Consider the following 72089-nt stretch of genomic DNA (forward strand, 5'->3'; position numbering starts at 1 on the left):
GCCAGAACCCGCAGGTGGCAGGGAGGAGTTGGACAGGAACCTGGTGGTGGCGGTGGTGGCAGTGGTGGGGAGCTGTGATTGATGTCCCCATCGCACTCACAGTTATTCCCTCCTATGTTTGATGCAGGTGCAATCTCCGGAGGTTGTGAGGCAGTGCAGCAGGGCACGAGGGCATTTGAGAAATGCACTGATGCAAAGCATCCCCACAGTGCTGGAAAAAGCAAAGAGGAAGCGTAAGGGAAAAGGGAGAGGGAAGAGGATGGGGAAGGGGAAGGGTTCTTCAGCCTCGTGTTGATGTTCAGATGTAACGAGATGGAGAAGGCGAGGGGCAGATTTACCCTCATCTCTTGATGCTGATTCCTCACAACTCCCTCTCATTCCCTCCCTGGGCTGCCGCACTCCTTCACCACATCCACCCCTCCAAGTCAGCAGCTGCTGTCTGAATCTGACGCCCTCTCACAGAAGCATCATGCAGATGGCTCTGCAAAGTGTGCTGAGCTCTCTCTGCCTGCCACCACCGCTTTCCCTTGAATTATAGCTCAGATTGCAAACTCTTAATCACCTCCCCTAGTGACACAGTTCCTCCCTCCTTTTATCTTTCTGCCTTGCTATCAGAGCAGCATCAAAAAGCCCGCAAACAATACGCTCTTCTTTACGAGCTCTACATCTATGTTCTATTGCCAGCTCCTGTATCTGTGGATCTAGAAAAGGGATCTGCAGACACTCCCTGTCCCCACTGCAGTCTCGCTGTCCCAAGCTGCTCCTGTCCCAAGGCACCAATGGCGCTGGCCCTCCTCCTGGGTGAGTGACAATGGGGACGTGGTGCCACGGGGGTTGGTGGCCCTGTGTGGGACCAGGACCATGTCCCTTGCAGGTTGGTGGCTGGTGGCAGTGAGCAGGGCAAAGCAAAGTGAATATGAGGACGGGGGAAGAATGGGGCCAGAGGGAGGGGAGCGTGGTCAGTGGGCCATCAGAGGGGCACAGGAGGGTGTGCAGGGAACAAGGCTGACTGCTGTCCCCTGTCCCAGTGCCCTGACCCTCCCTGTTGCTGCACCCTAGCCAGGGGTTAGAAGTGGGGGACAATGTCACCCTGCGGTGTCACCTGCCCCGGCCATCTGCCTGGGTCCGGCTCTGCCAGGAAGGAGGTTTCACCCCCTGCATGAAGAAGTGCAATGTTCAGGACATGGCCGTGTTCTGCTTTGCTATCACAACGTGGGTGCACACAGGGACGTATCGTTGCCAGTACCGGCTGTCTGAGCCAGCAGAGACATCAGAGATGAGTGACCCTGTGGAGCTGGTAGTTACAGGTGAGTGCACTGGGGTCAGAGGGAGGCCCTGAGCTGTCCTCACAGGCCCAAGTCCCATCCATTTTCTCTCCCATCATGCAGATCACTGCTTCCCCCCACCTGGCATTTCCATGAGCCACAAGAGACGTGTGGGGATGGGGACCAACATCACCATCCGATGCAGGAACATGTACCAAGGGGACACCTTCCTGCACAAGGATGGGCACTCGGCCCCTGTCCAGCAGCAGGACCCTGATGGTGGGGGCACGGCCACCTTCACCCTCTTTGGGCTGACTCCAGCTGACACCGGCACCTATAGGTGCTCCTACCACATGTACACCTCTCACAGACACCTGGAGAACTCCTTCAAAATTGCAACTGCTTCCCTGGAATCAGACACTGATGCATTGTTTCTCAAAAGCAAGGTCCACATTCCCACTAGTGTTACGCTTTCTCATTTTATGTTTTAGTCATACGTTACAAAGAAGCTTTGTTACTCATATATACTGAGGACACGTTATCTTCAGCCCAAGACAATGACTCTTCAGCTAATGCCACCCAGGCAAGCCGGATGATTGGTGATGCTGAGAAGGCTCAGGAACATTCTTTCTTGAAACAGGCCAAAGTCCATTCAAAGTTCAAACCTTGGCAAAATGCAAGCTTCGTATTTATTTACACAATAATACTATTGGACTATGGATCAACAAAATAAATAAGTCCCATTCTTGCAAAACCTGTTGCTGGTTCCATTGCACTCTTCTGGAAATCTGCACAGACAGAAATGAAATTCAGGAAGATTCCTGTGTTGCATGCAGGAGATGGTCGCTGCAGTGCTCGTGGGAGAGAGCTGTCGTTAGAAAACTGTCATGTGAATTCACAAAGCATATCAAGAACGAGACAGCACCAAAGCTGAGAAACAAGGGTGTTTTTTCCTAAGACAGATAAGATTGCAAGAGAAGATGCTGCTTTCCACAAAGCATCGCATTTTTTTATTTTTTTATTTTTAATATTTCAATTAGTAAGCAGAAGTGGATATATCCACAGCCCATAACAATTCATGGAATTCCTTTGTTGTTCTTTCATACCCCTACAAGGCTTGGCAAAGATGCCCAATGCATAATCAAATGTGGAAAAGCTGCAGTTAGGTTTGTCACTGGAAGCAAGCTTCTGAAGTCCCTGCAACAGGATAGTACATAAGTGCCGTTTCCAGTTCTTTAAAGACACCAGTTGTCAAGTGAACTAAGGAGATAGGAGCTCCTAAAAAGTCTGCCAATGTGAAAATGAAGTTCCTTACTGATCGTATCTGAGCTACTACCTCTAAAAACCACCACTACCTGGCAGATTACATTGTGGGAAAGGGGTTACAGCCATCAGAACTATCAGAACAGCCTTCGTGTCTTTTATGCCCTATCAGCCAACGCCTCTCTCTCCCTGCCCTGGTTCCCCATTGGCTGAGTACTGCAGGCTCACCAATTTCCCAACATTCCACTAAACATACAGGTACTGGCTAAAGATGAACGGTTGCTAGCTAAGTGTATATTGCTAATTCTCACATTTGCTCATTCTGCACTAGGCCACAATTCCTGGAGACCTGCTGTCCTGGGATAGAGGTAAGTTGGGAGGAAAAATGTAGGGGAGCATCACTTGCATTCCTCCTAATATAAAGGAGGGGCAGTTTGACCTCCTGTCAGAGGCCCCTTAAGTTGTTCTTTTGCTGAGGGCCTCTTGGCAAAACAGAATAGCCTATAATACAAAAGTTACAATTTTGGTACTTCTGAAGTATTTCATCTTATCTACTAAGTGTGCATAAATGTGGAATAATAAGCCACTTTCTTCCAGAGAGGCTGTGCATGCCCCGTCCCTGGAGGTGTTCAAGGCCAGGTTGGATGGGGCCCTGCGCAGCCTGCGCTGGTATTAAATGTGGTGGTTAGTGGCCCTGCATGTGGCAGGGGGTTTGGAGATTCATGAAGCTTGAGGTCCCTTCCAACCCTGGCCATTCTGTGATTCTGTGATTCTGTGACTCCTCCGGCTGCTATTACTGGTGAGGAGAGCAGCTCTGTTTCCTGGGCTGATGGATGTGGTCCTGGCCCCAGAGGCATGCATTATATAGAGCGCAAGGTTCTGTTCTGTTCTATTTTGGGCCCAAACTTTTGTTACTTGCATTCTCTATAAGTGTTGACATGGTGACAGTGTCAAGCTCTTTACCAATCTATTGGCCTTTCTGGTTTGAGCAAGAAATTGCACTTCAAGTTGGTGCACTTGTTTTAGTTTGTGGGATAATTTCTTCTCCTATGGTATCATATCCTTTTGATATTTTACAGTTGAACAACTAGAGTAATAAGGACAGAGAGTTTTGGCAAGTGCAGAAGCAATCAAAGCACAGGAAGCAAAGCTTTGTAAGAGTTCCATAGCTTGTATCATATCTGATCATAAATTGATAATCATAAATTAAATAAAATATCTCCATGGCTTTACCTTCTCCAATCAAAACGGAAAGGACTCATAGCCCCTTACAGTGAGGATTATCTAGTTAGGTTTTATACACCAAGTGCTCGGGAAAACTGTAGCAATTACTAACAGTACAAAAAGAAATTTGAGATAATCATAGCTGGCTAATACATTGTAGCTATGTAAAGAGTGGAGGAGAGGCAGAATTCAGAAAGTTTTCAGAAATAGTTCAAAGACGTTAAAAAAGGTGAATTCCTGAATGACTGCAATGCACCCTGAGCCTTCTGAGTCCATAGGATGGCACTGTGTAGGCCTCTCATGCTGCTGCTGAGACCTTCAGCTCCAATTCTATCTGATCCCGACTGAATCTTCCTCGTTCATTTGTCAGTCCATCACCAAGAAAAAGCCCAGTCCCTCTCCTCTGCAAGCAGATGCAACAAGGGAACCCCAGGTTATGAAGGCAATATTTACATCCAGATGAAGTTTCTCACTTTTACTTAGGGCCAGCCTGACTTCCTTGCTGGCATCCCAGTCGTCCCACTGCCAAGGCCCGTCACCTCTTCTGGAAAACGCAAGTGCAGCAGTGCTTCTTCCTTGGCAGGGGACAGGTAACAGGAGGAGGCCCCTGGCCTCACCCCATGATTAAACAGTTTTGAGAGAAAGTGTGTGTGCTCATCCACTAGAAAAGGAGGCTGTTTGCATAAGGGGCTTCTCAAATAAAGCTTATGTACAGTTCATTGAGTGCTTTGAAAATTCAGGCTGTTTACAATGATTCTGATTTTGTAAGAATCAATTATTACAGAGTCTACACTTCCTGAACAATTGAACTAACATTGTATTCCTAATAAACATAAATGTAATTTTAATCAATACACGTGTTGTATGTTTACACAATCCCAACTCACCTTTCTGAAACATTCTTTGGACTTTTCTGATCACAAGAGTATTGCACTGAGTGCAGGTGTCCAGTTGTGGAAAGGCCTGCCATGATGCTGATGTGTGGTGTGAAACTGGGGTGCTAGACACAACTAGTTCCAGCCCACTGCTACTCCCTCCTACTGCCCCACAGGACCCATTAGCCAAAGGGCAGGCAGCTCAGAGGGAGTGGAGCTCAGAAGAAAGATCCCAGAAAAGAGTGGGAACACCTTGGAAGAAGGTCATGGAGAAGGTGCTATGTGCCCCCAGCAACGCTCACCCTGCAGCTCCTGAAGAGCGTATGCTGGATCAGGGAGAGGTGTGAGGAGGAAGGGAGAGCGGAGAGGAGCTACTCTGCGACAGATGAAGGAGTCAGAAACGGAGGGGTGAGGAAGACCTGCTGAGCAGGGCATGGGATGAATAAATGAAATTTGTTTTCCCTAAGTTAAATTTGTTTGACTTCTGAGGTAATATTCCCATGGGCTTTCCCCTCTCTCTCTGCCTTTCTGTGCAGGGGGAGTGAGAGAGAGGCTGAGTGAGTGTCTGGTGGCCATAATATCAACACACCAAATACACTGTGGCAAAAGCAATATAAAATCAATATACATAGATTGACAAGTTACAGTCTCAGCACCTTGATTATTAGGAAGTCAGGTAGATCTTGGGGCATTATACAATAGATGTTCTTATTGATGGTGTCGATTGCCTAAGCAAATTATGCCTTTGAAGTGAAAATTGTACAGCAGATTCCATGTGTATGTATGAGGTCTGCTTCAACAGTAACGTCTCCTATGTGATTATATTCGTCCACAAGATCAGAGGCCGACGCTGGTGGTGTGACAATAGAGGATGAACCTTCTCAACAGTATTCCACTACACGTACATTACATACCTGTATACATACATACGTATATACAGGCGTATTAGTGTTTAGTGTATTTAGCTAACATTTTGACAGTTACCTGCTTTTTTCTTTTTTTTTTCTTTTTTTTTTTTTTCAGTTTCATACCACACATCAGCATTATTTCTCCAAAGGTGATAAAGGATTACATATTTTCTATGGATATTTTCTTTGAGAATTCTTTTTTTGCCTTCGAATATACAAAATCTGAACATCCATGCTGCTTGTGATTTCATGCTCCTTCTGAAAATTCTTGCTTTTTTCCAGACAAGAAAACGTACATTTGTGTGATCCGTGTTTTATTATTTTTAGATCAAGTGATGACCGTTAGTCTTCTCAGTAAGACTGACATTCACTACCTATTTTTTCCATAAGAGCGCAATCCTTATTCTTGAGATGTAGTTAATATAGCGAGGCTAGAAATGATGGGAGCCACACCGAGCTTGGTCACTACTTCAAAGGTATCATTTTAAATCATATCTATTGAAAGTGAAACTGCCTAGTCATTTCTGTAAGCTAGTTGAGCTTATTTTGATAGCATACGTTTAAAGCGTGGATCTGAATGATCTTTTGTAAAATCTGGTGATATTCAGAAGGCAGACACCTTTGAGGTCTATAGAATAATAACACTTAGTTATACCAGTTATTAATCCACGTTTGCTCACGTTACTTTTAAGTTACTTTTAAGTGAAGGTTGGGTGTCACTATATTATTGAAGTTCAGGGGAATAAAGTAAAATTGATTTTCAAATGGATTCTAAGATTTCATTTGTGTTTTTAATCCCTCTTTAGAGGAAGACAGCATGTCAAGTTATGCAGTTTTACACAGTAGATTGAGGCCATGATCTTGGCTTTATAAACAAATACAGCAACAGTGGTAGTGAGAATCCATGATTTTATTTTCATGCAGCTTGAATGGTCTTTTCTTACTTTTATGTAATTATTATTACTATTTATTTGTATCATTTTTATTAATTGATGTTTTTAATTTACGCAAGTTCTGAAAATGATCAACTGGTTTTCCTTGGCCAAAACAAAACACCATGAGGTTTCCCTCAGGTGGCCGTGGCCTCTTAATTGTTTGTTACTCCTAGTGGCTTCTTCTCTACTAATCAGTTTGTAGATGACCTGTTGAAGAATAATGAGGTTTCCTTAGTTGAGTGAAGTATCAGAATATCAGTGAAAGGGTGTCTGTAGTCAATGCTTTTCATATTTGCATTAAAGATCATAATACAAACAGATTTCTGAGATGGACATATACTGGAGTCACTTGGAAGCAGACAGACAAACAGAACAACCAAGCTAAAACAACCAACTCAGCCCTCCCAAAACCCCCTGTCTCCCCCCCCCCCACACACACACACACAAACAAACAAACAAACAAACAAACAAAGAAAAACGAAAGCAACAGCCATACAGATAGACAGACAAACAAAAATAAAAACAAAAACAAAAAAAGAAAGAAAAAAGAAACGAAGAACAAGAAAAAAAAACACACAATGGAAACTACGAAAAAGACAACGAGAGATACAGAGTGATGGGGAAGAGAATTGTCAGCAATACCTGTAGACAGTATCTTCTAGAACTAACAGTGCAAAGGCAGATATACCTATGCAATAATAACACCAAAAACAAGATCACTACTGCATTATAAGTCATATGTCATTCTCTTCTAGGAGGCAGTTCTTTTGTCTATTACGTAATCCTGGAATGCAAGGAAATAGCAAGTATCAACTAGTAACAGTGTTACACTATCTCCAGCTCTAAAATGAGACTCCTTATCTGGTTTGGACTCACGGGCTTACAGCAGGTCAGAAAAAGACTTGTGTAAATACTAAGGACAGAGAACTTTCTAAAAAGTAAGCAGCTAATCAGCAGTATTTAACCTGAAGGAAAAAAAAACTATATGCTTTACTGTGCTCTGACTAATTATAGAAATATTTATAAGGCCCCATCCATACAGAATTCAGAGATTCACAGTACAAGGTAGTAAGAATCCCAAATGAATTTTTGTCCTTTTCTCAGAGCTGAAGTTAGAAATGCAATTTCTTGCTCAAACCAGAAAGGCCAATAGATTGGTAAAGAGCTTGACACTGTCACCATGTCAACACTTATAGAGAATGCAAGTAACAAAAGTTTGGGCCCAAAATAGAACAGAACAGAAGCTTGCGCTCTATATAATGCATGCCTCTGGGGCCAGGACCACATCCATCAGCCCAGGAAACAGAGCTGCTCTCCTCACCAGTAATAGCAGCCGGAGGAGTCACAGAATCACAGAATCACAGAATGGCCAGGGTTGGAAGGGACCTCAAGCTTCATGAATCTCCAAACCCCCTGCCACATGCAGGGCCACTAACCACCACATTTAATACCAGCGCAGGCTGCGCAGGGCCCCATCCAACCTGGCCTTGAACACCTCCAGGGACGGGGCGTGCACAGCCTCTCTGGAAGAAAGTGGCTTCTTATTCCACATTTATGCACACTTAGTAGATAAGATGAAATACTTCAGAAGTACCAAAATTGTAACTTTTGTATTATAGGCTATTCTGTTTTGCCAAGAGGCCCTCAGCAAAAGAACAACTTAAGGGGCCTCTGACAGGAGGTCAAACTGCCCCTCCTTTATATTAGGAGGAATGCAAGTGATGCTCCCCTACATTTTTCCTCCCAACTTACCTCTATCCCAGGACAGCAGGTGTCCAGGAATTGTGGCCTAGTGCAGAATGAGCAAATGTGAGAATTAGCAATATACACTTAGCTAGCAACCGTTCATCTTTAGCCAGTAGCTGTATGTTTAGTGGAATGTTGGGAAATTGGTGAGCCTGCAGTACTCAGCCAATGGGGAACCAGGGCAGGGAGAGAGAGGCGTTGGCTGATAGGGCATAAAAGACACGAAGGCTGTTCTGATAGTTCTGATGGCTGTAACCCCTTTCCCACAATGTAATCTGCCAGGTAGTGGTGGTTTTTAGAGGTAGTAGCTCAGATACGATCAGTAAGGAACTTCATTTTCACATTGGCAGACTTTTTAGGAGCTCCTATCTCCTTAGTTCACTTGACAACTGGTGTCTTTAAAGAACTGGAAACGGCACTTATGTACTATCCTGTTGCAGGGACTTCAGAAGCTTGCTTCCAGTGACAAACCTAACTGCAGCTTTTCCACATTTGATTATGCATTGGGCATCTTTGCCAAGCCTTGTAGGGGCATGAAAGAACAACAAAGGAATTCCATGAATTGTTATGGGCTGTGGATATATCCACTTCTGCTTACTAATTGAAATATTAAAAATAAAAAAATAAAAAAATGCGATGCTTTGTGGAAAGCAGCATCTTCTCTTGCAATCTTATCTGTCTTAGGAAAAAACACCCTTGTTTCTCAGCTTTGGTGCTGTCTCGTTCTTGATATGCTTTGTGAATTCACATGACAGTTTTCTAACGACAGCTCTCTCCCACGAGCACTGCAGCGACCATCTCCTGCATGCAACACAGGAATCTTCCTGAATTTCATTTCTGTCTGTGCAGATTTCCAGAAGAGTGCAATGGAACCAGCAACAGGTTTTGCAAGAATGGGACTCATTTATTTCGTTGATCCATAGTCCAATAGTATTATTGTGTAAATAAATACGAAGCTTGCATTTTGCCAAGGTTTGAACTTTGAATGGACTTTGGCCTGTTTCAAGAAAGAATGTTCCTGAGCCTTCTCAGCATCACCAAACATCCGGCTTGCCTGGGTGCGGAGAGGAGCCCGCAACTCGGAGAAAAGCTGCCGGGGACAGTCGCCCTTTCTCGGCGACGGAGGAACACGACACCGCGGCTGGAGGCTGAAAGCGGCATTCGGCGATAAGCGCGACTTCTCGGGCAGCAACGGCAATCGCTCCGGAGCGCTTCACCGCGAGTGCCACTTCCGAGCCGTGAGAGCGAAGTCGTGCCGGTCTGAAGCCGAGAACGTCCGAATTCAGCCTGCTGCCGTTCCTCCGGAGGGGCTTATTTTCGCCGCAGTCTCTGGGCTGGAAGAGCCCAGAGAGGGCTCCGCCCCATTGGAATGAAAGTAATCTTACATTACTGAGAAAGAGGGAGCAATTTCTGGTTGCATAGACGAAGGATGGGAATTTGGGAAGTCTACCCTAGCAGTTCCTTTGGTTAAATTACAGCTAGGGGAGCAGGATAAAGAAGTTTACCTTTCGTGGATACGGGTGCCTCTTCCTGCCCGTAGATGATTTTGTAACAACAGAAGCAGCTAATGCCAATAAAAAAAACAAACTAACTAACAAATACACAAGCAAGCAAACAAATAAATGAATAGCTTACTTTTTGGGATTAATTGAATATGGCCTGAGAAAACAAGAAGGAATAAATATATTCTTGTACAGGCCAGGTTACTCTGGCAAGAAATTAAATACAACTGAAATGAAGGATCAAAGAATATTAACTGAATGAGAATTGTAAATCTGCCTTTAACACAAACAGGGAAAACCAAGGTTACAACCCCAGAGACAAAAGAGCAATATTCCATCAAAAACCTCTGGCAAACACCTGGAGAACTCCTTCAAAATTGCAACTGCTTCTCTGGAATCAGACACTGATGCATTGTTTCTCAAAAGCAAGGTCCACACTCCCACTTGTGTTACGCTTTCTCATTTTATGTTTTAGTCACACGTTACAAAGAAGCTTTGTTACTCATATATACTGAGGACACGTTATCTTCAGCCCAAGACAATGACTCTTCAGCTAATGCCACCCAGGCAAGCCGGATGATTGGTGATGCTGAGAAGGCTCAGCAACATTCTTTCTTGAAACAGGCCAAAGTCCATTCAAAGTTCAAACCTTGGCAAAATGCAAGCTTCGTATTTATTTACACAATAATACTATTGGACTATGGATCAACGAAATAAATAAGTCCCATTCTTGCAAAACCTGTTGCTGGTTCCATTGCACTCTTCTGGAAATCTGCACAGACAGAAATGAAATTCAGGAAGATTCCGGTGTTGCATGCAGGAGATGGTCGCTGCAGTGCTCGTGGGAGAGAGCTGTCGTTAGAAAACTGTCATGTGAATTCACAAAGCATATCAAGAACGAGACAGCACCAAAGCTGAGAAACAAGGGTGTTTTTTCCTAAGACAGATAAGATTGCAAGAGAAGATGCTGCTTTCCACAAAGCATCGCATTTTTTTATTTTTTTATTTTTAATATTTCAATTAGTAAGCAGAAGTGGATATATCCACAGCCCATAACAATTCATGGAATTCCTTTGTTGTTCTTTCATACCCCTACAAGGGGTACATGCAAAGATGCCCAGTACATTATCAAATGTGGAAAAGCTGCAGTTAGGTTTGTCACAGGAAGCAAGCTTCTGAAGTCCCTGCAACAGGATAGTACGTAAGTGCTGTTTCCAGTTACAAAGAGAATCCCAGCAAGAATTGTTAGGACCAATAAATGACAATAGATGGCAGCAGAGACCATGAAATACTCATCTTGCTGCTTCTCACTGCAGAAACAGCATTTCATTCGCACGGTAAGTCCGATACTTTTAGAGAACTACTTAAAGAGACGGTCGGCCTGTTGGATTCAGAATATGAGAATATAACCCCCCGAGCCTAGCCCTATCTGCACTCCCATAGATATGGGCACTCTTCATGCATATTTATGATGAGCCAGAACTCACCTTCTCTTCTCTCCTGCTCTGCTGAGCTAATTGTAATCTTAATTGAGTGATGTATGTTGCTTTGAGATGATCCATGTGTCTGATTCCAGGTTTCTAGTTTAATCACAGTGCGGTTTTATGCCGTGTTGATTTCTTTGCTCTGCAGTTTATGATGATGCTTTTCACAGAATTCCTAGAGGGGCCTGAATAATTCCCAGGCAAGTATATAAAGACACAAAGATAGTAGACATTAGAGAGTCCCAAGATCATTCAAGAGGGACTAAGGAGGTGATTGTCTGCCTGGTGAGGCCACAGCATGAGCTGTGTGTTCAGTTTTGGGCCACTCACTCCAAGAAAGACCTTGAGGCCATGGAATGTGTCCGGAGAGGGGCAACGAAAGTGGAGAATGGTCTGGAATGCAAGTCTTTTGGGGAGCGGCTGAGGGAGCTAGGATTGTTGAGTCTGGAGAAGATAAGGCTCCAAGGGAGACCTTATCACTCTCTGCAACTCCCTGAAACACGTTTGAGGTGTGGTGAAGGTCAGCTTCTTCTCCCAGGGACCAGTGATAGGAAAGGAGGTGATGGCTCTTAGGTGTTTCTAGGTGAAATATCTTCAGGCTGACTCTGATTTCATTGGTTTTCTTTTTCTTTTGTACATCATCTGCCCACGTGGCCTGCATTTTATTTCATCTTGCCACCTATCCGTTTGATGTAGAGTGTGGTCTCTCTTTTTCTACCACCGATAGGTACACCTCTCTGCCATTTATCTTGGATGGGAAGCAAACTCATACCTACCCGTTTCGATAATGTTCCCTAGTCCTTGGCTGTCTTTTATGCTCACAATGGCCTATTCCTTTGAAAACCTCAAAGCCATTGCCTTCACCAAATCTCTTTCAGAAACTAGCAATCTGATTTTGGTGCCGTGAACCTTGGTTGACGGAACTCCTAGAGCATTTGGCGGTGGAACATACATCACGATCGTGTTTCTGTTTCAACGTGGTTTATCTGTAGTTAGGAGTGTTTACGCTTGCACCTGAAGTGCCTAGGAAAAAAAAGCACGTGTTGGGAAAGGTAAAGGTAAGCAAGAGTAGGGAACTTGTTTTCCTTTCTATCCTCCGGATCACACGCATTTCTCAGCTCTATTGTCTCTATAATCTGGAGATCGCTACTCTTCATGGCTTTGGGGAGTTTTTAAAAAACAGTATTGAATCATCACTTCGTAATGCAAATGGAGATCTAAAAAAACTCCTTTAATTCTTAAATTCTTTAATTCTTAAAGACTTAATAAAGTCTTAGTGAAACTTCAGCCAGAAGGGGTATCCTCAAGGCTAAATTGAAGATTCTGAAGTGGAAGATGAGTACCTGATGAGTATGTTTCACTTCACCGTATCACGCCATGCTCCGCCATGCCAAGCAGCAGCAGATGAAATAGGAAGCCTTTTGTCTGGCTTTGTCCTCTGAAACCAGAGTTACTGTCCACTCAGTAGACTCAGTAGACTCTGAACTACTGTTGTTAGGAAGAAAGGAGTATGTTGAAAGAGTTGTTCTGAAAAGTTTTCAAATGAAGCCTAAGAATTGTCTTCAAATTTCTGGATGTTGCCAAGGAGAGGAAAATGTTTTCTTTCCTAGCTCTCTCCCCTTTTCCATTTTGCTTTTCAAACCTGAAAGACTTTGGTTTACCTTCCATTCCAATTTCACTAAAATTCCGTCTACTAAAAACAACTTCTGCAATATCCTGAGCGTGAAAAGAAATCAAGCGATGTAAAATACATGCCTTCAGAACCCTCTTTTCTCTGACAGAGAATGAATCTTTCTTTCCCAAGTGAATTTGAAAGCTACTGTATATCAGGTACACGAAACTGCTCACTGCTTGGATTTCTTGAATAGAAAAAGGAATCTTTAAAAGACACCCATTCATCCGTGGTAAGGACAGTAGAGGTTGGAAAAGAATGAAAAGCAAGTTAGAGCAAAATAAATCTAAAACAATGAAACAAATGGAAAAGATAATAGCCATGCAAGTGAACAGGGCACGCGAAGAAATAATCAATCCAAATAATTCTCCCTGAGCAAAGCTGACGGTGGGATATGACCTTCTAGAATGAAAAGATGTGCTCAGTTGTTTTAATGAAAGGTAAAGAAGAATATGCAGCAAAAATAATCATAGTAATTAGACATGTCAGAAACATAGCCTACAAGCAAAGTCTGGAAGTTACAGGCACGGGAATGCGAAAGGGTTGTATGTGAGCAGTCATCACATAAGTAGTAGGATGTAAAAAGCAAGAAAAAACATCTTGCCATGAGTTAAACTTAGAATATCCGGAGTGCCTGACAATGCTAAAAGGTTAAAAAAAGCTGCAATAGAGCACTCCGTGTTTCTTAGTGGTTGCTGGGTTTATCTTTTTACATATCCATTCATTTCACATAATAAGCAGCACAACTAGAGTGGTTTTAAAGCAGGAAATTGAAGCAAAACTGTCTGATCTCAGGTTTTAGCATACTGTGTATTCTATTTAGAAAAGTCTGATGAGCAGATTAACATCTGTTTAATGCATGTAAAATGCAGTTTTACTCAACACATAGTAAAAGAAAAGCTCAACATTCCTACCTCTGATGAAGATAGGGTATCTTGGAATCGCTAGGTATGAACAGTATGCGTATGGTGAAATTTCTCTAGTATAGACTTAGGTTTTACTTCTGCGTCCCATTACTCTGCTTACCATAAAGAAACACTGTTCAGATAAGTAGCAGCCCTAATATTCTGACCACTTTAGAATAGTCAGAATTTTTTAATCACCGGACAGTAACTCACTTCATCTTTGACAAGATACACCGGCAGTAGGCTCACAGAAGCATGAGACTCGGTGAGCGTATTGATTGGAAGACATTTGTTTATTCTGAAAACCACATTGGCTTTTGCTGAGAAAGTGCAAACTAAGGATCAAATGCTTTCTACAAGAAATGAGGATCAGGAAAGTTTATAAGAGGACTTAGGAAATCGTACCCTTTCTTTTACCATCAGTATCGAAGTAGGAACGGCATTAACAGTCAATGGCAGTGTTGTTTTTTCCCTCTCATTCATTAGTGTTCTTGGTGACTTTCTCCTCTACGTAATTTGCAGCCTTAATTAAAAGAAAACAAAACAGAAAGAAAACCCTCTAGTTTGCAGAATAAAAGAAGATCTGTTCACTTACTTAGCACACCAAAATCAAGAATTTCAAGACTTCCATTATTGCAGGCGGAAGCTTATTAGAATGTGTTTTTGTTTCTTGGAGTTCCTTCACTGAAATAGAATTCAAAACCCATGCTGCGGCACTGCACTATTGTTCACTGCAAGAAAGTAGTTTGCTCTGCCTCAGAGGCGGTGCGTTTCTCTGTTGCATTTGCTCTGGGTATATACAACGCTTGTTTAAGTCCTTGAAATGTCTCCGAAAGAGATGGATTTCCATGCATCTCCAGTAAATCTGGCTAGAACGATGTAATTCTCTCCCTTATGCAGCAAGCCAACGTTTCCATTAGAACTTTCGTAGGCTCATTTGACTAGCAGGTAATGATGGACATAGTATCTAATCACAAGCATGGAGATAGACGCAGATATTTGTTTCAGATCCTCAGATTAGCATCATTTTGCTTCAAGTTTTATTTCGAGCTTGAGATCACTCTTTTCGCCTGAAGCGCTTTTACCAGATGTACCTCTGCCAGAAATACAGGGCAGGTGATGCCTCACGCTCCGGGTTAAAGAATGGCACGACTTGGCTCTCACGGCTGGAAACCGGCATTCGCGCTGAATCGCTCCGGAGCGTTTGCACTCGCTTGCCCGAGAAATCGCGCTTGTGCCCGGTTGCCGCTTCCAGCGCTCAGCCGCGGTCTCGTTTGGTTCGCTCGCCGCGAAAGAGCGACTGCCGGCGGTTGCTTTTCGCCGAGTCGCCGGCTCTTCTCCGCGCATCGGAAAGGAGCGCTTTGGACTTCGCCCGGCGTACGTCTATGCACGATGCGCTGCGCCTGGCTCGGAATGCGGTGTCCGTGCCTCTCCTTCGAGCGACACTTCGTGGCAGTGTGCTTCTCCGTGGCTCCGCTTCTGCGCTCCGTGACGAAGAGTGGAAGGGAGCACTTTCCCTAAAGAGGCAGCTGGGCGTTCGTGGAGCGACAGAAGTAGTGCTCCCAGGGAGCACATTCGAAAAAGGCGAGAGGGATCCTTCCAGCACTGCGCAGATAAAAGCCCCCTTCGGAGGGACCGCGGCACGCTGAATTGGCCCCTTCTCGGCATCGGAACGACACGACTTGGCTCTCACGTCTCGAACCGGCATTCGCTCGGAATCGCTCCGGAGCGTTTGCACTCGCTGCCCGAGAAATCGCGCTTCTCCCCGGATGCCGCTTCCAGCGCTCAGCCGCGGTCTGCTCAGAAATATCACTTTCCTTAGAAATAATTCACGTTTTCTCCATCAAATACATTACAATACAGAATGTGACATTTTCAATATTAATTAGGACATTTTACTCTGTACGCCGTGCCGATGCCGAGAAGGGCGAATTCAGCGTGCCGCGGTCCCTCCAAAGGGGGCTTTTCTCTGCGCAGTGCTGGAAGGATCCCTCTCGCCTTTTTCGAATGTGCTCCCTGGGAGCACTACTTCTGTCGCTCCACGAACGCCCAGCTGCCTCTTTAGGGAAAGTGCTCCCTTCCACTCTTCGTCACCACGTTTATCATTTTCAGCAAAATGATACAGGATGCTATGAACCGTGCCTTCTTTGTTAATAAGGAAGGGGGAGATGTGGGGGAAGATGTAACTGTGAGCAAGTCAGCCAAGAGTCTATCAGACTCCTTGATAGAGCCTATCACCGTGAAACCTTGGGAGTCTGGAGTGTAAGACTGAGAGCAAATGGGCTCTGTTTGTGTCTAAGGGCAAACAGGAGGTTGTGTCTGTATGCACTGTTAACCTTATCACACTTAAGAAACCTTTCATCCTTTATCACTATTGTTTGGGAGAAGCTGGGCCAATTAACTGAGGAGGGGGACAGCATTTTCCTGCTTATGAGTGAATGGTACATGAGATGTGTGTTGAACACCATAAAGCAGAACTATTCGGAGAACGATTCTGATGCGACAAGAAACCGTGCGAGCTCTCTAACTCGGCTGAGCGCCGACAATTGGCGCCCGAACAGGGACCCCAAGCCGGGCCCGACTTGAAGACTGACCGCTCCGGAGCACGCTGAGAAAAGCGTGGCAGGTGCCGAGAAAAACACGGAGCACGCTGAGAGAAGCGTGGCACACGCTGAGAGAAGCGTGGCACACGCTGAGAAAGGGCGCAGAACACGCTGAGAAGCACGGCAGACGCGGAGAGAAGTGCCACAACCTGAGGATTCATCGCCCCGACAGCTCGGAGTGCCTTTCTCCGGACCGTTGCCGTGGGGATTCATGTGAGCTCCGAACAAAAGAACGTCCGAGTTACTTTGCAGACTGTTCTGAAAAAATGGGAAAAGACGGTGCCCGCTGCCGTTTTACAGCAGGTGCTGCTCTGGGCTGCCAAGAGTGACCCCTCGATCGCAAATCAGACCATTTACGACCCCGAAGGAGGGGACCGGGTCGGGGTGAAGCTATGGGACGCTGCTGCTGCGGGTGGTAAGACAGCGTTCGGGGAGCTGCAGACTCGGAGAAAGCTCTTTGAAGCGCTAAAGAGTCACTGAAGATCGCAGTCCGACAGCGCCAGTCTGCCTGAGGGCGAGGGAGAGGCTGGTTGCTCTGCAGATCAGCCCACGATACCATCGGCTGCCCGGCCGCCGCCGTCGGGTGGGATTTTCACTGCCGGAATCAGGTGAACGGGAATGCTCATTTCCCACTGATGACATGGGGGAGAGGAAGAATCTTGGGGATATCCTGTCCTGGTTATTGTCACTGTCTTTGTGATTGGTAAATGCTTATGGCAATGAAAGTGTAAATGTAAATGGCAGATGGAAATGTAATGGTTAATGGTATACGGAGGTGGAATTGTTAACAGTGCACAGAAGTGTGAATGTTAGTGCTGTATGGAAGTGCAAACATCAGTGCTGCATGGAAGTGGAATTAGGAACGGTACATGGAAGCGTAACTGAGGGGTACAAATAGTGGAACTGTGAAAAACAAAACAACGAAGACAAAAATCAGCACAACGTTTAAAGAAGAGCGGCGGGTTAAAATATTCAAGTCTGTGATCTGCTCCAGCCAAAGCAGATCAGTGCCGGCAAGAGAACGCATCCCCACACTGCTCCTCCCCCCGCTGGTAACCAGAACGCAAACGAGGCGTTAATGGCGAGTGGGGACGAAAACAAAAGACTGGAAGCGAGAAGAGCCTTGATCTGCAGAGATGTAGGAAACTCGGTATCCCAGTGTCAGCACGGGAAGCCTGAGGAGGGAGGAGCTGAGAGAAGGGCTCTAGGACCCAGAGATCTCCGCAGGAAGAGCTGGGAGGGGGGGCTGGCAGGGCCCAGGAGGGTTCTGCCCTCACTGAACAGAAGAGCAGCTTGTGCCAAAAGCGGCGCTGCGTCTGGTAACAGATGCGATAGCAGTGAAGGGTGGAGAAAATGAAGCTGAGGAAGGAATGACAGCAAGGTGTGGAATTCGTAGCAAACGCTGAAGCAAAATGTGGTGTTCTTACTGCAGTAAGTGATGAGTTTGTAACCAGACGGGAAACCACTGGCAAAAGTGAGGAGGTTTGCTTTGTTAAACGTTTGCAATCTAGTATAGGAAAACAGGTAGGCATACACAGATTGTTGTACGTGCCAAATTAATCCAAACCTTGACTAGGCATGATTTACTAAAACAACAGTGCCACAGCCCATATACAAAGGTCTGGGCTCTCAGCTGCAGAGGGCAGCAGTAACCTTCCCACTGAAATGTGGCAGGTCTCCCAGTAAAGAAATACTCATGGCTGGACTGTGCATGCGTATTATAAGTGCAGTGCAACGGAGAGCACAGGATACTATGTAAGTATTCAGAACAAGTGAGCTTTCTGTGGACACGCTCAGGGTAGCAGTGGTTCCTGTTCTTCAGGCGGCCGCTCTTGACTCAGTGAATACCAATGCCCTCGTACGTTCACTTTTCTGTGCAGGGAGTAGAAAACAGCAGGAGCTGCTGGCCTGAAGGCTTTGCCATAACTGAGCAACCTGATGTGGCCATAGGTGACCCTGTTCACTGCAGGGGAGTTGGGTCAGATGGCTTTAAAGGTCCCTTCTGACTCAAGCAGGTCTATGATTCTCCCTGCCCCTTTCTGGTAACTGCGTGGCACAAGCCTCACCAATGATGCAGGTACAAAACGTATTACCCAAAGCAGGAGTTTCTGCTCATAAAGTGGGGCAAAACCTGAGTTGTCCAGTCTGAAATTTCCTTGCAGTAGCTCAGATCACTCTTGTTCGAGTGTCTCGTACTGATTCAAGGTATTCCTAAAGAACAAAGTTCATTAGAGAATGAGAAACCACCATCCTTACATGAAGGCAAGAGGTCCTCCAGAACACCTTGCTACATAATCCAGTTCCCCAGGTGAGACATGAGCTACTATGAAGTAGCTATTGCTTCTGCAGAAGTTATTAGTGTAATGTGAACAGGTGCAGAAATCACTTGAAGAAAGCGACATCTTACTTGAAAATTCTTAGTTCCAGCTTGTTAGACAGAGGCGAGCAGGTGGGAGGAGGTTGGTGGGGAAGTGCTTTGATGGGAGAAATATTCAGAGCTCGCTCCTCTTGCAGTGAAACCCAGCTCTGATCAGATGCAGGTCTTCTGAACTTGGCCACAGACTCTAGCTTCTTACAACCCTTGTTATTGCACAGGTGCTGTTTGGATGCACAGCTGTAGTCTCCAGCACCTTGCTGGAGCCTGTTTTTCTCTGTGCTTTACAGGCAAGGCCATTTGTGGGCTAAAGACTATTAAGCAGGAAAAGTTTTGTTTATGGAAAGGCTTAAATTCTTTATAAAGGAATCCCAGCCTATACTGAAAATGTGGTGTGGCTCCACTAAGCAGAAATTGAAAATGCTTTCTCTGACTTGAGAGTGTTGCAGTGACTGATACACCGATGAGACACAGACAGCTCCTCTTCATTGCCAAATTCTCAGGGTTGCAGCTTGTCCTGTGTGATAGGAAAAAAGCCACCTTGCCATGCTTTATCCTAGGCAAGAACTGATAGCACAGTAAAACTGGAATTGTATCACATCAGTGCCCGAGTGATTTATTACAATCTAGGGCACTATGTCTCACCTTGGATGTACGAGTTCCAAGGAGAATTTTGGTTTTCACAAGGCGGCATTAAATGGCCAGGGATGGCAATGGGTACCAAAGGTGGCTGCCACGTGCTGCCATGAGGCAATGCAGGCAGTGACATCACTGCATGCCTTGTCCTGACTCATGTCTCAGCCTGGGGGAGTTACTCTAAGGAAGTCTCCTGCAGCTTTCCACTTACTGAATCAGTCTTCTGGGCAGCACTGGGATGGAAAATGATTGCTTCTGCTCCAGGCATCTAATGCAACCATGCAATGAATTTTCTTCTTTGCTCCCAGTCCAGAAAAGTCAACACAGCTCCACAGGATGCACTGAATAAATATTAATATTGCTGTCCTTACTCCCTGAGCTCATTTTTGCTCTTGGTGAATTGATTCTCATTTACTCTGTGAATACAAAGTGAGCAGTTTTGTTAAACCTCACAGTTGCTCTAACCTGCAGAGAAAAGCTTGGTGTCATCTATCTCATTCCCTGTTTTCCAAGACACACACAGATGATTTGCAGAGTTACTGGGCTTCAAACCAGGTGTCTGATAAACAATCTGCTTCTGAAATAGTGGAATGCAGCTGCTTTTGCATTCTCCAGCAGATTTCAATGTGCCTGTGGCAGTAGTAAATATTAAATCATAAACAGCATCTGTACAAGATGCTCTTCTTCCTTCCTCATTTTGACAGACACTTGTCAGGAGCCACAGGAACGCGAATGTAGAGCACAGACACCCAGTTACCAAGCAGTGTTTCATTACCGTATGTTAATTACATTTTTGAGAAGTTCTAGGAAATCAGGAACATAAAACATGCAGGCGTCTTCTTTCCATTGATCAGAGAACTGTGCAGCACAGCTGCAACTTCTCCCAAGTCTTTACTGCAGGAAATATTCTGAAAAAAAAAAAAAAAAAAAGCCTCTCCCTTTTCCTCAGGCTTTTTTTTCTTTTTTTTTCTTTTTCTTTTCTAAACATAAAAAGCAAATAAAAGCATAAAAAGAAGAGATTTCTGGGGATAGCTGGAATAAACTCTACTCAAGTTCAGCATTCAACACGATGTTTCTGTGTCTTAGGAGTAAATGAGAGGCAAGTTCCAGGCAAGGCCCAGCTGGCTAAGTGCAAGTTTTCTAGTATAGCTAGGAACTGGATTGGCTCTTTGGCTGCCAAGCCCACCTCCAGTAATTAGAAGCTGAATTAGAAGCTAATTGACTCTCTGCAATTCACTTCCAGTGCTCATTATCACTTTGATATTTAAAGTACTTGTAAAACTGATGAATCTGTACTTGTGATTTCTCTGAAGTGAGAAACTAAACCAAGTTCCAGAGGAGTAGCTGGGTGATAATTATCTGTTAATGTTCTTCTACATGTTGATTTTGGTAATGGCTGTATTTTATTAAGGACTAATGAGTCATCTTCAGTGCTTCAAGTCCAGGTGACAAGGAAAAACCCAGCAAAGGACAGTTACAGCCCACGGCAGCAGCAGCAGCAGCAGCAGCAGCAGCAGCAGCGCAGTGGGTGCAGTTCTGTTACCCAAAGCCTCCTGAGGAGATGACATTTGGAGATCAGCTGAGTGCTGTTTGTGGAGCAAGCTCCTCTCAGGAAAATTAAGGAAGCAGAAATGCAAATGCCCAGCACTCGGCTCCTGCAGGCATTTGGAACGCAGTCGGCTTTGCCATTTGTTTACATTTTCATTTTTTCAGGAAAGCGGTCGCATTGGCAGTTTCTTGTGTAAGTCCAGAGGGCAATTTTGTATTTTTGTTGTATTCCCTTTGGAGCATGCTGATTGTTTGCCTCCCTGCAAGCTTTCCAGAGATCTCCCCTGAGGAGCTGCACCTGGCGTATTATAAGTGCAGTGCAATGGAGAGCACAGGATACTATGTAAGTATTCAGAACAAGTGAGCTTTCTGTGGACACGCTCAGGGTAGCAGTGGTTCCTGTTCTTCAGGCGGCCGCTCTTGACTCAGTGAATACCAATGCCCTCGTACGTTCACTTTTCTGTGCAGGGAGTAGAAAACAGCAGGAGCTGCTGGCCTGAAGGCTTTGCCATAACTGAGCAACCTGATGTGGCCATAGGTGACCCTGTTCACTGCAGGGGAGTTGGGTCAGATGGCTTTAAAGGTCCCTTCTGACTCAAGCAGGTCTATGATTCTCCCCGCCCCTTTCTGGTAACTGCGTGGCACAGGCCTCACCAATGATGCAGGTACAAAACGTATTACCCAAAGCAGGAGTTTCTGCTCATAAAGTGGGGCAAAACCTGAATTGTCCAGTCTGAAATTTCCTTGCAGTAGCTCAGATCACTCTGCACTCATTCGCTGCAAAGTCCACAGGACCACTGGTAGGAGCATCAACACCTCAGCGTGCTTCGGTGTCTACGAGGGTATGTCATGACACCAGGTGGTGGAGTGCTGAAATTCTGGGAACCAGTGAACCCAAACCCAAACTGAAGAAGATAAGCCTCCAGAAGGAACATCAAGTACTGTTCCAACAGAACCATAAGAAGACCGCCAACCATCACCTTGCAACAATCGCCTGTCAATCACATCATTGATAGGTACTGTACCTGCATCACGATGCACGTTGTACTTCATGTTTCCCAAACAGCAGGAGTTTACCCCTGACCTACTCACTCTTTGGTTCAGGCTGTGACCTGGCAACTCTGCTGCACTCCATCCCTTCACAGCCTGAACCAATGATTGAACGTTAGTTGAGAGGTCAAGGCTATCCCAGGGAGCTCAGGTGCAAGCAATGATTGGAAAAGGTGCTTTTATTTAAGTGTTAGCAGCAGAGGGAGCAGTATCTCTCTGAGTTTGCTCTTCTTTTGAGTTGTTACTAGTTTCTGGAAGGGGTGAGCTAATTTGTCTTCGTTACCTGCTGCTATGGTTCTTGTAGGTTATGTATGGTTACCTGTTAGGTATGGCCGTATGGTCTTGTATGGTTACCTGCTGTGGCGCTTATATCCCATTAGAGAGCACTGTCATTACATTCTTTTGCCATGTGACTTTGTTTAAAATATTTTCTTCAGGTGGCAGCCTTTTCTCAGTTCTGTTGCTTTATTTGTCAATGCTGCTCTGCCAACCTTGCTGTGACTCTGGGCTGGGCCTGGCCACTCATCAGGGTCGAGCTGCTACCATGATAGATACAGCTGTAGGGGGTGCAAGTTGAGTTGGGATACACGTAGCATGTGGGTTACAGGTTGTGTATGCCTGAGTATCTAATTCACACTAAAATGTCTTGGCTGTATGCATGTGGTGGCTGGAAAAGCTTTGCATTGTAGAAGCAAAGTTCAGAGCCAGAAAGTAAGGGAACGCAACATTATGAAAAAAAGAAGAAATGATCTATGGAAAATTAATTGTTATAGATGTTCTTTGATCCTGGAAAATCATAAAAATAGTCTTGGGGGGGGGGGGGGGGGGGTAGAAAAAAAAGCAGGTAACTGTCAAAATGTTAGCTAAATACACTAAACACTAATACGCCTGTATATACGTATGTTTATATACAGGTATGTAATATACGTGTAGTGGAATACTGTTGAGAAGGTACATCCTCTATTGTCACACCACCAGTGTCGGCCTCTGATCTTGTGGACGAATATAATCACATAGGAGACGTTACTGTTGAAGCAGACCTCATACATACACATGGAATCTGCTGTACAATTTTCACTTCAAAGGCATAATTTGCTTAGGCAATCAACACCATCAATAAGAACATCTGTTGTATAATGCATCAAGATCTACCTGACTTCCTAATAATCAAGGTGCTGAGACTGTAACTTGTCAATCTATGTATACTGATTTTATATTGCTTTTGCCACAGTGTATTTGGTGTGTTGATTTTATGGCCACCAGACACTCACTCAGCCTCTCTCTCACTCCCCCTGCACAGAAAGGCAGAGAGAGAGGGGAAAGCCCATGGGAATATTACCTCAGAAGTCAAACAAATTTAACTTAGGGAAAATAAATTTCATTTATTCATCCCATGCCCTGCTCAGCAGGTCTTCCTCACCCCTCCGTTTCTGACTCCTTCATGTGTCGCAGAGTAGCTCCTCTCCGCTCTCCCTTCTTCCTCACACCTCTCCCTGATCCAGCATATGCTCTTCAGGAGCTGCAGGGTGAGCGTTGCTGGGGGCACATAGCACCTTCTCCATGACCTTCTTCCAAGGTGTTCCCACTCTTTTCTGGGATCTTTCTTCTGAGCTCCACTCCCTCTGAGCTGCCTGCCCTTTGGCTAATGGGTCCTGTGGGGCAGTAGGAGGGAGTAGCAGTGGGCTGGAACTAGTTGTGTCTAGCACCCCAGTTTCACACCACACATCAGCATTATGGCAGGCCTTTCCACAACTGGACACCTGCACTCAGTGCAATACTCTTGTGATCAGAAAAGTCCAAAGAATGTTTCAGAAAGGTGAGTTGGGATTGTGTAAACATACAACACGTGTATTGATTAAAATTACATTTATGTTTATTAGGAATACAATGTTAGTTCAATTGTTCAGGAAGTGTAGACTCTGTAATAATTGATTCTTACAAAATCAGAATCATTGTAAACAGCCTGAATTTTCAAAGCACTCAATGAACTGTACATAAGCTTTATTTGAGAAGCCCCTTATGCAAACAGCCTCCTTTTCTAGTGGATGAGCACACACACTTTCTCTCAAAACTGTTTGATCATGGGGTTAGGCCAGGGGCCTCCTCCTGTTACCTGTCCCCTGCCAAGGAAGAAGCACTGCTGCACTTGCGTTTTCCAGAAGAGGTGACGGGCCTTGGCAGTGGGACGACTGGGATGCCAGCAAGGAAGTCAGGCTGGCCCTAAGTAAAAGTGAGAAACTTCATCTGGATGTAAATATTGCCTTCATAACCTGGGGTTCCCTTGTTGCATCTGCTTGCAGAGGAGAGGGACTGGGCTTTTTCTTGGTGATGGACTGACAAATGAACGAGGAAGATTCAGTCTGGATCAGATAGAATTGGAGCTGAAGGTCTCAGCAGCAGCATGAGAGGCCTACACAGTGCCATCCTATGGACTCAGAAGGCTCAGGGTGCATTGCAGTCATACAGGAATTCACCTTTTTTAACGTCTTTGAACTATTTCTGAAAACTTTCTGAATTCTGCCTCTCCTCCATTCTTTACATAGCTACAATGTATTAGCCAGCTATGATTATCTCAAATTTCTTTTTGTACTGTTAGTAATTGCGACAGTTTTCCCGAGCACTTGGTGTATAAAACCTAACTAGATAATCCTCACTGTAAGGGGCTATGAGTCCTTTCCGTTTTGATTGGAGAAGGTAAAGCCATGGAGATATTTTATTTAATTTATGATTATCAATTTATGATCAGATATGATACAAACCATTGAAGAGACAGACCTCTGTTGTTACTGGGGCATTGGTATTCACTGAGTCAAGAGCGGCCGCCTGAAGAACAGGAACCACTGCTACCCTGAGCGTGTCCACAGAAAGCTCACTTGTTCTGAATACTTACATAGTATCCTGTGCTCTCCGTTGCACTGCACTTATAATACGCATGCACAGTCCAGCCATGAGTATTTCTTTACTGGGAGACCTGCCACATTTCAGCGGGAAGGTTACTGCTGCCCTCTGCAGCTGAGAGCCCAGACCTTTGTATATGGGCTGTGGCACTGTTGTTTTAGTAAATCATGCCTAGTCAAGGTTTGGATTAATTTGGCACGTACAACAATCTGTGTATGCCTACCTGTTTTCCTATACTAGATTGCAAACGTTTAACAAAGCAAACCTCCTCACTTTTGCCAGTGGTTTCCCGTCTGGTTACAAACTCATCACTTACTGCAGTAAGAACACCACATTTTGCTTCAGCGTTTGCTACGAATTCCACACCTTGCTGTCATTCCTTCCTCAGCTTCATTTTCTCCACCCTTCACTGCTATCGCATCTGTTACCAGACGCAGCGCCGCTTTTGGCACAAGCTGCTCTTCTGTTCAGTGAGGGCAGAACCCTCCTGGGCCCTGCCAGCCCCCCCTCCCAGCTCTTCCTGCGGAGATCTCTGGGTCCTAGAGCCCTTCTCTCAGCTCCTCCCTCCTCAGGCTTCCCGTGCTGACACTGGGATACCGAGTTTCCTACATCTCTGCAGATCAAGGCTCTTCTCGCTTCCAGTCTTTTGTTTTCGTCCCCACTCGCCATTAACGCCTCGTTTGCGTTCTGGTTACCAGCGGGGGGAGGAGCAGTGTGGGGATGCGTTCTCTTGCCGGCACTGATCTGCTTTGGCTGGAGCAGATCACAGACTTGAATATTTTAACCCGCTGCTCTTCTTTAAACTTTGTGCTGATTTTTGTCTTCGTTGTTTTGTTTTTCACAGTTCCACTATTTGTACCCTCAGTTACGCTTCCATGTACCGTTCCTAATTCCACTTCCATGCAGCACTGATGTTTGCACTTCCATACAGCACTAACATTCACACTTCTGTGCACTGTTAACAATTCCACCTCCGTATACCATTAACCATTACATTTCCATCTGCCATTTACATTTACACTTTCATTGCCATAAGCATTTACCAATCACAAAGACAGTGACAATAACCAGGACAGGATATCCCCAAGATTCTTCCTCTCCCCCATGTCATCAGTGGGAAATGAGCATTCCCGTTCACCTGATTCCGGCAGTGAAAATCCCACCCGACGGCGGCGGCCGGGCAGCCGATGGTATCGTGGGCTGATCTGCAGAGCAACCAGCCTCTCCCTCGCCCTCAGGCAGACTGGGGCTGTCGGACTGCGATCTTCAGTGACTCTTTAGCGCTTCAAAGAGCTTTCTCCGAGTCTGCAGCTCCCCGAACGCTGTCTTACCACCCGCAGCAGCAGCGTCCCATAGCTTCACCCCGACCCGGTCCCCTCCTTCGGGGTCGTAAATGGTCTGATTTGCGATCGAGGGGTCACTCTTGGCAGCCCAGAGCAGCACCTGCTGTAAAACGGCAGCGGGCACCGTCTTTTCCCATTTTTTCAGAACAGTCTGCAAAGTAACTCGGACGTTCTTTTGTTCGGAGCTCACATGAATCCCCACGGCAACGGTCCGGAGAAAGGCACTCCGAGCTGTCGGGGCGATGAATCCTCAGGTTGTGGCACTTCTCTCCGCGTCTGCCGTGCTTCTCAGCGTGTTCTGCGCCCTTTCTCAGCGTGTGCCACGCTTCTCTCAGCGTGTGCCACGCTTCTCTCAGCGTGCTCCGTGTTTTTCTCGGCACCTGCCACGCTTTTCTCAGCGTGCTCCGGAGCGGTCAGTCTTCAAGTCGGGCCCGGCTTGGGGTCCCTGTTCGGGCGCCAATTGTCGGCGCTCAGCCGAGTTAGAGAGCTCGCACGGTTTCTTGTCGCATCAGAATCGTTCTCCGAATAGTTCTGCTTTATGGTGTTCAACACACATCTCATGTACCATTCACTTATAAGCAGGAAAGTGCTGTCCCCCTCCTCAGTTAATTGGCCCAGCTTCTCCCAAACAATAGTGATAAAGGATGAAAGGTTTCTTAAGTGTGATAAGGTTAACAGTGCATACAGACACAACCTCCTGTTTGCCCTTAGACACAAACAGAGCCCATTTGCTCTCAGTCTTACACTCCAGACTCCCAAGGTTTCACGGTGATAGGCTCTATCAAGGAGTCTGATAGACTCTTGGCTGACTTGCTCACAGTTACATCTTCCCCCACATCTCCCCCTTCCTTATTAACAAAGAAGGCACGGTTCATAGCATCCTGTATCATTTTTCTATACACTGCAACAAGTGTGAAACACAAATCGAAACCCACAAAAAGGCAATGAGCCAAACTAGTCCTAATTTTAACAAATTCTGTATCTACCCTGCAAAAACCCCTCAGGAGACCCCTGAGTACATTCCATCCACCTTGGAGCTGTTCCTTATCCAGAGAAAAGCAGGACTCCGCACGGGGTTGCTTCTTTCAGCGCAGCAATTTTGCAGCCTGAACTTCCTTGCAGCTTCTGTGCAGCACGAGCTTCCTTCCAGCACTCTCGGTCTGACTGGGTCCTTGTATGGACTCAGATATGAGCAATCCACATTGTTTATTACAGGTTCTCACAAAGCTGATGTACCTTCACAAGTTTCCTTTTGTAGTGTTCTGTTCTATCCTACTTTAAAGTCCCCACCCCCCTCCCTTTTTTTTTTTTTTTTTTTTTTTCAGTAAGAATCTGTTAATGAAAACTGCTACGATTTTGCTGATTTCCTATGACGTTTTGTAGTGTCATGAAAGCATAAGATCCTAACAACCATAAAACCTTCCTGTATTTATGTACCAGAGTTTGAACTAAAATAAGTTCTATTTTCGTGTGTGCTTCTGCTTATGTGACTTTCTTAGGGAGTTCAACCCATATGGATCTAATGCTTGCAATATCCAGGACTATGAAGCCCTATTTTGTAAGCCCGAAATCATTAGGGAAAACTTGTGCCAAGACATCTGAAGGCACTTCTCCAGAAAATACAGGTGGGCAAAGCACTCTGCGTGTTATCTCTGCCTTTCATCTCTTACCCCGATTCCCTGAGAAGGAAACAAAGGTGCAGAGGCTGAAAGGGAAGCACAGGGCACTCTGGCAGTCCACCAGTAGGGATGCATGAGGGACCGTGGCTGGGCAGCATGCCCACAGAGCCACTTGTCTTGAACTCTGAAAACTACCTGCAAGTCTTTGACTGCAGTGACTCTGAATAGAGCGCTCACCCTTACTACTGAGACACTAACAAGCATTTCACATAGTTACATTTGGTACAGTTGGAGCAAAGGTTCACTCTAGCTTGAGTACATGGAAAACAGGATTTGCTCCCAAGTCCTGCTAGGGTAGCCATAATGGCTGCAATCAAATAAATCAGCGATCTCTACTTGCTGCTGTCTTCCATCCCAAACATTTCATTGTGGGAGGCTAATCAGCTAAGACTACAGATGAGCCTTGAAGAAATTAGCTTAGGAGTTACTGTGCTGTGATCAAGTTACAAAACAAGAGGCTCTAATTCTTGGATTCAAAGTGCATGAAATTGCTATTCAGGGTGAAGAATGATCATTTAGTATACCAACCTACTTGCCTTTCATCTGTCTTCACCACTTTCACCACAAGGCGTACAGAAATGCCATTAGAAATTGACCGATTTCTCAGTTCATACTCAACCTCCTTTTGTAGGACAACAAATACTTAATTGCCACCTCTGGGTTAAGGTATATCGGGGTAGGAAGGGAAATGCTTGGGTATTTCTAATGAAACTTCAAATAGATGGGATTTCATTCACCTTGATAATTTGAAAACTTTCAGCAGAGTGAATAATTTCATCATGCTTTTTTCCTGACCAGGTTTTACTGGTAACATTTTCTCGAAACCAAGGTTTAAATAAAATGACTAAAAATTCATGTGTTTAAGGTTGAAGAAAATAAACAGAGAAAACTTCTGAGTTTACCACCGAGTCTTCTGTCAAGACTCACTGCGCTACGTGAGGTTATGAGCACTACACTCTGGGTTATGAGCAAGCCCTTCCATGAGGCAAATACTGGGAGGAGGACTGTACCTCTCACACAAAGGAGTTACACCAAATTCCAGTATCTTCATTTTTCAAGGCAAGGGGGACTAAGAACTGACATTTCCAGACCAAGTCAGGGAACCTACTGATTAAACACTAATGCAAACTGTCCCTTCTCTGCTATCATCAAGGAGGGACAGCTATATTAAAAGGAGAGCATAATTCTGTTGATTGATTTGTTGAGTCCTCATCTGTTTCTCAAGGTTCTGACCTTACAGTTAGCAGTGAAATACTGAACTCAACTTGCAGTTGGTCCTGAGGTGAGAACAGAAAACACTAGATGCAACAATTCAGTTATACTTAGCTTTGTACATGTGGAATTTTAATAAGCTTTCAGCTTTGCTCCTCTTGATGTTTCCTCACTATGAGCGTGAGACAACTCTGCGCTGTGCAGTTCATCAGCAGGATCTGCCTGGGGTGGAAGACCCTTTCCCAGTTCTGGGCCTATTTGAAGCTGACTTTTATTTCTTCTCTCCAAAGTCTCAAGACAAGGCTGAATCCTGTGTTCCTGTATTGTCCTATACTGGTCAAGTGCTCTCATCACCTTATCCAACAGCACGGCCTTAAAAGGGCACAGAACTGTGCAGCAGTTCAGGACATACAGGACTGCTGAATGGGACAGGCAGCTCCAGAGACACCCGGACTTGTCGGTACCAGCAGCAGGAAGCAAGGAGCACCCTGCAGCACCTCAACTTTCATCAGGTGCCTTTATGTGGGGACCTGAGTCAAGTTCCTAGCTCCCATGTGGACACCGACATAAGGACACCTATGTTCAGGAAAGTAGGTGGCTGGAAATTGAATCTCACTCTTCCTCTTCAGTATTGCAGTCTTCTGTACAACGTTTTTATGAGAACAGAAAAAAAATCTGTAAAGATATGATTGAATTGAAATTTGTCACCTTCGCCTGATCTTGAAGAGCACTTTCCAATTTGATACGTGAAGAAGGAAAGACAGTTCAATCCCTACAATCTCCACTAGGTCTTTTTTATCTCAATCCATCAAATATTTCAAATCCCTTTTTACATCCTTGGTATTCACCCAATAGCTGATATTAAAATCCACCCCATCTTCATTCTCATTTTCATCTTTACAGATCAAAAGTATCTAAGATAATCGGTGTTCCTGAGCAGATCCCAAGCAGCAGCCCAAATACAAAGTGACGTAGAATAGAAAAAAGTATAGGCAATAACTGTTTCTCCTGCTCTCAGAGAATCACCGAGGTTGGAAAAGACCTGCAAGATCATCACCAACAGTTCTCCCTAAACCACGTCCCTCAACACCAAATCCTTGAAACATTCCTTGAATGCCTCCAGGGTCGGTGACTCCAGCACCTCCTGGGAAGCCCATTCCAGTGCCTGACCACTCTTTCCGAGCAGCAGTATTTCCTAACGTCCAACGTGAATCTCCCCTGGTGCAGCTTGAGGCCATTTCCTCTGGTCGTCTCACTGCTTACATGGGAGAAGAGGCCGAGTCCAGCTCACTGCAACTTCCCTTCAGGTAGTTAGAGAGAGCTGTAAGGTCTCCCCTGAGCCTCCTCTTCAGCAGATCGAACAATCCCGGCTCCCTCAGCCAAGCTGATAACAGCCTACACCACTCTGTCAAAGGGAGGAGCTGCACAATATCATAGCAGGTTAAAATTACTCAAGTTCCCCGATAGGCAGGAAGGCAAATATTAAAACTAAAGTCCAGCTGGATCAAAATAACCAAACATATGATTTTCAATAATACAAATTTTAATTTCATGATTAGGGAGTTACAAACTTCAAGGAAATCAGAAACTAGGAGGATTCACCTCTTCAATAGATTTTACTAACGGTGTTTTATCATGAAGTTCTGCACTGATATCTCAGGTCTCCTATAAAGCTGCAAGTAAATCTGCCCCTCCAGCAAGTCTGCTACCTTGAACACATCCCATATCACAGTGCGTTTGGGAAGAGTGACAACTGCTAACTCTTCTTGTACACCTGTTTGTGCATTTACCCTGGAGGTCTCCCTTTAAGCAGTAAGCAAACGCTGTCATTGCTTCAGTTGTGTGATGAGATCAATGTCTGAAGCGTCCTGTCTGACAGTGAATCTCTGCTTTGAGGAAGAAGGTCAGATATTACACGGACTTCTTCATCATTCACATCTGTCACTTTTATCTCAATCTGTGCGTAACTGCCTTATTTTGTAGGCTTTTTCCCAGCTGACAAGTTCAAGTCTTTCGCTTCTGCCTTGCCACACATTCCACTGGAGCCACAGATAGGTACAAGATGGGCACCTTATCAGATGTTCCCCCAGACAACAGAGGAGAAGCAGCCAGCACAGCTGCTTCTTCCATGTGGCATTTCTTATCCCCCTTACAGTTCAATAACACAGGAACAACTTCAGCTGGAGGTGAAGTGCTTTCTGAAAAGGCATGCTGCTTTGGAAAGAGTACAGCCATACTGCCACATTACGGAGTACAGCATGAACCAAAGATAGCATACACTACAATTCACACTGAGATGTACACACATACTAAATAGGGAATTTTTTAGATGGCTTTCTTAGAGTGACTTCCAGCTTGAGGCAAGGCAAAAATAAGAGATACATGAAATGAATACATAACAAGCATTTCAAGTTAAAACAGAAAAAAGAGCATGGCTCAGATAAGGTCATTTGCAATAGCTTAACAGCTTTTGGAATAATATCCCATGGTGGTGATGAAAGACAGATGGAATCTGTGACTCTGATAAATCTTCAGTACTTAGAGATGAGCAAGGACTACATGAAAATCTTTCAAAATGGAAAGACTCACTGGTATGCCCTTACCTTTGTCAGCTGCTCCCTTTTAACTATATGCTGATGATCACAAAGACAATTGCCACAGTCTAGTTCAGGCGATGAGTAAATCCATGGAGAATACTCAGTTCTGCAGCGCTGCCTGTCTTGTTACTTTTTTGGCGAAAAAGGCCCGTGGCTGAATGGTGCCTTCAGCACTATACCTGACATTTCCCACGCGAGCCTTGAAAGGAACACGTTCTATCATCTTCTTCTCCCTACATGGAACATTCCTTCTTAGCCCAGGTTTTTGATTCAACAGAAGGGGAATGCAAGCTCATCAAATATATGCCTGTAGTCTGTGCGGGTACAGCTCTCCTGAGTTCTGAAAAACCACATCTTTCTTCTGCTAAAGGTGGATTTGGCACGCAAATTTGCCCAGAGAATACCAGCTTCTGTCTTTTCCTTCACCATTCTATTCCATTTAGTCAGAGTTGCAGCCAAACAGAGAACGCCACGACCATTGCTACAAACACCTCAAATCACAGAATCACAGAATCACAGAATTGTAGGGGTTGGAAGGGACCTCCAGAGATCTGTGTGCCAGAACGGGCATTTGAGATCCAAAGAAGTCTCAGGCAGGGTGCAGTACACGGTTGATTTCCCCTTGGTTTGTGTAGAGAAGGAAGATGCAGAGAAGTATCAGTGCCAGTGCTGGGTGTTGGAGCCACCAGCGACATCGGAGACAGTGACCCGAGGAGCTGGTGGTAACAAGTGAGGGCACTGGGAAAATGAGTGTCCTTGTGCTGTTCTCCCCAAGGCCATGTCACACTGCTGTCTCCTCTCTGCACTCAGATCACGGGTACCCCCACCAGGCATTTCCCTCAGCCCTGAGGAACATGTGGAAATGGCGACCAATGCTGCCATCCACTGCTGGAACAAGAACTATGGGGCCGCCTTCCTCCTGCACAAGGATGGGTCTTCAACCCCCGTGCAGCACCAAGAACCCAGTGGTGGGGGCACAGCCACCTGCATCCTCTTTGGTGACCCCAGCAGGTGCTGGCACCTATAGGTGCTCCTACCACATCAGGGGTTGCTGCCTACAGTCCTCCCCCCTTGGGGTCAGCATGATGCTGGAGGTGATGCCCACACCTGCACTCAGGTAGGTGTCAGCACCCATTTGTTTGTCCTGCCGTCCGTCAATCCTTCGTGTCAGTGTCTCCACATCCCATCCCTGTGGATGTAGTGGTGGAGAATGGGGACACATAAGCAGCCAGAACCCGCAGGTGGCAGGGAGGAGTTGGACAGGAACCTGGTGGTGGCGGTGGTGGCAGTGGTGGGGAGCTGTGATTGATGTCCCCATCGCACTCACAGTTATTCCCTCCTATGTTTGATGCAGGTGCAATCTCCGGAGGTCGTGAGGCAGTGCAGCAGGGCACGAGGGCATTTGAGAAATGCACTGATGCAAAGCATCCCCACAGTGCTGGAAAAAGCAAAGAGGAAGCGTAAGGGAAAAGGGAGAGGGAAGAGGATGGGGAAGGGGAAGGGTTCTTCAGCCTCGTGTTGATGTTCAGATGTAACGAGATGGAGAAGGCGAGGGGCAGATTTACCCTCATCTCTTGATGCTGATTCCTCACAACTCCCTCTCATTCCCTCCCTGGGCTGCCGCACTCCTTCACCACATCCACCCCTCCAAGTCAGCAGCTGCTGTCTGAATCTGACGCCCTCTCACAGAAGCATCATGCAGATGGCTCTGCAAAGTGTGCTGAGCTCTCTCTGCCTGCCACCACCGCTTTCCCTTGAATTATAGCTCAGATTGCAAACTCTTAATCACCTCCCCTAGTGACACAGTTCCTCCCTCCTTTTATCTTTCTGCCTTGCTATCAGAGCAGCATCAAAAAGCCCGCAAACAATACGCTCTTCTTTACGAGCTCTACATCTATGTTCTATTGCCAGCTCCTGTATCTGTGGATCTAGAAAAGGGATCTGCAGACACTCCCTGTCCCCACTGCAGTCTCGCTGTCCCAAGCTGCTCCTGTCCCAAGGCACCAATGGCGCTGGCCCTCCTCCTGGGTGAGTGACAATGGGGACGTGGTGCCACGGGGGTTGGTGGCCCTGTGTGGGACCAGGACCATGTCCCTTGCAGGTTGGTGGCTGGTGGCAGTGAGCAGGGCAAAGCAAAGTGAATATGAGGACGGGGGAAGAATGGGGCCAGAGGGAGGGGAGCGTGGTCAGTGGGCCATCAGAGGGGCACAGGAGGGTGTGCAGGGAACAAGGCTGACTGCTGTCCCCTGTCCCAGTGCCCTGACCCTCCCTGTTGCTGCACCCTAGCCAGGGGTTAGAAGTGGGGGACAATGTCACCCTGCGGTGTCACCTGCCCCGGCCATCTGCCTGGGTCCGGCTCTGCCAGGAAGGAGGTTTCACCCCCTGCATGAAGAAGTGCAATGTTCAGGACATGGCCGTGTTCTGCTTTGCTATCACAACGTGGGTGCACACAGGGACGTATCGTTGCCAGTACCGGCTGTCTGAGCCAGCAGAGACATCAGAGATGAGTGACCCTGTGGAGCTGGTAGTTACAGGTGAGTGCACTGGGGTCAGAGGGAGGCCCTGAGCTGTCCTCACAGGCCCAAGTCCCATCCATTTTCTCTCCCATCATGCAGATCACTGCTTCCCCCCACCTGGCATTTCCATGAGCCACAAGAGACGTGTGGGGATGGGGACCAACATCACCATCCGATGCAGGAACATGTACCAAGGGGACACCTTCCTGCACAAGGATGGGCACTCGGCCCCTGTCCAGCAGCAGGACCCTGATGGTGGGGGCACGGCCACCTTCACCCTCTTTGGGCTGACTCCAGCTGACACCGGCACCTATAGGTGCTCCTACCACATGTACACCTCTCACAGACACCTGGAGAACTCCTTCAAAATTGCAACTGCTTCCCTGGAATCAGACACTGATGCATTGTTTCTCAAAAGCAAGGTCCACATTCCCACTAGTGTTACGCTTTCTCATTTTATGTTTTAGTCACACGTTACAAAGAAGCTTTGTTACTCATATATACTGAGGACACGTTATCTTCAGCCCAAGACAATGACTCTTCAGCTAATGCCACCCAGGCAAGCCGGATGATTGGTGATGCTGAGAAGGCTCAGCAACATTCTTTCTTGAAACAGGCCAAAGTCCATTCCAAGTTCAGACCTTGGCAAAATGCAAGCTTCGTATTTATTTACACAATAATACTATTGGACTATGGATCAACGAAATAAAGAAGTCCCATTCTTGCAAAACCTGTTGCTGGTTCCATTGCACTCTTCTGGAAATCTGCACAGACAGAAATGAAATTCAGGAAGATTCCTGTGTTGCATGCAGGAGATGGTCGCTGCAGTGATCGTGGGAGAGAGCTGTCGTTAGAAAACTGTCATGTGAATTCACAAAGCATATCAAGAACGAGACAGCACCAAAGCTGAGAAACAAGGGTGTTTTTTCCTAAGACAGATAAGATTGCAAGAGAAGATGCTGCTTTCCACAAAGCATCGCATTTTTTTATTTTTTTATTTTTAATATTTCAATTAGTAAGCAGAAGTGGATATATCCACAGCCCATAACAATTCATGGAATTCCTTTGTTGTTCTTTCATACCCCTACAAGGCTTGGCAAAGATGCCCAGTACATTATCAAATGTGGAAAAGCTGCAGTTAGGTTTGTCACAGGAAGCAAGCTTCTGAAGTCCCTGCAACAGGATAGTACCTAAGTGCCGTTTCCAGTTCTTTAAAGACACCAGTTGTCAAGTGAACTAAGGAGATAGGAGCTCCTAAAAAGTCTGCCAATGTGAAAATGAAGTTCCTTACTGATCGTATCTGAGCTACTACCTCTAAAAACCACCACTACCTGGCAGATTACATTGTGGGAAAGGGGTTACAGCCATCAGAACTATCAGAACAGCCTTCGTGTCTTTTATGCCCTATCAGCCAACGCTTCTCTCTCCCTGCCCTGGTTCCCCACTGGCTGAGTACTGCAGGCTCACCAATTTCCCAACATTCCACTAAACATACAGGTACTGGCTAAAGATGAACGGTTGCTAGCTAAGCGTATATTGCTAATTCTCACATTTGCTCATTCTGCACTAGGCCACAATTCCTGGACACCTGCTGTCCTGGGATAGAGGTAAGTTGGGAGGAAAAATGTAGGGGAGCATCACTTGCATTCCTCCTAATATAAAGGAGGGGCAGTTTGACCTCCTGTCAGAGGCCCCTTAAGTTGTTCTTTTGCTGAGGGCCTCTTGGCAAAACAGAATAGCCTATAATACAAAAGTTACAATTTTGGTACTTCTGAAGTATTTCATCTTATCTACTAAGTGTGCATAAATGTGGAATAATAAGCCACTTTCTTCCAGAGAGGCTGTGCACGCCCCGTCCCTGGAGGTGTTCAAGGCCAGGTTGGATGGGGCCCTGCGCAGCCTGCGCTGGTATTAAATGTGGTGGTTAGTGGCCCTGCATGTGGCAGGGGGTTTGGAGATTCATGAAGCTTGAGGTCCCTTCCAACCCTGGCCATTCTGTGATTCTGTGATTCTGTGACTCCTCCGGCTGCTATTACTGGTGAGGAGAGCAGCTCTGTTTCCTGGGCTGATGGATGTGGTCCTGGCCCCAGAGGCATGCATTATATAGAGCGCAAGGTTCTGTTCTGTTCTATTTTGGGCCCAAACTTTTGTTACTTGCGTTCTCTATAAGTGTTGACATGGTGACAGTGTCAAGCTCTTTACCAATCTATTGGCCTTTCTGGTTTGAGCAAGAAATTGCACTTCAAGTTGGTGCACTTGTTTTAGTTTGTGGGATAATTTCTACTCCTATGGTATCATATCCTTTTGATATTTTACAGTTGAACAACTAGAGTAATAAGGACAGAGAGTTTTGGCAAATGCAGAAGCAATCAAAGCACAGGAAGCAAAGCTTTGTAAGAGTTCCATAGCTTGTATCATATCTGATCATAAATTGATAATCATAAATTAAATAAAATATCTCCATGGCTTTACCTTCTCCAATCAAAACGGAAAGGACTCATAGCCCCTTACAGTGAGGATTATCTAGTTAGGTTTTATACACCAAGTGCTCGGGAAAACTGTAGCAATTACTAACAGTACAAAAAGAAATTTGAGATAATCATAGCTGGCTAATACATTGTAGCTATGCAAAGAATGGAGGAGAGGCAGAATTCAGAAAGTTTTCAGAAATAGTTCAAAGACGTTAAAAAAGGTGAATTCCTGAATGACTGCAATGCACCCTGAGCCTTCTGAGTCCATAGGATGGCACTGTGTAGGCCTCTCATGCTGCTGCTGAGACCTTCAGCTCCAATTCTATCTGATCCAGACTGAATCTTCCTCGTTCATTTGTCAGTCCATCACCAAGAAAAAGCCCAGTCCCTCTCCTCTGCAAGCAGATGCAACAAGGGAACCCCAGGTTATGAAGGCAATATTTACATCCAGATGAAGTTTCTCACTTTTACTTAGGGCCAGCCTGACTTCCTTGCTGGCATCCCAGTCGTCCCACTGCCAAGGCCCGTCACCTCTTCTGGAAAACGCAAGTGCAGCAGTGCTTCTTCCTTGGCAGGGGACAGGTAACAGGAGGAGGCCCCTGGCCTAACCCCATGATCAAACAGTTTTGAGAGAAAGTGTGTGTGCTCATCCACTAGAAAAGGAGGCTGTTTGCATAAGGGGCTTCTCAAATAAAGCTTATGTACAGTTCATTGAGTGCTTTGAAAATTCAGGCTGTTTACAATGATTCTGATTTTGTAAGAATCAATTATTACAGAGTCTACACTTCCTGAACAATTGAACTAACATTGTATTCCTAATAAACATAAATGTAATTTTAATCAATACACGTGTTGTATGTTTACACAATCCCAACTCACCTTTCTGAAACATTCTTTGGACTTTTCTGATCACAAGAGTATTGCACTGAGTGCAGGTGTCCAGTTGTGGAAAGGCCTGCCATGATGCTGATGTGTGGTGTGAAACTGGGGTGCTAGACACAACTAGTTCCAGCCCACTGCTACTCCCTCCTACTGCCCCACAGGACCCATTAGCCAAAGGGCAGGCAGCTCAGAGGGAGTGGAGCTCAGAAGAAAGATCCCAGAAAAGAGTGGGAACACCTTGGAAGAAGGTCATGGAGAAGGTGCTATGTGCCCCCAGCAACGCTCACCCTGCAGCTCCTGAAGAGCGTATGCTGGATCAGGGAGAGGTGTGAGGAGGAAGGGAGAGCGGAGAGGAGCTACTCTGCGACAGATGAAGGAGTCAGAAACGGAGGGGTGAGGAAGACCTGCTGAGCAGGGCATGGGATGAATAAATGAAATTTATTTTCCCTAAGTTAAATTTGTTTGACTTCTGAGGTAATATTCCCATGGGCTTTCCCCTCTCTCTCTGCCTTTCTGTGCAGGGGGAGTGAGAGAGAGGCTGAGTGAGTGTCTGGTGGCCATAAAATCAACACACCAAATACACTGTGGCAAAAGCAATATAAAATCTGTATACATAGATTGACAAGTTACAGTCTCAGCACCTTGATTATTAGGAAGTCAGGTAGATCTTGGGGCATTATACAATAGATGTTCTTATTGATGGTGTCGATTGCCTAAGCAAATTATGCCTTTGAAGTGAAAATCGTACAGCAGATTCCATGTGTATGTATGAGGTCTGCTTCAACAGTAACGTCTCCTATGTGATTATATTCGTCCACAAGATCAGAGGCCGACGCTGGTGGTGTGACAATAGAGGATGTACCTTCTCAACAGTATTCCACTACACGTATATTACATACCTGTATATATACATACGTATATACAGGCGTATTAGTGTTTAGTGTATTTAGCTAACGTTTTGACAGTTACCTGCTTTTTTCTTTTTTTTTTCTTTTTTTTTTTTTTTCAGTTTCATACCACACATCAGCATTATTTCTCCAAAGGTGATAAAGGATTACATATTTTCTATGGATATTTTCTAGGAGAATTCTTTTTTTGCCTTCAAATATACAAAATCTGAACATCCATGCTGCTTGTGATTTCATGCTCCTTCTGAAAATTCTTGCTTTTTTCCAGACAAGAAAACGTACATTTGTGTGATCCGTGTTTTATTATTTTTAGATCAAGTGATGACCGTTAGTCTTCTCAGTAAGACTGACATTCACTACCTATTTTTTCCATAAGAGCGCAATCCTTATTCTTGAGATGTAGTTAATATAGCGAGGCTAGAAATGATGGGAGCCACACCGAGCTTGGTCACTACTTCAAAGGTATCATTTTAAATCATATCTATTGAAAGTGAAACTGCCTAGTCATTTCTGTAAGCTAGTTGAGCTTATTTTGATAGCATACGTTTAAAGCGTGGATCTGAATGATCTTTTGTAAAATCTGGTGATATTCAGAAGGCAGACACCTTTGAGGTCTATAGAATAATAACACTTAGTTATACCAGTTATTAATCCACGTTTGCTCACGTTACTTTTAAGTTACTTTTAAGTGAAGGTTGGGTGTCACTATATTATTGAAGTTCAGGGAAATAAAGTAAAATTGATTTTCAAATGGATTCTAAGATTTCATTTGTGTTTTTAATCCCTCTTTAGAGGAAGACAGCATGTCAAGTTATGCAGTTTTACACAGTAGATTGAGGCCATGATCTTGGCTTTATAAACAAATACAGCAACAGTGGTAGTGAGAATCCATGATTTTATTTTCATGCAGCTTGAATGGTCTTTTCTTACTTTTATGTAATTATTATTACTATTTATTTGTATCATTTTTATTAATTGATGTTTTTAATTTATGCAAGTTCTGAAAATAATCAACTGGTTTTCCTTGGCCAAAACAAAGCACCATGAGGTTTCCCTCAGGTGGCCGTGGCCTCTTAATTGTTTGTTACTCCTAGTGGCTTCTTCTCTACTAATCAGTTTGTAGATGACCTGTTGAAGAATAATGAGGTTTCCTTAGTTGAGTGAAGTATCAGAATATCGGTGAAAGGGTGTCTGTAGTCAATGTTTTTCATATTTGCATTAAAGATCATAATACAAACAGATTTCTGAGATGGACATATACTGGAGTCACTTGGAAGCAGACAGACAAACAGAACAACCAAGCTAAAACAACCAACTCAGCCCTCCCAAAACCCCCTGTCTCCCCCCCCCCCCCCCACACACACACACAAACAAACAAACAAACAAACAAACAAAGAAAAACGAAAGCAACAGCCATACAGATAGACAGACAAACAAAAATAAAAACAAAAACAAAAAAAGAAAGAAAAAAGAAACGAAGAACAAGAAAAAAAAACACACAATGGAAACTACGAAAAAGACAATGAGACATACAGAGTGATGGGGAAGAGAATTGTCAGCAATACCTGTAGACAGTATCTTCTAGAACTAACAGTGCAAAGGCAGATATACCTATGCAATAATAACACCAAAAACAAGATCACTACTGCATTATAATACAGAAGTCATTCTCTTCTAGGAGGCAGTTCTTTTGTCTATTACGTAATCCTGGAATGCAAGGAAATAGCAAGTATCAACTAGTAACAGTGTTACACTATCTCCAGCTCTAAAATGAGACTCCTTATCTGGTTTGGACTAACGGGCTTACAGCAGGTCAGAAAAAGACTTGTGTAAATACTAAGGACAGAGAACTTTCTAAAAAGTAAGCAGCTAATCAGCAGTATTTAACCTGTAGGAAAAAAAAAACTATATGCTTTACTGTGCTTTGACTAATTATAGAAATATTTATAAGGCCCCATCCGTACAGAATTCAGAGATTCACAGTACAAGGTAGTAAGAATCCCAAATGAATTTTTGTCCTTTTCTCAGAGCTGAAGTTAGAAAAGCACTGGACTGGGCTCCCCAGGGAGGTGGTTGAGTCACCATCCCTGGATGTTTTAAAATCCGTTTGGATGCGGTGCTCAGGAACATGATTTAGCAGAGGGTTGTTAGAGCAAAAGTAGTGTGGTTAGGTTATGGTTGGCTTCGATGATTTTTAAGGTCTTTTCCAACCTGAGTGATTCGATGAGTGTAAGTGAGAAAACGACCTGCCAGGAATCACAAAACATACATAGAAATTGTCTGTAGCTCTGTCAAGGGTTGAAGCCTAGCAAGAAACCTTTTTTAACGTCTTTGAACTATTTCTGAAAACTTTCTGAATTCTGCCTCTCCTCCATTCTTTACATAGCTACAATGTATTAGCCAGCTATGATTATCTCAAATTTCTTTTTGTACTGTTAGTAATTGCTACAGTTTTCCCGAGCACTTGGTGTATAAAACCTAACTAGATAATCCTCACTGTAAGGGGCTATGAGTCCTTTCCGTTTTGATTGGAGAAGGTAAAGCCATGGAGATATTTTATTTAATTTATGATTATCAATTTATGATCAGATATGATACAAACCATTGAAGAGACAGACCTCTGCTGTTACTGGGGCTTACTGTCTGGAAGTGCTTTTTGGGAGAGCAATTTGAAGGACATCATCCTGGGAGCTGGAGGCATTTCTAACTGTAGACAGCGCTGTTTAGGTCTGTTTCTGACCACCACAGAGCCAAGAGGACAGCTACCCCAACTCCTGTGAAGGGGTCTTATGTGACTGATGATGGGGTGAGGCCAGGGGCCTCCTCCTGTTACCTGTCCCCTGCCAAGGAAGAAGCACTGCTGCACTTGCGTTTTCCAGAAGAGGTGACGGGCCTTGGCAGTGGGACGACTGGGATGCCAGCAAGGAAGTCAGGCTGGCCCTAAGTAAAAGTGAGAAACTTCATCTGGATGTAAATATTGCCTTCATAACCTGGGGTTCCCTTGTTGCATCTGCTTGCAGAGGAGAGGGACTGGGCTTTTTCTTGGTGATGGACTGACAAATGAACGAGGAAGATTCAGTCTGGATCAGATAGAATTGGAGCTGAAGGTCTCAGCAGCAGCATGAGAGGCCTACACAGTGCCATCCTATGGACTCAGAAGGCTCAGGGTGCATTGCAGTCATACAGGAATTCATGTTCTGTGAGGCACTCACAGTAGGGGTTGCATGGTGAAGGCATCTGGCTTTTGATCTGAAATGTGCTGCATTTAACGCACTGCTCAAAGGGATGGTATGGGGCCAGAGCAATGGGAATCTGTGCCCTGATATGCAATTAAGTCATATTATGGGCCCTGCAGACAAACGTAATGCCAACAGAAAGATCAGAATTTCCCTTCTCCCAGTAGAAGCTTTTAGTGGAAAAGAAAATAAGGCTTAAAATCATACTTTTAGAAAAATTATTGTTATCTGGGAGAGAATATCTGGACAGCATGGCAAAGGCAGCTGAATGAAAGGATTTTCATTTGTAATTGGCTTGAGGCTAATTTCTTTTCCATGAGGATCTCCTCTCGCAAGGTTTAATAGTAATCAGAGGGCTGAAGAGGCTTCCCATGCCCTTCAGTTGCAGTAGCGTGTGCAGTTGGGTGAAGTCTGTGTCCTGTATCTCAAATCCCTGGGCACTGCCTGCCTTTCAACTACATTTCTGGCTTTTCATCTGATATTCCTACCCTTGTTTACAGATGCTTGATTTTACCTTGGTAATCCAATTGGGCCACATCAGTTTTCTGCAATGAGGAACTATAAAAATGAGCACGGGATAATGAAGGTAAAGCTTATGAATTATTGGAAGGTCTTCTTAAATGAAAAAGAGATAATTACTGAAAAATAGATTTCAGATTTTTCTAAGGAAGTGCAGAATAGGTAGAACATTATTTAAGCATACTGAAATACAACCATTTGAAATCTCCTTTGAATTTCAGAATCGCATGCCTTGTGTGCATTTTATCCTTCACAGAGATCAGCTATGTGTTGGAGCTGTGTTCGCCTGTCACTGACCTGGTAGGAAGTTCCTATATGTGAAGTCTGAAAAACGCTGAAAAATAGATCGTGGGGAATACCACTATGACTCACTTTTCAAATAGAAATATGTCATTGCTACAACTGGATCATTATCCTCTTCAATAAATTAAAAACAAAACAAAACAAAAAAAACCAACATTTTGAAAACTCTTTTCCTCTCTGCCAAATTTGACTGAAAGGGGCCTAGAATTTCAAAGAGATATGATGCCAAGTGTCAGTGACGCCCCCTGTCATTGTAGAAGTTAAGTTCTGCAACCAACTGAGAGCAACAGAGTAATGTTAATCAAATCCAGACTAAACGGTGTCTTTTTTCCGTCTGCCTTCCTTTTCCAAGACTCACAAACTGCATTTCAGGTATTGCTGTCAAGAGTGACAAAAGTTGCGCTTTTAAGAAAAGAGTTATCTGCTCATGGGTAAGGTATTCTGCCATGTATTCATGTAGATTTGTACTGGCAGGGTCTGTCCTTCCATCTGCAATATAAAGGAGTTCATTCTTCTCTCAAACAAATTCCATTGTATCTACTTTGATGAAGCAGGTAAAATAAAATTTGTCTATTTTTGCTGCCAGCTCTCTGAGGTGGCGTATTAAAAGGTGTTGCTTCTCCTCACAGACGCTGAATCGATCACATGGATTTCTCCATTTTGCTGCTGAGAGGTTACAGATCAGTAGCACTATGCTGTTTACTGATGTCGGAGTATCAAACCCTCATTTCAGAAGACTTCTGACAACACAGCATTAGTATACAGCTCCCAGAAAGCTGAAATAACTCAGTACTCGGTAGAGTATCACACATGCTTGTCTTTCCAAGTCAAAGAAATAATGTGTGTGCATCTGAAAGCCAAGCAGAAGCTTAGTTACATATGTTTTCTTGGGACAAATCTACTTTCAGTTATTTTAACATGCTTAATAGAACGGTTTCATGTATATATATGTTTCATGCATATTGCCATGTTTCCATAGAATAATCAGGCTATAATTGCTGCGCCTGGAGTGTTTGCTGATTTTATTTCTTGCTGGGATGAATCTCAGCTGTATTCACTCCTCTCTCTGCCTTATTCTCAGATTTGGTCATTTCCTCCTCCTTTTTTTGGTTTCTTTTCCCATGCATTTATGAAAGTGCAAACTTTTCCACGCAGTCCTTTCCTTCCTCTGGTGTCCAGACAGTACTACTACCTCGTCTTCACACTGAGCTGATGAGATCTATTGCCACCCTGATTCAATCTGATCACGTAGTCAAGAACTTCCTTGTTGCTTATGTAATTTTTAAAACTTCCCCAACTATGCTTTTGAAGTGTTTCAGTCTCGTGAGGTGACTTCTGCAAGATCAAGGTTCTCAGAATTCTTTTATGCCTCTTCATTATGAATAAAAAGAGTATTTTCATCTGTAAACTGCATACATGCTCAGATTGCTAAGTAAACATACTACAGCAAACGGCAAGAAGGCTAAGCCTGTAAAATCCCCTTCATTGGCTGTGGTTTGTGACTTTGGTCTTGTATTTTCTGAGGTTTTGTAGGACTTGCGTCTAACCCTCTCACCCTGTGTCGTTCATTCAGATGCTGTACAGGTCAGAGCACAAGTCTGCATCTGTACGTTTGAGATTTACTGCAGTTTGAGTCTAGCTTTAATACATTGCTTCATTGTGTGAAGACTGATTCAACCTTAATGTGACTGTTAAACTGCAGTAGATAGAGACCGTGATTGACTACAGCTTGCCCAGCCCTGAGCTTGGCCGTCACGAGCACTTAGGCACTACTCTGGAAAGCTGCTGAGTATAAACTTAGCCTGAGAAGATAGATCGGCTGAATTGTCTAATTTGTAACAGATGGACTTGCTGAAACACAGAAGTCTTTGTTATTCTATGGAAAAGGCCATTCAAAAACTGAGGCAGATGTATGAAACGGAAAAATACGTAAGATTTTCTTTGGCTGTGGGCCACTCAGAACAACTTAGCAATTACAGTTGGTATGTAAGTAATGTGAAATCAGATGAATTTTTTTTTTTCTGAATCTGAAGTTTCCAAAGCTTCAGAGATGACACAGATGAAATAGAATTAGAAAAAATGCTTTATGTAAGCAAGAATGAATTTGGTATTCCAAGCACTGTCATTCATAGTGGAAAATTCTTGGTGCTCGTGTACCTTAGATATCTACTGGGTACTTCCAGATACATGCACTTAGGTACAAGGCATAGTATCTGCAAACTAATGAAGATCACTTAGTTCAGGCCCTGAAACCTAGCAAAAAGCTATTAAATAAACCTGAATAAAATAGATTAACTCCACAGTGATCAACTGTTAGGATTCTAACAGGCTTTTATAACAAGTCTTTCTCTTGGATGCAGAAAATACCTTTGGAAAAGACAGATGGGAGGCTATCTGACTGATTTGTGAGAACAGTCAAAATGTGGCTATGAGAAGGGATTCCTCCCGGGTGACCCGCTGCACTGATGTCCAAGCTGCAGCTCATTTCAGAAGTGTTGCTGAGCTCCTTAGTGGTGCTTTGGGACAGCTTTTCCTTATCTGAAACCCACTCCTTAATGATACCAAGGGTCTAACTAACTCGCATTGCTTTCAAATACCTGCATACTGAACAAACTCAATTACATGAACTTGATTGCTCTTCATTCTTTAGAGATAATTTGATAGGAAAATCTTGGAGTCAGCTAAATGGATCCCATTCACCCCTGTGAGCGTAGGTGTTGCTATCCACGTTTCTTAGATAACGACAGATTTCTGTGAATTGCAGTTATTCAGGATAGGACAGCTATTACACTCCCAGACTGGCTCCTATTGCATTGTAGACCTCAGTGTTTTTGCAACATGGTGTGTACCGCTGCTGAGAGCACTTTGCTATATTCAAGATGAACCTTCTTTTTGAGTGCAGTGATACCATGGTTTTCATATTGCTTTACCCCAGTCTATGCACATCTGATTGCTGTTGTGGGCCTTTCCCTGTACAGGTTTGATTTCACACACCTGTATCTACTGTATTACATTGTACAAAACCTTTTGCTTGGAGAGTAATAAATGACTTTACCCCGGAAAGAACAGAAATATTCCTTCCTTCCTTCCTTCCTTCCTTCCTTCCTTCCTTCCTTCCTTCTTCCTTCCTTCCCTTCCTTCCTTCCTTCCTTCCTTCCTTCCTTCCTTCCTTCCTTCTTCCTTCCTTCCTTCCTTCCTTCCTTCCCTTCCTTCCTTCCTTCCTTCTTCCTTCCTTCCTTCCTTCCTTCCTTCCTTCCTTCCTTCCTTCCTTCCTTCCTTCCTCCTTCCTTCCTCCTTCCTTCCTTCCTTCCTTCCTTCCTTCCTTCCTTCCTTCCTCCCTTTCCTCCCTTCCTCCCTCCCCTCCCACCTCCCTCCCTCCCTCCCTCCCTCCCTCCCTCCCTCCCTCCTTCCTTCCTTCCTTCCTTCCTTCCTTCCTTCCTTCCCTTCCTTCCTTCCTCTTCCTTCCTTCCTTCCTCCTTCCTTCCTTCCTTCTTCCTTCCTTCCTTCCTTCCTTCCTTCCTTCCTTCCTTCCTTCCTTCCTTCCTTCCTTCCTTCCTTCTTCCTTCCTTCCTTCCTTCCTTCCTTCCTTCCTTCCTTCCTTCCTTCCTTCCTTCCTTCCTTCCTTCCTTCCTTCCTTCCTTCCTTCCTTCCTTCCTTCCTTCCTTCCTTCCTTCCTTCCTTTCCTTCCCTTCCTTCCTTCCTTCCTTCCTCCCTCACTTACCTGCTTTGGCTTATTATTTGAAATGCAGATCTCCTAGAGGTCTTCTTTCAAATGTTTCAAATATTCTCTACAATACTTGTCATTAATTGATGGTATTGCTCTTTTGCCCACATTCTATTTATTAGATGGAGCTGGCCTCAGTATGAGCCTTGAGAGATCGCCATCCAGGAGCATTAAAGAGGTTTAAATCCCTTAATGTTCAGTGCTTCAAAAAGTATTTTATGATAAGGCAATTAAAAATGACCTGCTGCAGAAGGTAACAGGATCCAGAGTGCGTTACAGGTATGGCTCAGCAGAAAATGAGCACTATGTCCAATTTCTCCCCTTGGCCTCTGCTTATCTCATAACAACTGTCACTTTCAAAAAATAAGGAAGCAACCCAGATCTCTGCTGGGTTGAAGGATGATGTTTTGTTGCAGCGTGGAAAGTTGCAAGTTCTGAGAAAACAATCACCGTTGAAAGGGGTCCGTTCATGGTGCAGGAAATCTGATTTCTGGAGCTGTGTGTGCATGTGTGTTCTCACTTCACAACTGCTTCCAGATAATGGGGCTACCAACTCAGGCAGGAACGGTAGGGCTGTCATCCTTAGTCTAAAGTTCAGATCTTCTTTCTGCCTTGTTACAGTTCATTTGAGGTGTTTGTAGCAATGGTCGTGGCGTTCTCTGTTTGGCTGCAACTCTGACTAAATGGAATAGAATGATGAAGGAAAAGACAGAAGCTGGTATTCTCTGGGCAATTTGCGTGCCAAATCCACCTTTAGCAGAAGAAAGATGTGGTTTTTCAGAACTCAGGAGAGCTGTACCCCGCAAAACACTACAGGCATATTTGATGAGCTTGCATTCCCCCTTCTGTTGAATCAAAAACCTGGGCTAAGAAGGAATGTTCCATGTAGGGAGAAGAAGATGATAGAACGTGTTCCTTTCAAGGCTCGCTGTGGGAAATGTCAGGTATAGTGCTGAAGGCACCATTCAGCCACGGGCCTTTTTCGCCAAAAAAGTAACAAGACAGGCAGCGCTGCAGAACTGAGTATTCTCCATGGATATTACTCATCGCCTGAAACAGACTGTGGCAATTGTCTTTGTGATCATCAGCATATAGTTAAAAGGGAGCAGCTGACAAAGGTTAGGGCATACCAGTGAGTCTTTCCATTTGAAAGATTTTCATGTAGTCCTTGCTCATCTCTAAGTACTGAAGATTTATCAGAGTCACAGATTCCATCTGTCTTTCATCATCACCATGGAATATTATTCCAAAAGCTGTTAAGCTATTGCAAATGACCTTATCTGAGCCATGCTCTTTTTTCTGTTCTAACTTGAAATGCTTGTTATGTATTCATTTCATGTATCTCTTATTTTTGCCTTGCCTCAAGCTGGAAGTCACTCTAAGAAAGCCATCTAAAAAATTCCCTATTTAGTATGTGTGTACATCTCAGTGTGAATTGTAGTGTATGCTATCTTTGGTTCATGCTGTACTCCGTAATGTGGCAGTATGGCTGTACTCTTTCCAAAGCAGCATGCCTTTTCAGAAAGCACTTCACCTCCAGCTGAAATTGTTCCTGTGTTATTGAACTGTAAGGGGGATAAGAAATGCCACATGGAAGAAGCAGCTGTGCTGGCTGCTTCTCCTCTGTTGTCTGGGGGAAACATCTGATAAGGTGCCCATCTTGTACCTATCTGTGGCTCCAGTGAAAGTGTGGCAAGGCAGAAGCGAAAGACTTGAACTTGGCAGCTGGGAAAAAGGCCTACAAAATAAGGCAGTTACGCACAGATTGAGATAAAAGCGACAGATGTGAATGATGAAGAAGTCCGTGTAATATCTGACCTTCTTCCTCAGAGCAGAGATTCACTGTCAGACAGGCCGCTTCAGACATTGATCTCATCACACAACTGAAGCAATGACAGCGTTTGCTTACTGCTTAAAGGGAGACCTCCAGGGTAAATGCACAAACAGGTGTACAAGAAAGAGTTAGCAGTTGTCACTCTTCCCAAACGCACTGTGATATGGGATGTGTTCAAGGTAGCAGACTTGCTGGAGGGGCAGATTTACTTGCAGCTTTATAGGAGACCTGAGATATCAGTGGCAGAACTTTACGATAAAACACCGTTAGTAAAATCTATTGAAGAGGTGAATCCTCCTAGTTTCTGATTTCCATGAAGTTTGTGACTCCCTAATCATGAAACTAAAATTTGTATTATTGAAAATCATATGTTTGGTTTATTTTGATCCAGCTGGACTTTAGTTTTGAATATGTTGCCTTCCTGCCTATCGGGGAACTTGAGTAATTTTACCCTGCTATGATATTGTGCAGCTCCTCCCTTTGACAGAGTGGTGTAGGCTGTTATCAGCTTGGCTGAGGGAGCTGGGATTGTTCGATCTGCTGAAGAGGAGGCTCAGGGGAGACCTTACAGCTCTCTCTAACTACCTGAAGGGAAGTTGCAGTGAGCTGGACTCGGCCTCTTCTCCCATGTAAGCAGTGAGACGACCAGAGGAAATGGCCTCAAGCTGCACCAGGGGAGATTCACGTTGGACGTTAGGAAATACTGCTGCTCGGAAAGAGTGGTCAGGCACTGGAATGGGCTTCCCAGGAGGTGCTGGAGTCACCGACCCTGAGCGATTCAAGGAATGTTTCAAGGATTTGGTGTTGAGGGACGTGGTTTAGGGAGAACTGTTGGTGATGATCTTGCAGGTCTTTTCCAACCTCGGTGATTCTCTGAGAGCAGGAGAAACAGTTATTGCCTATACTTTTTTCTATTCTACGTCACTTTGTATTTTGGGCTGCTGCTTGGGATCTGCTCAGGAACACCGATTATCTTAGATACTTTTGATCTGTAAAGATGAAAATGAGAATGAAGATGGGGTGGATTTTAATATCAGCTATTGGGTGAATACCAAGGATGTAAAAAGGGATTGAAATATTTGATGGATTGAGATAAAAAAGACCTAGTGGAGATTGTAGGGATTGAACTGTCTTTCCTTCTTCACGTATCAAATTGGAAAGTGCTCTTCAAGATCAGGCGAAGGTGGACAAATTTCAATTCAATCATATCTTTACCAGCATTTTTTTTCTGTTCTCATAAAAACGTTGTACAGAAGACTGCAATATTGAAGAGGAAGAGTGAGATTCAATTTCCAGCCACCTACTTTCCTGAACATAGGTGTCCTTCTGTCGGTGTCCACATGGGAGCTAGGAACTTGACTCAGGTCCCCACATAAAGGCACCTGATGAAAGTTGAGGTGCTGCAGGGTGCTCCTTGCTTCCTGCTGCTCGGTACCGACAAGTCCCGGGTGTCTCTGGAGCTGCCTGTCCCATTCAGCAGTCCTGTATGTCCTGAACTGCTGCACAGTTCTGTGCCCTTTTAAGGCCGTGCTGTTGGATAAGGTGATGAGAGCACTTGACCAGTATAGGACAATACAGGAACACAGGATTCAGCCTTGTCTTGAGACTTTGGAGAGAAGAAATAAAAAGTCAGCTTCAAATAGGCCCAGAACCTGGGAAAGGGTCTTCCACCCCAAGGCAGATCCTGCTGATGAACTGCACAGCGCAGAGTGTCTCACGCTCATAGTGAGGAAAACATCAAGAGGAGCAAAGCTGAAAGCCATCATGGTCAGGGGCATTGCCTGAAAGAGAGTTAAATGTTAATCTGGTTAATCTGCTTAGTTTTACACAAATTACTTTGCTCCGAGTCCCCCGAGAATGCAAGATCCTGGCCAAAAGGCAGTGCAAGGAACAGCTGTGCACTGTAGTGGAACCTATTTGACAGTAAATCTGGACTTCTCACCTGTAAGATGAAACAGACAAATGCTCATAAAAGAAAGCACTTCAGAAATGTTTAAAAGGTGTATATCGTGGATGTGAAGTCAGAGAGCCCCATGACCATCCAATTCTCCAAGTTTAACTTTTGCGTAATCAGTCTCTAGACTAATGTTACTAGAATGCCAACGATAATAATTACAGATCTGTACTAGGACCAATGAGGCAACCAGGTGATTCAGTTCATCAGCGGGAAGCTACTCTTCTGTCAGAGGTGGGTTAGTATGCTGCCTGTAAGAAAAGAATGTATATGAAGCTGGCTAGTTTACCCCAGAATATCAGTGATTAAACAGATAGCTCTTCAAGGTTTCTTTGAGTGGATGTGTGTGTGGGAGAGAACACATGAACACAGAAATCTTTTAAGGATACGAAGAATATATTAAAATTCCACATGTACAAAGCTAAGTGTATAACTTAGTATTCTAAGTATGCATCTAGTATTTTCTGTTCTCACCTCAGGACCAACTGCAAGTAGAGTTCAGTATTTCACTGCTAACTGTAAGGTCAGAACCTTGAGAAACAGATGAGGACTCACAAATCAATCAACAGAATTATGCTCTCCTTTTAATATAGCTGTCCCTCCTTGATGATAGCAGAGAAGGACAGTTTGCATTAGTGTTTAATCAGTCGGTTCCCTGACTTGGTCTGGAAATGTCAGTTCTTAGTCCCCCTTGCCTTGAAAAATGAAGATACTGGAATTTGGTGTAACTCCTTTGTGTGAGAGGTACAGTCCTCCTCCCAGTATTTGCCTCATGGAAGGGCTTGCTCATAACCCAGAGTGTAGTGCTCATAACCTCACGTAGCGCAGTGAGTCTTGACAGAAGACTCGGTGGTAAACTCGGAAGTTTTCTCTGTTTATTTTCTTCAACCTTAAACACATGAATTTTTAGTCATTTTATTTAAACCTTGGTTTCGAGAAAATGTTACCAGTAAAACCTGGTCAGGAAAAAAGCATGATGAAATTATTCACTCTGCTGAAAGTTTTCAAATTATCAAGGTGAATGAAATCCCATCTATTTGAAGTTTCATTAGAAATACCCAAGCATTTCCCTTCCTACCCCGATATACCTTAACCCAGAGGTGGCAATTAAGTATTTGTTGTCCTACAAAAGGAGGTTGAGTATGAACTGAGAAATCGGTCAATTTCTAATGGCATTTCTGTACGCCTTGTGGTGAAAGTGGTGAAGACAGATGAAAGGCAAGTAGGTTGGTATATGAAATGATCATTCTTCACCCTGAATAGCAATTTCATGCACTTTGAATCCAAGAATTAGAGCCTCTTGTTTTGTAACTTGATCACAGCACAGTAACTCCTAAGCTAATTTCTTCAAGGCTCATCTGTAGTCTTAGCTGATTAGCCTCCCACAGTGAAATGTTTGGGATGGAAGACAGCAGCAAGTAGAGATCGCTGATTTATTTGATTGCAGCCATTATGGCTACCCTAGGAGGACTTGGGAGCAAATCCTGTTTTCCATGTACTCAAGCTAGAGTGAACCTTTGCTCCAACTGTACCAAATGTAACTATGTGAAATGCTTGTTAGTGTCTCAGTAGTAAGGGTGAGCACTCTATTCAGAGTCACTGCAGTCAAAGACTTGCAGGTAGTTTTCAGAGTTCAAGACAAGTGGCTCTGTGGGCATGCTGCCCAGCCACGGTCCCTCATGCATCCCTACTGGTGGACTGCCAGAGTGCCCTGTGCTTCCCTTTCAGCCTCTGCACCTTTGTTTCCTTCTCAGGGAATTGGGTAAGAGATGAAAGGCAGAGATAACACGCAGAGTGCTTTGCCCACCTGTATTTTCTGGAGAAGTGCCTTCAGATGTCTTGGCACAAGTTTTCCCGAATGATTTCGTAGTGCTTGGCATATGGCTGCGGACTAGCACTGTAGGCCAGCTTTGAACACACAACATAAAGTTAATGTAGGTGCCCTGCTCACAAAGAAGCAAAACTGCTTCTGACAGATTCTTGGAGATAGCAGGCCAAGTATTCACAGGTAGTCCAGTAATCATAGAAAGAAAAATTGTGCTCACCCCACTAGTGAAGGGCTATGGCTACATGGCTACACAGCACTCCGTCACAGGAAGCAGCCTCGGTCCAAGAGACACTCTCTTGTCTTGGTTTTATGTTTTTTGGTCAGTATTCCACACCATCACACCTCGCAGTGCACTGGAGTTAAAGGGTTAGTACTGCCGTTCTGTGGCTTGTCAACATTTCTGGTTTCCTGGTCTCAGAAGACAAGAGTGAACTACAACTCCCAGAGGACTTCGTTGTTCCATTTCCGTTCGAACAAACAGATAAAATGACGGAGTCTCAAGACTGCCTCTCTTTGCTGTCTGTGCTCCTGGCTGTCTCACCTGTAGCATTAGAGTAAGGAATGCAGTTTTGTAAACTCTCTCCTATTTTATTGATGAGCTTCAAATCCCATCATATTCTATTATCGTACATTCCGCTGCTATATTTTGTAAATTCAGTTTTTCCCTTAGTTCACTGCTGCTGGTTTTCTTGCCTAGGCCTAACTTCCCCCACCCTTTTCTCTTCTCAGTCCGTAGATGCCTTAGCTCCCTATCACCAAACCTGGCCAAACTACAACAGCTTTCTTCAGTGACTGGCCCTTACAGGAGCCCAGGCTAACAGAAGCGGTCTTATTTTCTGGAGAACATTTCTGTTCTTTTGTTTTTCTTTTAGGAACTGTGCAAGCTTTGGGTAGCAATGTCATGGTAGCGAAAGGAGAACATGTGAACTTACCAACAGGCAGGACACAGTGCCACCTGCAGAGCTGGCTTCAGACAGAGCACAGAGGGCACCTGAAGAATATGGGATAGGGCATAGTGGATATAGCTCATCTTGCTGGAGGATCATTAGACGAGGTAATTGGAGGTAGAAGGTAAAGGAGTTTACACTGGACAGCAGGGATTTATCTGAGCATCAGCTTAGTAAGGGCTGTGCAGAATATCTCATCGTGCCAACCTAGCTTCTCCCCATCTCACTTTTGAGCATTGCACAGACTTTTTGACGTGCTGACATTCTGACTTTCTGACTTTCTGACATGGTGGGGCTCAATAGTCAGGAACCAGAGGAGACAGACCATACCCTCTCAACCCACTTGGAGGGTTTGGTTTGGAAATGTCTTGGGCTGATGCAAGTGAGCAACTCTGAACCACTCAGGAAATCATTTTTGCTACTGTATCTTCAGTTAGTGAGCAGGTGTAGCCTGTGAGCTCTCAGGGCCAAATCAGATAGCATTCAGGAAAAGCAGCATTACCTTTAGGTGAGGGTGGAGCCACTCATGTGATTAAGTTCTGAAGCGTGGTCTAAACTACTTCAAAGTAAACTCCAGGTTGAATGAAGTAAAAGTAAACTCCAGGTTGAATGAATATAGCTTCACATAAAAAATGAAGATGCGTAATTGCTTACAACACAACAGTCTTGAAAAATACAGCTCTCTAGGAGTTAGATTCTTATGTCCTATTGGGGAAAGAAACGGTGTGATTCCTAGTGATTTGATCTGGGGGCATCCAAAGGTACAAAAGGAGTAATTTCAGAGAATTTCAGTTGGAATCACAGAATCACTGATTCTGTGAATACTTCACTGTTCCATTTCCGTTTTCTGTTTAGAAGGGAAGAGAAAACTGGGAGTCATGAGACTTCTATTTCTGCTTGGCTCTGCAGTGTATGCTCCCTAGCTGTCCCACCTTCCACATTAGAGTAAGGCCTTCAGTTTTGGACAATCTCTCTCCTGTTTGTTTGATTTATTAGCTACAATTCCAATTGTATTGTGCTATATTGCATTCTCTCACATTGTGCTATAATATCTAGTAAATTAATTTTCTCCCTTAGCTCGTTGCCGCTGTTTTGTTTTTAGACCCATCACAGGGCGTGGGTCCATGGGTCCCCCTGTGCCATTTAGTCAAGGATCCAGGTCGAACCAGGCCAGAGCTGTGACCATGCTGTATCTGAATGACCGTGTAAAAGGCACTAAGTGCACTGAGTAGGACTTCTGCTCCTCCGTACGTTTTTGTTGAGTTTGTAATATAGAGTTGGTTGTATTGAAACGGAGCTTAATTGTAACTTTCCTAAAATCAGAATGCTGTAACGTCATAATTCCAAAGATGCTCACTGTATGTTTCCCATTTACAAGTATTTATAGCTGACCTACTGTTACTGAATCCTCGCTAATTTTATATTTACTTTTATTCTTTAAAAGATACAACTGTGAAATGAGAAGATGAAAAGTTCATTGTACTCTGCAGAGAAGAAAGACAATTTTCTTTGTATGACTGGCAGAACAGCCCCATGGCAGGATTCGTAGGGTGAGTTAAAACCTTTTTCTGGACTAACTTCTCACATAGAGAAGACACGAAAGCTGCTTGCAGTTCCGAAATGGGGGATGTATGGCAGAATAATTAATATTGACCTTCGAAGGTAAATACAGGACAAAGGATGTTGTACCAAAGGCCAGGACATGCCCCAGCACAAGTGGAGCTGTTTGACTCAAGACAAAAACGCAGCCTGTATCCTACCACTGAAGGCAGACCCACCACTCCTGATACCTTTTAAACATCTGTACTACTCCCCTTGAGGCTGCAAAGTCCACAGGACCACTGGTAGGAGCATCAACACCTCAGCGTGCTTCGGTGTCTACGAGGGTATGTCATGACACCAGGTGGTGGAGTGCTGAAATTCTGGGAACCAGTGAACCCAAACCCAAACTGAAGAAGATAAGCCTCCAGAAGGAACATCAAGTACTGTTCCAACAGAACCATAAGAAGACCGCCAACAATCACCTTGCAACAATCGCCTGTCAATCACATCATTGATAGGTACTGTACCTGCATCACGATGCACGTTGTACTTCATGTTTCCCAAACAGCAGGAGTTTACCCCTGACCTACTCACTCTTTGGTTCAGGCTGTGACCTGGCAACTCTGCTGCACTCCATCCCTTCACAGCCTGAACCAATGATTGAACGTTAGTTGAGAGGTCAAGGCTATCCCAGGGAGCTCAGGTGCAAGCGATGATTGGAAAAGGTGCTTTTATTTAAGTGTTAGCAGCAGAGGGAGCAGTATCTCTCTGAGTTTGCTCTTCTTTTGAGTTGTTACTAGTTTCTGGAAGGGGTGAGCTAATTTGTCTTCGTTACCTGCTGCTATGGTTCTTGTAGGTTATGTATGGTTACCTGTTAGGTATGGCCGTATGGTCTTGTATGGTTACCTGCTGTGGCGCTTATATCCCATTAGAGAGCACTGTCATTACATTCTTTTGCCATGTGACTTTGTTTAAAATATTTTCTTCAGGTGGCAGCCTTTTCTCAGTTCTGTTGCTTTATTTGTCAATGCTGCTCTGCCAACCTTGCTGTGACTCTGGGCTGGGCCTGGCCACTCATCAGGGTCGAGCTGCTACCATGATAGATACAGCTGTAGGGGGTGCAAGTTGAGTTGGGATACACGTAGCATGTGGGTTACAGGTTGTGTATGCCTGAGTATCTAATTCACACTAAAATGTCTTGGCTGTATGCATGTGGTGGCTGGAAAAGCTTTGCATTGTAGAAGCAAAGTTCAGAGCCAGAAAGTAAGGGAACGCAACATTATGAAAAAAAAGAAGAAATGATCTATGGAAAATTAATTGTTATAGATGTTCTTTGATCCTGGAAAATCATAAAAATAGTCTTGGGGGGGGGGGGGGGGTAGAAAAAAAAGCAGGTAACTGTCAAAATGTTAGCTAAATACACTAAACACTAATACGCCTGTATATACGTATGTATATATACAGGTATGTAATATACGTGTAGTGGAATACTGTTGAGAAGGTTCATCCTCTATTGTCACACCACCAGCGTCGGCCTCTGATCTTGTGGACGAATATAATCACATAGGAGACGTTACTGTTGAAGCAGACCTCATACATACACATGGAATCTGCTGTACAATTTTCACTTCAAAGGCATAATTTGCTTAGGCAATCGACACCATCAATAAGAACATCTATTGTATAATGCCCCAAGATCTACCTGACTTCCTAATAATCAAGGTGCTGAGACTGTAACTTGTCAATCTATGTATATTGATTTTATATTGCTTTTGCCACAGTGTATTTGGTGTGTTGATTTTATGGCCACCAGACACTCACTCAGCCTCTCTCTCACTCCCCCTGCACAGAAAGGCAGAGAGAGAGGGGAAAGCCCATGGGAATATTACCTCAGAAGTCAAACAAATTTAACTTAGGGAAAATAAATTTCATTTATTCATCCCATGCCCTGCTCAGCAGGTCTTCCTCACCCCTCCGTTTCTGACTCCTTCATCTGTCGCAGAGTAGCTCCTCTCCGCTCTCCCTTCCTCCTCACACCTCTCCCTGATCCAGCATACGCTCTTCAGGAGCTGCAGGGTGAGCGTTGCTGGGGGCACATAGCACCTTCTCCATGACCTTCTTCCAAGGTGTTCCCACTCTTTTCTGGGATCTTTCTTCTGAGCTCCACTCCCTCTGAGCTGCCTGCCCTTTGGCTAATGGGTCCTGTGGGGCAGTAGGAGGGAGTAGCAGTGGGCTGGAACTAGTTGTGTCTAGCACCCCAGTTTCACACCACACATCAGCATTATGGCAGGCCTTTCCACAACTGGACATCTGCACTCAGTGCAATACTCTTGTGATCAGAAAAGTCCAAAGAATGTTTCAGAAAGGTGAGTTGGGATTGTGTAAACATACAACACGTGTATTGATTAAAATTACATTTATGTTTATTAGGAATACAGTGTGAGTTCAATTGTTCAGGAAGTGCAGACTCTGTAATAATTGATTCTTACAAAATCAGAATCATTGTAAACAGCCTGAATTTTCAAAGCACTCAATGAACTGTACATAAGCTTTATTTGAGAAGCCCCTTATGCAAACAGCCTCCTTTTCTAGTGGATGAGCACACACACTTTCTCTCAAAACAGTTTAATAAAAGGTTTCTCTTAGTGCAAGTTAAAAGATTTTCAATGAAGTTGTTTTGGAGGTTATTCTTCTTACCAGAGAGTGGCATGAAGATGTTGATTGGCTTTTTACTCTGTAGCTTACTGTGCAGATGCTAGGTGGGAGCCTGCTCAGTATCTTTCTTTGTATTCAATTTGCTGTGTCGTTAGGGGACATACAGCACCATGTATCTTTAACCTTTCTCAGCCACCAGCCATTTTTTTTCTTCATGAATTTTCAGTTATTCTCAAAGTATTTGGAGCACATAGTAATGGGAATGTCTGATAGCTTTTTATCCAACGGTTGTTTAACCCATAATGTAATCACTTGTCTACATGAATTTTGTTACTAGATGATGTTGCATGTTAACAGGAGTAAGAGGTAAAAACGTGAGTAAAATGCAAGATATTTCATGACAAAATCAGCAAACACTCCAGGCGCAGCAATTATAGCCTGATTATTCTATGGAAACATGGCAATATGCATGAAACATATATATACATGAAACCGTTCTATTAAGCATGTTAAAATAACTGAAAGTAGATTTGTCCCAAGAAAACATATGTAACTAAGCTTCTGCTTGGCTTTCAGACGCACACACATTATTTCTTTGACTTGGAAAGACAAGCATGTGTGATCTCTACCGAGTACTGAGTTATTTCAGCTTTCTGGGAGCTGTACACAATGCTATATTGTCCTCACCCCTCCGTTTCTGACTCCTGTGCCTAATGCTGTGTTGTCAGAAGTCTTGTGAAATGAGGGTTTGATACTCCGACATCAGTAAACAGCATAGTGCTACTGATCTGTAACCTCTCAGCAGCAAAATGGAGAAATCCATGTGATCGATTCAGCGTCTGTGAGGAGAAGCAACACCTTTTAATACGCCACCTCAGAGAGCTGGCAGCAAAAATAGACAAATTTTATTTTACCTGCTTCATCAAAGTAGATACAATGGAATTTGTTTGAGAGAAGAATGAACTCCTTTATATTGCAGATGGAAGGACAGACCCTGCCAGTACAAATCTACATGAATACATGGCAGAATACCTTACCCATGAGCAGATAACTCTTTCTTAAAAGCGCAACTTTTGTCACTCTTGACAGCAATACCTGAAATGCAGTTTGTGAGTCTTGGAAAAGGAAGGCAGACGGAAAAAAGACACGTTTAGTCTGGATTTGATTAACATTACTCTGTTGCTCTCAGTTGGTTGCAGAACTTACTTCTACAATGACAGGGGGCGTCACTGACACTTGGCATCATATCTCTTTGAAATTCTAGGCCCCTTTCAGTCAAATTTGGCAGAGAGGAAAAGAGTTTTCAAAATGTTGGTTTTTTTTGTTTTGTTTTGTTTTTAATTTATTGAAGAGGATAATGATCCAGTTGTAGCAATGACATATTTCTATTTGAAAAGTGAGTCATAGTGGTATTCCCCACGATCTATTTTTCAGCGTTTTTCAGACTTCACATATAGGAACTTCCTACCAGGTCAGTGACAGGCGAACACAGCTCCAACACATAGCTGATCTCTGTGAAGGATAAAATGCACACAAGGCATGCGATTCTGAAATTCAAAGGAGATTTCAAATGGTTGTATTTCAGTATGCTTAAATAATGTTCTACCTATTCTGCACTTCCTTAGAAAAATCTGAATCTATTTTTCAGTAATTATCTCTTTTTCATTTAAGAAGACCTTCCAATAATTCATAAGCTTTACCTTCATTATCCGTGCTCATTTTTATAGTTCCTCATTGCAGAAAACTGATGTGGCCCAATTTCGCTAGCCATGACAACACTGGGCAGACTCATCCGTGCTAATAGACACGGCCACAAAGGGGTGCAGAGTTCAGTTGACAGCTACATCCTAGCACAATAATGGTTATCGGGATAGTGTAGGAACAAAGTAGTTATCTCCGAATTGTACAAGGTATCAGCACTTTTTCCTTACTTCCAAAGCCTCTGCCTACTTCGGTTTACATTGCCTGACCCATGTGAATTTGACAAGTACTGCCAATACACACACACACACACAAAAGGATAATCAGATGACTGTACTAGGCTTGTGAGATTTCTAATAATGTCTCTTACTCGTTCTCCAGGGAAACCAAAGGCTTCCCTATGTGTTGGATCTGGTTTACATCTCAGGCCCTCTTTTTGCCTCGGAAGGTTGTCACCTAGAGCAACAGCCCTTCTTTTTTGTCTTGATGGAGGAGCTCACAATATCGGAGACAGCTTGACTATCTAAGGTGACCCTCCAGCCTCTTTCTCTTCCTTTGATATCTCAGAAAAAATATGTAATTCATATTTGCATTAAAAGACAATTTTTCATTTTTTGTATCATCAGTAGCACTGGGAGTTAGCATTACCTTTTGGGCTTTTGATGACCTAGAGTATAAACATATCTTTCCTTCAAGTATTTCTGATGTACAGTAAAATCAAATATTTTCCTTTGAGCTGTTTAAAAGAGTTTGGCAGCATTGAATGTTTTTTGGTACTGAATCCAGTGCTTTGATCTTCCTCCAACATTACCTAATTCTGTTCATAAGTTGTTGTGCTTAAGTGGAAAGAACTGACTTGTGGATAAGACAAAGCAGTACTCCCCTAGCATCTGATTCACCAACTGCCCTTGCATACATGCAGTTTCTCCAAAGGTGATACAGGATTACGTATTTTCTATGGATATTTTCTATGAGAATTCTTTTTTTGCCTTCGAATATACAAAATCTGAACATCCATGCTGCTTGTGATTTCATGCTCCTTCTGAAAATTCTTGCTTTTTTCCAGACAAGAAAACGTACATTTGTGTGATCCGTGTTTTATTATTTTTAGATCAAGTGATGACCGTTAGTCTTCTCAGTAAGACTGACATTCACTACCTATTTTTTCCATAAGAGCGCAATCCTTATTCTTGAGATGTAGTTAATATAGCGAGGCTAGAAATGATGGGAGCCACACCGAGCTTGGTCACTACTTCAAAGGTATCATTTTAAATCATATCTATTGAAAGTGAAACTGCCTAGTCATTTCTGTAAGCTAGTTGAGCTTATTTTGATAGCATACGTTTAAAGCGTGGATCTGAATGATCTTTTGTAAAATCTGGTGATATTCAGAAGGCAGACACCTTTGAGGTCTATAGAATAATAACACTTAGTTATACCAGTTATTAATCCACGTTTGCTCACGTTACTTTTAAGTTACTTTTAAGTGAAGGTTGGGTGTCACTATATTATTGAAGTTCAGGGAAATAAAGTAAAATTGATTTTCAAATGGATTCTAAGATTTCATTTGTGTTTTTAATCCCTCTTTAGAGGAAGACAGCATGTCAAGTTATGCAGTTTTACACAGTAGATTGAGGCCATGATCTTGGCTTTATAAACAAATACAGCAACAGTGGTAGTGAGAATCCATGATTTTATTTTCATGCAGCTTGAATGGTCTTTTCTTACTTTTATGTAATTATTATTACTATTTATTTGTATCATTTTTATTAATTGATGTTTTTAATTTATGCAAGTTCTGAAAATGATCAACTGGTTTTCCTTGGCCAAAACAAAACACCATGAGGTTTCCCTCAGGTGGCCGTGGCCTCTTAATTGTTTGTTACTCCTAGTGGCTTCTTCTCTACTAATCAGTTTGTAGATGACCTGTTGAAGAATAATGAGGTTTCCTTAGTTGAGTGAAGTATCAGAATATCAGTGAAAGGGTGTCTGTAGTCAATGTTTTTCATATTTGCATTAAAGATCATAATACAAACAGATTTCTGAGATGGACATATACTGGAGTCACTTGGAAGCAGACAGACAAACAGAACAACCAAGCTAAAACAACCAACTCAGCCCTCCCAAAACCCCCTGTCTCCCCCCCCCCACACACACACACACAAACAAACAAACAAACAAACAAACAAAGAAAAACGAAAGCAACAGCCATACAGATAGACAGACAAACAAAAATAAAAACAAAAACAAAAAAAGAAAGAAAAAAGAAACGAAGAACAAGAAAAAAAAACACACAATGGAAACTACGAAAAAGACAATGAGACATACAGAGTGATGGGGAAGAGAATTGTCAGCAATACCTGTAGACAGTATCTTCTAGAACTAACAGTGCAAAGGCAGATATACCTATGCAATAATAACACCAAAAACAAGATCACTACTGCATTATAATACAGAAGTCATTCTCTTCTAGGAGGCAGTTCTTTTGTCTATTATGTAATCCTGGAATGCAAGGAAATAGCAAGTATCAACTAGTAACAGTGTTACACTATCTCCAGCTCTAAAATGAGACTCCTTATCTGGTTTGGACTCACGGGCTTACAGCAGGTCAGAAAAAGACTTGTGTAAATACTAAGGACAGAGAACTTTCTAAAAAGTAAGCAGCTAATCAGCAGTATTTAAGCTGAAGGAAAAAAAACCTATATGCTTTACAGTGCTTTGACTAATTATAGAAATATTTATAAGGCCCCATCCATACAGAATTCAGAGATTCACAGTACAAGGTAGTAAGAATCCCAAATGAATTTTTGCCCTTTTCTCAGAGCTGAAGTTAGAAATGCAATTTCTTGCTCAAACCAGAAAGGCCAATAGATTGGTAAAGAGCTTGACACTGTCACCATGTCAACACTTATAGAGAACGCAAGTAACAAAAGTTTGGGCCCAAAATAGAACAGAACAGAACCTTGCGCTCTATATAATGCATGCCTCTGGGGCCAGGACCACATCCATCAGCCCAGGAAACAGAGCTGCTCTCCTCACCAGTAATAGCAGCCGGAGGAGTCACAGAATCACAGAATCACAGAATGGCCAGGGTTGGAAGGGACCTCAAGCTTCATGAATCTCCAAACCCCCTGCCACATGCAGGGCCACTAACCACCACATTTAATACCAGCGCAGGCTGCGCAGGGCCCCATCCAACCTGGCCTTGAACACCTCCAGGGACGGGGCGTGCACAGCCTCTCTGGAAGAAAGTGGCTTATTATTCCACATTTATGCACACTTAGTAGATAAGATGAAATACTTCAGAAGTACCAAAATTGTAACTTTTGTATTATAGGCTATTCTGTTTTGCCAAGAGGCCCTCAGCAAAAGAACAACTTAAGGGGCCTCTGACAGGAGGTCAAACTGCCCCTCCTTTATATTAGGAGGAATGCAAGTGATGCTCCCCTACATTTTTCCTCCCAACTTACCTCTATCCCAGGACAGCAGGTGTCCAGGAATTGTGGCCTAGTGCAGAATGAGCAAATGTGAGAATTAGCAATATACACTTAGCTAGCAACCGTTCATCTTTAGCCAGTACCTGTATGTTTAGTGGAATGTTGGGAAATTGGTGAGCCTGCAGTACTCAGCCAATGGGGAACCAGGGCAGGGAGAGAGAGGCGTTGGCTGATAGGGCATAAAAGACACGAAGGCTGTTCTGATAGTTCTGATGGCTGTAACCCCTTTCCCACAATGTAATCTGCCAGGTAGTGGTGGTTTTTAGAGGTAGTAGCTCAGATACGATCAGTAAGGAACTTCATTTTCACATTGGCAGACTTTTTAGGAGCTCCTATCTCCTTAGTTCACTTGACAACTGGTGTCTTTAAAGAACTGGAAACGGCACTTATGTACTATCCTGTTGCAGGGACTTCAGAAGCTTGCTTCCTGTGACAAACCTAACTGCAGCTTTTCCACATTTGATTATGCATTGGGCATCTTTGCCAAGCCTTGTAGGGGCATGAAAGAACAACAAAGGAATTCCATGAATTGTTACGGGCTGTGGATATATCCACTTCTGCTTACTAATTGAAATATTAAAAATAAAAAAATAAAAAAATGCGATGCTTTGTGGAAAGCAGCATCTTCTCTTGCAATCTTATCTGTCTTAGGAAAAAACACCCTTGTTTCTCAGCTTTGGTGCTGTCTCGTTCTTGATATGCTTTGTGAATTCACATGACAGTTTTCTAACGACAGCTCTCTCCCACGATCACTGCAGCGACCATCTCCTGCATGCAACACAGGAATCTTCCTGAATTTCATTTCTGTCTGTGCAGATTTCCAGAAGAGTGCAATGGAACCAGCAACAGGTTTTGCAAGAATGGGACTTATTTATTTCGTTGATCCATAGTCCAATAGTATTATTGTGTAAATAAATACGAAGCTTGCATTTTGCCAAGGTTTGAACTTGGAATGGACTTTGGCCTGTTTCAAGAAAGAATGTTGCTGAGCCTTCTCAGCATCACCAATCATCCGGCTTGCCTGGGTGGCATTAGCTGAAGAGTCATTGTCTTGGGCTGAAGATAACGTGTCCTCAGTATATATGAGTAACAAAGCTTCTTTGTAACGTGTGACTAAAACATAAAATGAGAAAGCGTAACACTAGTGGGAATGTGGACCTTGCTTTTGAGAAACAATGCATCAGTGTCTGATTCCAGAGAAGCAGTTGCAATTTTGAAGGAGTTCTCCAGGTGTTTGCCAGAGGTTTTTGATGGAATATTGCTCTTTTGTCTCTGGGGTTGTAACCTTGGTTTTCCCTGTTTGTGTTAAAGGGAGATTTACAATTCTCATTCAGTTAATATTCTTCGATCCTTCATTTCAGTTGTATTTAATTTCTTGCCAGAGTAACCTGGCATGTTCAAGAATATATTTATTCCTTCTTGTTTTCTCAGGCCATATTCAATTAATCCCAAAAAGTGAGCTATTCATTTATTTGTTTGCTTGCTTGTGTATTTGTTAGTTTGTTTGTTTTTTTTATTGGCATTAGCTGCTTCTGTTGTTACAAAATCATCTACGGGCAGGAAGAGGCACCCGTATCCACGAAAGGTAAACTTCTTTATCCTGCTCCCCTAGCTGTAATTTAACCAAAGGAACTGCTAGGGTAGACTTCCCAAATTCCCATCCTTCGTCTATGCAACCAGAAATTGCTCCCTCTTTCTCAGTAATGTAAGATTACTTTCATTCCAATGGGGCGGAGCCCTCTCTGGGCTCTTCCAGCCCAGAGACTGCGGCGAAAATAAGCCCCTCCGGAGGAACGGCAGCAGGCTGAATTCGGACGTTCTCGGCTTCAGACCGGCACGACTTCGCTCTCACGGCTCGGAAGTGGCACTTGCGGTGAAGTGCTCCGGAGCGATTGCCGTTGCTGCCCGAGAAGTCGCGCTTATCGCCGAATGCCGCTTTCAGCCTCCAGCCGCGGTGTCGTGTTCCTCCGTCGCCGAGAAAGGGCGACTGTCCCCGGCAGCTTTTCTCCGAGTTATACGGAGTATATACGGTATACGGAGGTGGAATTGTTAACAGTGCACAGAAGTGTGAATGTTAGTGCTGTATGGAAGTGCAAACATCAGTGCTGCATGGAAGTGGAATTAGGAACGGTACATGGAAGCGTAACTGAGGGTACAAATAGTGGAACTGTGAAAAACAAAACAACGAAGACAAAAATCAGCACAACGTTTAAAGAAGAGCAGCGGGTTAAAATATTCAAGTCTGTGATCTGCTCCAGCCAAAGCAGATCAGTGCCGGCAAGAGAACGCATCCCCACACTGCTCCTCCCCCCGCTGGTAACCAGAACGCAAACGAGGCGTTAATGGCGAGTGGGGACGAAAACAAAAGACTGGAAGCGAGAAGAGCCTTGATCTGCAGAGATGTAGGAAACTCGGTATCCCAGTGTCAGCACGGGAAGCCTGAGGAGGGAGGAGCTGAGAGAAGGGCTCTAGGACCCAGAGATCTCCGCAGGAAGAGCTGGGAGGGGGGGCTGGCAGGGCCCAGGAGGGTTCTGCCCTCACTGAACAGAAGAGCAGCTTGTGCCAAAAGCGGCGCTGCGTCTGGTAACAGATGCGATAGCAGTGAAGGGTGGAGAAAATGAAGCTGAGGAAGGAATGACAGCAAGGTGTGGAATTCGTAGCAAACGCTGAAGCAAAATGTGGTGTTCTTACTGCAGTAAGTGATGAGTTTGTAACCAAACGGGAAACCACTGGCAAAAGTGAGGAGGTTTGCTTTGTTAAACGTTTGCAATCTAGTATAGGAAAACAGGTAGGCATACACAGATTGTTGTACGTGCCAAATTAATCCAAACCTTGACTAGGCATGATTTACTAAAACAACAGTGCCACAGCCCATATACAAAGGTCTGGGCTCTCAGCTGCAGAGGGCAGCAGTAACCTTCCCACTGAAATGTGGCAGGTCTCCCAGTAAAGAAATACTCATGGCTGGACTGTGCATGCGTATTATAAGTGCAGTGCAATGGAGAGCACAGGATACTATGTAAGTATTCAGAACAAGTGAGCTTTCTGTGGACACGCTCAGGGTAGCAGTGGTTCCTGTTCTTCAGGCGGCCGCTCTTGACTCAGTGAATACCAATGCCCTCGTACGTTCACTTTTCTGTGCAGGGAGTAGAAAACAGCAGGAGCTGCTGGCCTGAAGGCTTTGCCATAACTGAGCAACCTGATGTGGCCATAGGTGACCCTGTTCACTGCAGGGGAGTTGGGTCAGATGGCTTTAAAGGTCCCTTCTGACTCAAGCAGGTCTATGATTCTCCCTGCCCCTTTCTGGTAACTGCGTGGCACAAGCCTCACCAATGATGCTGGTACAAAACGTATTACCCAAAGCAGGAGTTTCTGCTCATAAAGTGGGGCAAAACCGGAATTGTCCAGTCTGAAATTTCCTTGCAGTAGCTCAGATCACTCTTGTTCGAGTGTCTCGTACTGATTCAAGGTATTCCTAAAGAACAAAGTTCATTAGAGAATGAGAAACCACCATCCTTACATGAAGGCAAGAGGTTCTCCAGAACACCTTGCTACATAATCCAGTTCCCCAGGTGAGACATGAGCTACTATGAAGTAGCTATTGCTTCTGCAGAAGTTATTAGTGTAATGTGAACAGGTGCAGAAATCACTTGAAGAAAGCGACATCTTACTTGAAAATTCTTAGTTCCAGCTTGTTAGACAGAGGCGAGCAGGTGGGAGGAGGTTGGTGGGGAAGTGCTTTGATGGGAGAAATATTCAGAGCTCGCTCCTCTTGCAGTGAAACCCAGCTCTGATCAGATGCAGGTCTTCTGAACTTGGCCGCAGACTCTAGCTTCTTACAACCCTTGTTATTGCACAGGTGCTGTTTGGATGCACAGCTGTAGTCTCCAGCACCTTGCTGGAGCCTGTTTTTCTCTGTGCTTTACAGGCAAGGCCATTTGTGGGCTAAAGACTATTAAGCAGGAAAAGTTTTGTTTATGACTATGAAGCCCTATTTTGTAAGCCCGAAGTCATTAGGGAAAACTTGTGCCAAGACATCTGAAGGCACTTCTCCAGAAAATACAGGTGGGCAAAGCACTCTGCGTGTTATCTCTGCCTTTCATCTCTTACCCCGATTCCCTGAGAAGGAAACAAAGGTGCAGAGGCTGAAAGGGAAGCACAGGGCACTCTGGCAGTCCACCAGTAGGGATGCATGAGGGACCGTGGCTGGGCAGCATGCCCACAGAGCCACTTGTCTTGAACTCTGAAAACTACCTGCAAGTCTTTGACTGCAGTGACTCTGAATAGAGCGCTCACCCTTACTACTGAGACACTAACAAGCATTTCACATAGTTACATTTGGTACAGTTGGAGCAAAGGTTCACTCTAGCTTGAGTACATGGAAAACAGGATTTGCTCCCAAGTCCTCCTAGGGTAGCCATAATGGCTGCAATCAAATAAATCAGCGATCTCTACTTGCTGCTGTCTTCCATCCCAAACATTTCACTGTGGGAGGCTAATCAGCTAAGACTACAGATGAGCCTTGAAGAAATTAGCTTAGGAGTTACTGTGCTGTGATCAAGTTACAAAACAAGAGGCTCTAATTCTTGGATTCAAAGTGCATGAAATTGCTATTCAGGGTGAAGAATGATCATTTAGTATACCAACCTACTTGCCTTTCATCTGTCTTCACCACTTTCACCACAAGGCGTACAGAAATGCCATTAGAAATTGACCGATTTCTCAGTTCATACTCAACCTCCTTTTGTAGGACAACAAATACTTAATTGCCACCTCTGGGTTAAGGTATATCGGGGTAGGAAGGGAAATGCTTGGGTATTTCTAATGAAACTTCAAATAGATGGGATTTCATTCACCTTGATAATTTGAAAACTTTCAGCAGAGTGAATAATTTCATCATGCTTTTTTCCTGACCAGGTTTTACTGGTAACATTTTCTCGAAACCAAGGTTTAAATAAAATGACTAAAAATTCATGTGTTTAAGGTTGAAGAAAATAAACAGAGAAAACTTCTGAGTTTACCACCGAGTCTTCTGTCAAGACTCACTGCGCTACGTGAGGTTATGAGCACTACACTCTGGGTTATGAGCAAGCCCTTCCATGAGGCAAATACTGGGAGGAGGACTGTACCTCTCACACAAAGGAGTTACACCAAATTCCAGTATCTTCATTTTTCAAGGCAAGGGGGACTAAGAACTGACATTTCCAGACCAAGTCAGGGAACCGACTGATTAAACACTAATGCAAACTGTCCCTTCTCTGCTATCATCAAGGAGGGACAGCTATATTAAAAGGAGAGCATAATTCTGTTGATTGATTTGTTGAGTCCTCATCTGTTTCTCAAGGTTCTGACCTTACAGTTAGCAGTGAAATACTGAACTCTACTTGCAGTTGGTCCTGAGGTGAGAACAGAAAACACTGGATGCAACAATTCAGTTATACTTAGCTTTGTACATGTGGAATTTTAATATATTCTTCATATCCTTAAAAGATTCCTGTGTTCATGTGTATCTCCCACACACACATCTACTCAAAGAAACCTTGAAGAGCATCTGTTTAATCACTGATATTCTGGGTAAACTAGCCAGCTTCATATACATTCTTTTCTTATAGGCAGCATACAACCCACCGCTGACAGAAGAGTAGCTTCCCGCTGATGAACTGAATCACCTGGTTGCCTCATTGGTCCTAGTACAGATCTGTAATTATTATCGTTGGCAATCTAGTAACATTAGTCTAGAGACTAATTACGCAAATGTTAAACTTGGAGAATTGGATGTCATGGGGCTCTCTGACTTCACATCCACGATATACACCTTTTAAACATTTCTGAAGTGCTTTCTTTTATGAGCATTTGTCTGTTTCATCTTACAGGTGAGAAGTCCAGATTTACCGTCAAATAGGTTCTCCTGCAGTGCACAGCTGTTCCTTGCACTGCCTTTTGGCCAGGATCTTGCATTCTCGGGGGACTCGGAGCAAAGTAATTTGTGTAAAACTAAGCAGATTAACATTTAACTCTCTTTCAGGCAATGCCCCTGACCATGAGGCTTTCAGCTTTGCTCCTCTTGATGTTTCCTCACTATGAGCGTGAGACAACTCTGCGCTGTGCAGTTCATCAGCAGGATCTGCCTGGGGTGGAAGACCCTTTCCCAGTTCTGGGCCTATTTGAAGCTGACTTTTATTTCTTCTCTCCAAAGTCTCAAGACAAGGCTGAATCCTGTGTTCCTGTATTGTCCTATACTGGTCAAGTGCTCTCATCACCTTATCCAACAGCACGGCCTTAAAAGGGCACAGAACTGTGCAGCAGTTCAGGACATACAGGACTGCTGAATGGGACAGGCAGCTCCAGAGACACCCGGACTTGTCGGTACCAGCAGCAGGAAGCAAGGAGCACCCTGCAGCACCTCAACTTTCATCAGGTGCCTTTATGCGGGGACCTGAGTCAAGTTCCTAGCTCCCATGTGGACACCGACAGAAGGACACCTATGTTCAGGAAAGTAGGTGGCTGGAAATTGAATCTCACTCTTCCTCTTCAATATTGCAGTCTTCTGTACAACGTTTTAATGAGAACAGAAAAAAAATCTGTAAAGATATGATTGAATTGAAATGTGTCACCTTCGCCTGATATTGAAGAGCACTTTCCAATTTGATACATGAAGAAGGAAAGACAGTTCAATCCCTACAATCTCCACTAGGTCTTTTTTATCTCAATCCATCAAATATTTCAAATCCCTTTTTACATCCTTGGTATTCACCCAATAGCTGATATTAAAATCCACCCCATCTTCATTCTCATTTTCATCTTTACAGGTCAAAAGTATCTAAGATAATCGGTGTTCCTGAGCAGATCCCAAGCAGCAGCCCAAATACAAAGTGACGTAGAATAGAAAAAAGTATAGGCAATAACTGTTTCTCCTGCTCTCAGAGAATCACCGAGGTTGGAAAAGACCTGCAAGATCATCACCAACAGTTCTCCCTAAACCACGTCCCTCAACACCAAATCCTTGAAACATTCCTTGAATGCCTCCAGGGTCGGTGACTCCAGCACCTCCTGGGAAGCCCATTCCAGTGCCTGACCACTCTTTCCGAGCAGCAGTATTTCCTAACGTCCAACGTGAATCTCCCCTGGTGCAGCTTGAGGCCATTTCCTCTGGTCGTCTCACTGCTTACATGGGAGAAGAGGCCGAGTCCAGCTCACTGCAACTTCCCTTCAGGTAGTTAGAGAGAGCTGTAAGGTCTCCCCTGAGCCTCCTCTTCAGCAGATCGAACAATCCCGGCTCCCTCAGCCAAGCTGATAACAGCCTACACCACTCTGTCAAAGGGAGGAGCTGCACAATATCATAGCAGGTTAAAATTACTCAAGTTCCCCGATAGGCAGGAAGGTAAATATTAAAACGAAAGTCCAGCTGGATCAAAATAACCAAACATATGATTTTCAATAATACAAATTTTAGTTTCATGATTAGGGAGTCACAAACTTCAAGGAAATCAGAAACTAGGAGGATTCACCTCTTCAATAGATTTTACTAACGGTGTTTTATCATGAAGTTCTGCACTGATATCTCAGGTCTCCTATAAAGCTGCAAGTAAATCTGCCCCTCCAGCAAGTCTGCTACCTTGAACACATCCCATATCACAGTGCGTTTGGGAAGAGTGACAACTGCTAACTCTTCTTGTACACCTGTAAGCAAACGCTGTCATTGCTTCAGCTGTGTGATGAGATCAATGTCTGAAGCGGCCTGTCTGACAGTGAATCTCTGCTCTGAGGAAGAAGGTCAGATATTGCATAGACTTCTTCATCATTCACATCTGTCGCTTTTATCTCAATCTGTGCGTAACTGCCTTATTTTGTAGGCTTTTTTCCCAGCTGCCAAGTTGAAGTCTTTTGCTTCTGCCTTGCCTCACATTCCACTGGAGCCACAGATAGGTACAAGATGGACACCTTATCAGATGTTCCCCCAGACAACCCCAGTGATAGGAAAGGAGTTGATGGCTCTTAGGTGTTTCTAGGTGAAATATCTTCAGGCTGACTCTGATTTCATTGGTTTTCTTTTTCTTTTGTACATCATCTGCCCACGTGGCCTGCATTTTATTTCATCTTGCCTCCTATCCGTGTGATGTAGAGTGTGGTCTCTCTTTTTCTACCACCGATAGGTACACCTCTCTGCCATTTATCTTGGATGGGAAGCAAACTCATACCTACCCGTTTCGATAATGTTCCCTAGTCCTTGGCTGTCTTTTATGCTCACAATGGCCTATTCCTTTGAAAACCTCAAAGCCATTGCCTTCACCAAATCTCTTTCAGAAACTAGCAATCTGATTTTGGTGCCGTGAACCTTGGTTGACGGAACTCCTAGAGCATTTGGCGGTGGAACATACATCACGATCGTGTTTCTGTTTCAACGTGGTTTATCTGTAGTTAGGAGTGTTTACGCTTGCACCTGAAGTGCCTAGGAAAAAAAAGCACGTGTTGGGAAAGGTAAAGGTAAGCAAGAGTAGGGAACTTGTTTTCCTTTCTATCCTCCGGATCACACGCATTTCTCAGCTCTATTGTCTCTATAATCTGGAGATCGCTACTCTTCATGGCTTTGGGGAGTTTTTAAAAAACAGTTTCGAATCATCACTTCGTAATGCAAATGGAGATCTAAAAAAACTCCTTTAATAGTCTTAGTGAAACTTCAGCCAGAAGGGGTATCCTCAAGGCTAAATTGAAGATTCTGAAGTGGAAGATGAGTACCTGATGAGTATGTTTCACTTCACCGTATCACGCCATGCTCCGCCATGCCAAGCAGCAGCAGATGAAATAGGAAGCCTTTTGTCTGGCTTTGTCCTCTGAAACCAGAGTTACTGTCCACTCAGTAGACTCTGAACTACTGTTGTTAGGAAGAAAGGAGTATGTTGAAAGAGTTGTTCTGAAAAGTTTTCAAATGAAGCCTAAGAATTGTCTTCAAATTTCTGGATGTTGCCAAGGAGAGGAAAATGTTTTCTTTCCTAGCTCTCTCCCCTTTTCCATTTCGCTTTTCAAACCTGAAAGACTTTGGTTTACCTTCCATTCCAATTTCACTAAAATTCCGTCTACTAAAAACAACTTCTGCAATATCCTGAGCGTGAAAAGAAATCAAGCGATGTAAAATACATGCCTTCAGAACCCTCTTTTCTCTGACAGAGAATGAATCTTTCTTTCCCAAGTGAATTTGAAAGCTACTGTATATCAGGTACACGAAACTGCTCACTGCTTGGATTTCTTGAATAGAAAAAGGAATCTTTAAAAGACACCCATTCATCCGTGGTAAGGACAGTAGAGGTTGGAAAAGAATGAAAAGCAAGTTAGAGCAAAATAAATCTTAAACAATGAAACAAATGGAAAAGATAATAGCCATGCAAGTGAACAGGGCACGCGAAGAAATAATCAATCCAAATAATTCTCCCTGAGCAAAGCTGACGGTGGGATATGACCTTCTAGAATGAAAAGATGTGCTCAGTTGTTTTAATGATAGGTAAAGAAGAATATGCAGCAAAAATAATCATAGTAATTAGACATGTCAGAAACATAGCCTACAAGCAAAGTCTGGAAGTTACAGGCATGGGAATGCGAAAGGGTTGTATGTGAGCAGTCATCACATAAGCAGTAGGATGTAAAAAGCAAGAAAAAACATCTCGCCATGAGTTAAACTTAGAATATCCGGAGTGCCTGACAATGCTAAAAGGTTAAAAAAAGCTGCAATAGAGCACTCAGTGTTTCTTAGTGGTTGCTGGGTTTATCTTTTTACATATCTATTCATTTCACATAATAAGCAGCACAACTAGAGTGGTTTCAAAGCAGGAAATTGAAGCAAAACTGTCTGATCTCAGGT

General features: G+C 43.9%; 2 pseudogenes across 2 annotated transcripts; both read left to right on the forward strand.

Moving 5' to 3' along the window:
- The first annotated feature begins 779 nt into the window (after positions 1-779).
- Positions 780-32746, forward strand: LOC306945801 (osteoclast-associated immunoglobulin-like receptor; annotated as a pseudogene). The gene is made up of 5 exons: positions 780-801; positions 875-910; positions 1029-1307; positions 1389-1620; positions 32530-32746. The product of its transcript is annotated as an osteoclast-associated immunoglobulin-like receptor (transcript).
- Positions 32747-32929: 183 nt separating this feature from the next.
- On the forward strand, positions 32930-54073 carry LOC306945802 (osteoclast-associated immunoglobulin-like receptor; annotated as a pseudogene). Its single transcript has 5 exons — positions 32930-33010; positions 33652-33856; positions 33975-34253; positions 34335-34566; positions 53944-54073. The product of its transcript is annotated as an osteoclast-associated immunoglobulin-like receptor (transcript).
- Positions 54074-72089: the final 18016 nt, after the last annotated feature.

This window comes from Tetrao urogallus, assembly GCF_951394365.1.
Source record: "Tetrao urogallus genome assembly, chromosome: 4".
NCBI lineage: Eukaryota > Metazoa > Chordata > Aves > Galliformes > Phasianidae > Tetrao > Tetrao urogallus.